This window comes from Gossypium arboreum, chromosome 3, assembly GCF_025698485.1.
Source record: "Gossypium arboreum isolate Shixiya-1 chromosome 3, ASM2569848v2, whole genome shotgun sequence".
Classification (NCBI taxonomy): domain Eukaryota; kingdom Viridiplantae; phylum Streptophyta; class Magnoliopsida; order Malvales; family Malvaceae; genus Gossypium; species Gossypium arboreum.
The window spans coordinates 116,645,390-116,717,478 of record NC_069072.1 but is presented as its reverse complement, the minus strand read 5'-3'; the positions used below and the strand labels follow the sequence as shown (position 1 = coordinate 116,717,478).

The 72,089-nt window shown below is 34.0% G+C and overlaps 3 protein-coding genes across 7 annotated transcripts; 1 reads left to right on the top strand and 2 right to left on the bottom strand.

The window, feature by feature from the left end:
- Positions 1 to 16,262: 16,262 nt before the first annotated feature.
- LOC108474405 (protein NPGR1-like) lies at positions 16,263 to 20,271 on the bottom strand. 4 transcript variants are annotated; one of them, XM_017776319.2, is made up of 7 exons: positions 19,733 to 20,271; positions 19,432 to 19,561; positions 18,894 to 19,106; positions 18,548 to 18,806; positions 17,109 to 18,346; positions 16,893 to 17,040; positions 16,263 to 16,794 (listed from the first exon to the last, which is right to left on the bottom strand). In XM_017776319.2, exons 3-7 carry the CDS (start codon positions 19,083 to 19,085, stop codon positions 16,481 to 16,483), a joined length of 2,151 nt encoding a protein of 716 aa, XP_017631808.1. In that variant the 5' UTR covers positions 19,086 to 19,106; positions 19,432 to 19,561; positions 19,733 to 20,271; the 3' UTR covers positions 16,263 to 16,480. The 4 variants fall into 4 exon arrangements, with proteins under 4 accessions (XP_017631808.1, XP_052881783.1, XP_052881782.1 ...); XM_053025823.1 differs by having other exon boundaries at positions 19,432 to 19,461; XM_053025822.1 differs by lacking the exon at positions 19,432 to 19,561.
- Positions 20,272 to 33,817: 13,546 nt separating this feature from the next.
- Positions 33,818 to 35,524, bottom strand: LOC108475157 (increased DNA methylation 1-like). The gene has a single exon (XM_017777148.1). It carries the CDS (start codon positions 35,522 to 35,524, stop codon positions 33,818 to 33,820), a length of 1,707 nt encoding a protein of 568 aa, XP_017632637.1.
- Positions 35,525 to 35,937: 413 nt separating this feature from the next.
- On the top strand, positions 35,938 to 39,833 carry LOC108474626 (uncharacterized). Of its 2 annotated transcripts, none has more exons than XM_053025821.1 (13): positions 35,938 to 36,468; positions 36,675 to 36,846; positions 37,031 to 37,111; positions 37,401 to 37,483; positions 37,560 to 37,675; positions 37,776 to 37,886; positions 38,053 to 38,162; positions 38,309 to 38,621; positions 38,702 to 38,779; positions 38,865 to 38,915; positions 39,008 to 39,091; positions 39,256 to 39,333; positions 39,428 to 39,833. In XM_053025821.1, exons 2-13 carry the CDS (start codon positions 36,701 to 36,703, stop codon positions 39,476 to 39,478), a joined length of 1,302 nt encoding a protein of 433 aa, XP_052881781.1. In that variant the 5' UTR covers positions 35,938 to 36,468; positions 36,675 to 36,700; the 3' UTR covers positions 39,479 to 39,833. The 2 variants fall into 2 exon arrangements, with proteins under 2 accessions (XP_052881781.1, XP_017632099.1); XM_017776610.2 differs by having other exon boundaries at positions 35,939 to 36,436.
- Positions 39,834 to 72,089: the final 32,256 nt, after the last annotated feature.

Sequence of the window (72,089 nt, the reverse complement as noted above, 5' to 3'; positions counted from 1 at the left end):
ATTATAATATGATATTTGTTTACTTATAAATTTTAATAGTTTCAATTATTAAAAAAAGTAATTAAATATTATCGATTTTAGATCTTTTATTTTTATTTTTTTGCTTTAACGTATTTCAATATTTATCAATTTTAAAATTATTTACTTATATTAGTGTAAAACTGTAATTTTACATGTTTTATCACTTTTTGTAAGGTTAGTATTTTTACAATCCAACTATTAAAATTATTAATATAATTTCATTTATCATGTAAATTTTAAATAAATTTAAATTTTCCATTATATTGATTCAAAATTTTATTTTATTTAAAAATATATTAAATTTGACACGCTTTTTAATGCACGACATTTTTATATTTTTTCTTTTTTGCGGTCTGTGGCAACTCGATTTAAAAATAATTTGTATGTTAGTATTATATATTGTCTCAATTCATATGATACTGTTGTATACTTGGTTGTATACTTAATGAAATTGCATTGCTTGGTTGTCAAATACACAATGACCTTGAATTTTAAATAAAATTTATGAATTTATATTATTTATTAAAAACACAAATTTATAAATTGAAAGAGTATAATTAAAGGGTTAAAATTTAAAGTTAAAATTTAAATATGCTAATCATAACTTACATAACTTACATAGTACATAAATAAATATCATATCATAACTTAAATAACTTACATAATTTACATTACTTACATAACTTACATAACTTACGTAATACATAAATATATCCTTATAAAAATAACTTACCGTATTAGTTTACAGCCATTAGATACTTGATATGCATTATCTATTTTAGTACAATGACATTATTTAAATCAATTGAGAACATTTAAGTAACTGTAATTTAGTGTCAACTTTAGACTTCAAGAACTACGAAATGGATAAGAGTTGGATGAATTTGTCAAGGGTAAGAAACAACTATCGAAATGGAGTACACACTTTTCTAAATTTTGTATTTCAAAATGCAAGCCAAGAGAATATGATTCTTTGCCCGTGTAAGAAGTGTGGCAACATCAATTGGCATTTTCGTGAAGTTGTCTACAAACATCTAATTGTCGATGGCTTTAATCGAGGGTATAAAAAATAGATTTTCCATGGAGAGTGTATAGTTAGTAGAACCTCTTCAACGGTTAATCTGGTTTATCCTTATAGTGCTTACCATCAGTCTGTTAGAGAAGATGACATGGAAGGTATGTTGCGGGATGCATGCGCAGTCATAGTTTGCAATCATTTCCCCTAACTTTGTTGCATCCGATGATTGTAATCTTGGTGGAAATGCTTTTACCGAAACGGGAAGAAGTGTACCTGATGAAGAGTCAAATGAAGAAGTAGCGAAGTTCTACACGTTACTTAATGAAATGAATGAAGAACTTTATGAGGGATCAAAATTTTCAAAAATGTCCTTCTGTATTCGTCTTTTTCACTTAAAATGTTTGGGAGGGTGGACCAGAAACTCTTTGACAATGCTGTTAGAGTTTTTGAAAGATATGTTTCCGTTTGCAAAAATCCCTCATTCATGCAAAGATATAAAGAAACTGATAAAAGATTTAGGCCTTGGATACAACAAAATTCATAGTTGCCCAAATGACTGCATGTTGTATTGGGGTGATCAGAAAAACCAATAGTCTTGTCACGTTTGCGGTAAATCTCATTGGATGAATAGAAATATAGAAGATGTGAATGAGGATGAATATGAGGCACAGTCAAGAAAGAAGCCAATAAAGATTTTGCGATATTTTCCGCTAATACCAAGGCTTCAAAGGCTTTTCATGTCGTCAAAGACAGCCGAGTTTATAACGTGGCATTATGATCAGCTAACCGATGATCGATTATTAAGGCATCTTGCAGATTCTTTAGCTTGGAAATCATTTGACAGTAAATTTCTAAACTTTGCAAGTGATCCTCGGAGTGTGAGGCTTGGGCTAGCATCTGATGGATTTAATCCTTATAAAATCTTGAGCACTTCGTACAGTACTTAGTTTGTAGTGCTTGTTCCTTACAATTTGCCTCCATGGCTTTGTATGAAGAAATCTTCTTTTATCTTATCTATGATTATCCTTAGAGAGAAATGTTCTGGAAATGATATTGATATTTATTTGCAGCCACTTATTGAAGAGTTAAAACAGTTATGGGCGGGTGTTAAAACATATGATGTATTAAGAAAGGAGAACTTTTATTTACGTGCAGCTTTGTTGTAGACTATTAATAATTTCCCAACTTATGCCAATTTATCTGGTTGGAGTACCAAAGGACGTTATGCTTATCTTTGTTGTGCTTCGCAAACATATTCGAAGTGGTTATATAATGGGAAGAAGTTCTCTTATATGGGGCATCATCGGTGGTTAGATGGAAATCATAGATTTGGATTTCAGAGGACTCTATTTAACGATACTGAAGAGTTCAGAGAAGCTCCTGAGCAGACCATTAGATCTAAAATCTTGTTCATGTTGAAAGATATCAATTTCAGTTATGGGAAGATGAATCAACCACCCAACACGCAAACAAAGAGAAAATCGAAGGATGAATCTGATGATGAGGATGATCCTAATGAGGCGGACTTGTGGAAAAAAAAAGTTTTTTTTTGAGTTGTCTTATTGGGAGTATCACATTTTACGACACAATCTTGATGTCATGCATATTGAGAAAAATGTTTGCGAGAACATCATTGGGGCAATTTTGAATGTTGATGGAAAATCGAAAGATAATCTTCAAAGTCAACTTGATTTAATTGACATGGGAATCCGGCGTGATCTTCATCTCCAAGTACTTCCAAATGGGAAATATTGATTGCGGCATTCTATTTTTGCAATGTCGAAGGAAGAGGAAGAAGTGTTCTGCATGGTGTTGAAGGATATAAAGGTCCCAAATGCGTATGCATCAAATATATCTTGATGTGTGAGTCTTAAAGATCGAAGACTATATTCCTTAAAATCACATGATTATCACATCTTGATGCAAGATTTACTACCAGTTGCTTTACGGTGCTATATGTCAAAAAAGGTGACGTCCTGTATAGTTGAACTATCCAATATAATGAAAGCTATTTCTGGCAAAGTTTTGAATGTTGAAAAACTTGAGAAAGTACAAGATCGAGTCGCTTTGACTTTATGCAATTTGGAAAAGATCTTTCCACCTTCCTTCTTCACTATTATGGTGCACTTGCTAATCCATCTCCCTCGTGAAGCAATACTTGGTGGACTGGTTTTCTATCAATGGATGTATCTTATAAAAAGGTGCTAATTTATTTGTAAAGTATTCATTCATTCATCTCTATACCTTTAGTTACAACTTTTGATAATGTTGTATATCGTGTTTAGGTTCCTATGCAAATTGAAGTCTTATTGCCATAATAAGCATTATCTAGAAGGATCAATTGCTGAAGGTTACTTTGCAGAGGAGTGTATGACTTTCTGTTCTAGATATTTAGAAGATGTTGAAATAAGACTGAATAGACCAAGTAAAAATGTTGGGCTCACTGATCATAACTTGGTGAAACTTATTTATTTCAAAGTTATGGAGAACCAATTGGTAAAGTTGAAATTACAGAATTAGATGATAGATCTTGGATACAAGCATATTGATATGTTCTTTTTCACCACGATTCAATTGAACCATTATGCAAGTAAGTTATAGAATTTAATAAATATTCATCTTTTTTATTTGTTTGTCTTCTAACCAATTAAACCTCTTTTTAACATAGTGAGTACAAATAAATCTTGAGATCTCGTTCACGCTCCCGAAGATTACAACATCGAGAGATTAATAAGTTATTCACAGAATCTTTTCATGAATGGTTAAGCCAAACAGTATGGAACTGAAGTTAATAAGTTATACATAATCGCGATATTTTGTATCAAATAATAATGTTTTCTCATAACATTTATAATTACTCAATTTGCTTTCGATTCAATAGGTTTGGAGTGGGAAGGACGTCAATGACGAACTTAAATAGCTTTCCCAAGGTCCGAATAGAGTAGTAAAAAGATATAGTGCCTTCCTCATCAATAGATTCAGATTTCATACAAAATATCACAAGAGATTGAGGAGAACTCAAAATTGCGGAATTGTTGTTAATTCTTCAATTACAAGTTATGCTAGTGCTAGGGACAGTAATCCTGTTGAGGGAAATGTGGAGTATTACGGGCTTCTTACTGACATTATTGAGTTGGATTACTATGGCAAATGGAAAGTTGTATTATTTCGATGTGATTGGACTGAGGTTAATACTGCTCGCGGAATTAAAAAAGATCAATTTGGTTTTACAATGGTGAATTCTCTCGCTTGATTCACCCTGGACAACAATTTATAGACGAGCCGTATGTATTTTCTTCTCAAGTGAAACAAGTTTTTTATTCAAAAGATGCAACTGATGAGGGTTGGTACATTGTACTCCGGAACACCCCTAGAGACTTGTTTGACATGGGCAATGGAAGTAGAGATGACATCATCGAAAGATTAGAAACTTTGTCTTTTCCAGAACAAAACTTAAATGAAAATATCCCTAGTATTAGTACACAATTTCAGTGGGTTCGCCAGGATGTGGATGAAGATATTTACGAATTATGATGTAGTAAGATTTTACGATTTTTTAATTATATATAATATTATAATTTAAATCTTAGTCTTGTTAAATATTTAAACTATTTTATATGTACTATTATTGTTGTAATTAGTTACTAAAATTTCAACTATTTTATGTGTATTGCAGAAAAAATGCCTAGAAGAAGATTACGAGATCTAAGTATTGTTCAGAATACTCCAAATTCAAAAGAAACAAATAGTGAACAACAGACTGCTATTGGATCTTCGACTATTCCGGAAACACCTAATGAGCCTGCAGAAAATCATAGTAATGTTAAATTTAATTTACATGCGTGTTGACTTTTATTACTGATTTCTTTTTCAAATTCTTATATTATAATATACCATTTTTCAGCTGAAAGTTGTGAGATGCGCAGAGGTCGAGGAGGTACGCTACTTAAAGATTTATACTAGTTAAATCCTGTCAAGTGTGTCAAAGTATCTAGAAACAATCTTGGTCAGCCTATTGGATCAGAAGCTCGACTTTTAGCAAGATATTTGGGCATTATAGTACGAAATGCCAATATGTTGCTTATCAACTACGAATCATGGCATCAAATGCCTGATAGTAACAAAAATCAAGCTCTCGATAATATTAAGGTAACAAAACATGAATGTAATTTATAATACTTTGGTTTAAGTTTCATTTATATTTACTTTCTAAGCTTGTGTTTTTTTAGGAGAGATTTGCTTTAGAGGTCTCAGATACTTATATCAAGAAGGTATTGGGAAAAAATGGAGAGACCATAAAAGTACTTTAAAAATATATATATTTTAAGAAAGATATAAGCCTCAAAGAGAAATTGCGAAATGTCTCACTGGGAATGCTGAGGTTCCAATGGAAAGATGCAGTTAGATTCTGGAATTTAAAGCAAAGAGAGGTATTACGTACTTCCAAACTCTTATAATTATTTCGGTTTATAGTATTTACTATCTACGTAATAATAATTTCATAATGTAGAATCGTGAGCAAGTTGGAACAAGCAGCAGGCAAAAACAAAAATTCACGCATACAACAGGGTCGAAAAGTTTTGCTTGTGTAGCTGAGGCCGAGGTATTTTGAATTTATTAATTGTGTTAAATATTAATTACTTTCTATTAAATAATATTTTTACTATTATATTGTAGGAACTCTCGTCTGGTCAAAAAGTTGGATGCCTTTAGCTTTTTGACATTACACATAGGAAGAAAGATGGATCTCCAATGACTTCTGAAGCTGGAGAAATTATGGTATATTTACTTAATAAAATTTGATATATTTTAAATATTTATAATGATTAATTATAATGGTTTAATTCGTCGTTAGTAGTTTTAAATAATGTTAAGTTATGTTGCATTTGTTTTTATTATATATTTCATTTCTAACTCTTTGATTGATTTATTAGGATAAACTAAAGGATAAAAAGGTGGAGTATGAAGCGATTGCTTTGAGTGATAGTTCTGTTAATCTTGAGGACATTGATAACAGAATTATTACTGAAGTTTTGGGTCCTAAAAGGTATGGTTGGGTTTGATTTCAAGGATCTGGTGTTAACCCAACCCAATATTTTGGATCCAGCTCGCAGCAATACATGCCTTCGGGGAGTCAAGATCAAGCTGAAGTTCAGAGGTTAAGAGACCAGATGGCTTAGATGCAAGCGAGCACAGCGGAGGCATCAACGAGAGAAGCAGAGGTTCAAAGAAAATATGAAGAACTCCAGTTACAACTTAAAGAGGAGGCAGCAGCGAGGAAAGCAGAGTAAAATAGAAAATACAACAAACTCCAGCAACAGCTTTAGAATATGATGAAGATGTTTCAGCAATCACAGAATCCACCATCTTAGACGTTTATTTTCTTATTGTAAGAATGTTTTAACAATATAACTTTTAACATTGCTGTAAGAATATTTTGTTATTTCATTTATTAATTTAGATAATATATCTTTCGTTGGATTTTTGAAGTATTATTTAGATTTGCTGTTATTTGTTAGATTTGATGTTATAGAAAGGATTGTATATAAATGAAAATAGGATATTAGAAATCTACTAAAATTAGTGGCGCTTTTAGTGAAAATGCCTCAAAAGAACATGACCTTTAGCAGTTTTTTGAGAAAAGGGCCGCTAAAGGTCATGTTCTTTAGCGGCGTTTTGAGAAAAGTGCCGCTAAAGGTCATTTTCTTTAGCGGCGTTTTGAGAAAAGCGCCGCTAAAGGTCACGTTCTTTAGCGGCGTTTTTTGAGAAAAGCGATGCTAAAGGCCATGTTCTTTAGCGGCGTTTTGAGAAAAGCACCGCTAAATGTCACATTCTTTAGCGGCGTTTGTATGAAAAGTGCCGCTAAAAGTCACGTTCTTTAGCGGCGTTTTTGAGAAAAGTGCCGCTAAAGGTCATGTCTAAAAAAAGCCACTAAAGGTCATGTTCTTTAGCGTTTTTTGTATGAAAAGTGCCGCTAAAGTTCATGTTCTTTAGCAGCGTTTTGAGAAAAGCGCCACTAAAGGTCACGTTCTTTAGCGGCGTTTTGAGAAAAGCGCCGCTAAAGGTCACGTTCTTTAGTGGTGTTTTTGAGAAAAGCGCCTCTAAAGGTCATGTCTCAAGAACACCGCTAAAGGTCATGTTCTTTAGTGGTGTTTCTTACCTAAACGCCGCAAAATGTTAGCGGTGTTGTCTTTAGCGGCATTTTTTGCTCCCAAAAAAAGGCCGCTAAAAACCTGTTTTGCTGTAGTGTCCGTCATATATAAAACACCGCTAAAGGTCATGTTCTTTAGTGGTGTTTCTTACCTAAACGCCGCAAAATGTTAGTGGTGTTGTCTTTAGCGGCATTTTTTGCTCCCAAAAAAAGGCCGCTAAAAACCTGTTTTGCTGTAGTGTCCGTCATATATAAACTTTGGTTTTATGTGATTTTATACATGAAATTTTAATTTGATTCAATTTTCATAAATACTAACAACATCATCGAATTAATACCATTTTATGTTGATATACTACATACACAAATAATATATAAATCAAATATGATAATAAATGTATGTATTCATTTCTTTATATGTGTATAATTAAATCAAAGTTTATATATATCAAATTTTATACATAAATATTATCGAATTAGTACCATTTTACGTTGATATATTACATACACAAATAATATATAAATCCAATATGATAATAAATGCATGTATTTATTTCTTTAAATGTGTACAATTAAATCAAAGTTTATGTATAAATTTAGTAGTTCTCCTTAATTAAAATTTGTTACAAAATTACTATTTTTTTAAAATGAAGAGTATTTAGTGATTGTACTCAATCTCCTTTAAGGTTAGGTTTGAATAAAAATAATTGAATGATCTAAATAGATTTGAACCATAATATTGAAACCTTTTTTAAGTCTTCTTACAAATTAATTACTAAAGTAAATAATCACAAAAATAGCAGTAGCATGTGCGTTGATATCATCATTTTGACTTTTCAACAGTTTTATTTTAGTTTAGTTACTAGGAAAGACATTATTGTAACAATGTTAAGAGTTCTAATACTTAATACACAAGTTACCTTAAAAAAATACTTCTTGTTTGATTTTTTTGAAACTCATATGGTAATTCATTTATTACTTAATTATCACATGAATTTCAAATAACAAGATATTTGGTACCTTTAATAAATAACAAGGTCATTCAATTTTTTTACGTGATAGTTTTCACCTTCAACAAATTTTTTTCCTTTAAAAGTTTATGATGATTTGTGTTTTGAGAATGATGCCTTTCAATGAGAAGCGATTTAGTTTTTTAAATCTCTCTATTTTCTGGATGACCAAAGCTATGTAGTGTTTCCCTTGCGTGGGGCTTTCCCAAGAATTGATATGGAGGGATTGGAGGCTACGAGGCTTTTTTACATATATAATATAAAAAGAATTAAAAAATTTCCAAAATGGTATACCAGAAGTGGTGGAGGGTGGTGCATAAGCGGCACCACATTTATTTTCTGACACTCATCAGTTTCAGTTAAAAAAACAAAAAAATAATTTTTTTAATGGTGCATCCTTATTGATAGGCAACACCAAAGTATTTTTCCCATACAATTTCAATACATGGGTTAAATATAGGTTTGGGACGGGTTTGGGTGGTGGTGTCTATGGGAAAGGCGACACCAAAGGATTGGTGCCAATGTTATAGGCGGCACCTGTGGTTTCAATCTTGCAGCCAGTACCAGTTCTACCACCAGCCATTATTTAAGCAGTGTTTGGGAAAAAAAATTAGAATTCTAATAATAGCGAAAAAAAATTCTGTAGAAGAAGAGTAAACAAACAAAGAAGAATTCAAAAAGTTAATAAATATGAAATTCATTTTTTTACATTATATTAATTATTTTTCTTGAAACTGTATTGAGAATTTTTATTTCTTTTTTAATAGATCTAGTATTGAAGATGGATAATCAAATTTTCGTATGTGTTTATTTTGATGGAGTAATTTTGACAACAACAATTGGATGTATATTTGAATGTCTCCAAAAAATAGCAATGAGATTTAATAGAAATGCCTCGGTTGATGATATGAAGGAAAGGATTAGTGCAAAAATTGTTAGACGTTATAGGAGAAGGATATCGAAACTTTTCTACAAGTTTCCAATTTCGACAGATACCATCAAATTCACCGTTATGAAACTTGTAGACGATGAAGACATGGAGACAATGGTTGCTCTTTGTTGTGGGAATTAGAGCCACTAAAATGCACTGATTTAGTTATTTCTTGAGTTAGTTGATGTGGAGCCAGCTGAAGAGCCTACTCCATTATGACATGGAATTCAAGATCTGTGTATAGTGATTCTAATATCATTCGTTGATAGTTTATCGACTGTACGCAGGTTCGGCATCGATCTTAATATTAAATCTAAGACTAATGCGGATGGTGATGATGGATATGATAGTAGTGATCTTTCTGATCACGAGGTTGATGATAATAGTGATCCCGATATGGACGAGGTCTTAGATGATATCAATGACGAAGGCACAAATGATGATGGAAATGTTAATACATCTTTAGTCAGGAACCTGATTTGACGCATTATGATACGCAATGATCCTAGGGCATACATGTCACTAATAGACTCCGATGTGACACATGTAATCGAGTTCCCGGAGTATTCTAATATACTAAAAGCTCACAGTTTGGCCATAGATTTTGAACCTAAGGAGTTGTTTGTGGGCCAAAAATTCGGAACCAAGGAAGAGTGCAAATTTACCATTAAGCGATATAGCATGAATGTGTTGGTGGACTACAAAGTCGTCGTGTCTAAACCAACATTGTATATTGGGGACTGTTGGAGGTCAATGAAAGGCTGCAATTGACGGATACAAGCTACATTTATCTAGAAGTCGTAGATGTGGGAGATACAAAAATTTGTTGGAACTCACACATGCAATTCAACACCTATGATAGAAAATCACCGGAAATTTGATTCTAAAACTATCTGTATATGCATCATGCCAATGGTGAAGGACATGCCGACCATTAAAGTTTTGATACTAATTTCTAAAATGCAAGCACGATTCCAGTATCGAATATCGTATCAGAAAACATGGATAGCTATACAGATGGCTTTTTAATATAGGTCCACTGAAGACCCCGGGTCCAGATAACTTTCATGCGTTGTTTTACCAAAATCAGTAGGTGACTGTTGGTTAGGATGTGTGCTCTTAGGTTCAGGGAATTTTGGCGCATAGCTCTATTAATTGTTCTATTAATAAAACCTTGTTGGTTTAGATCCCCAAAGTCAAAAGCCCAGAATCTTTATCTGAATTTCGTCCCATCAACCTTTGTAATTTCTTGTACAAGTTAGTCACTAAGATTATTGCTAACCGATTTAAGCATGTGTTTACTAGTCTTATTGCTCAAAACCAAGACAATTTTGTTGTAGGGAGGAAAATTACTGATAATATTATTATTTCTCAAAAGGTAGTTCATTCTATGAGGAATAAGAAAGGAACAAAAGGGTGGATGGAAATCAAGGTGGATCTGGAAAAGGCTTATGACAGACTAAAATGGGATTTCATCGAAGACACTTTAGCTGATGCAGGTATTCCTTCCTCCTTGTCTAGGATCATTATGGAATGCATTTCTACTATTTCTATGCAGATTGTTTAGAACGGAAGCCTTACGGAGGGATTTATGCTAAGGAGAGGAATCCGTCAAAGGTGCCCTCTTTCCCCGTATTTGTTTGTTCTTTGCATGAAGAGATTGAGCCAACTTATCCATAATAAATTAAAGGATAAATTTTGGAGGCATATTTTGATTATAAAAATGGCCCGCCTTTGTTGCATCTATTCTTTGATGATGACCTTTTCTTATTTGCGGAAGCATATGTGAATCAGGCTCGGACGGTGAGAAAAGTTCTTAATGTGTTTGGGGCTTCTTCGGGGCGCAAAATTAAGGCTAGTAAGTTAAACGTTTTCTTCTCTAGTAATATTCAACCTCTTGTAAAAGATGAAATTTGCAGAACTCTTGGTTTTGCTGAGAAGAATGACTTGAGATCTTACTTGGGCATGCCATTATTACATCAAAGGGTTACAACCAGCACTTTTAAGTTTATAGTTGATAAAATCAAGAGAAAGTTAGATAGTTGGAATTCGAAAATGTTGTCCATGACAAGGAAAGTCACTCTGGAAATGTCGGTTGTAACACCCCCTAACCTATATTCGTTGCCGAAACAAGGTTACTGAGCATTACCAGACATTTCGGATCAAATATGAACATTACATAATTATCTAACAAACATATTATTTTTCATATAATATCTCAATCAATTCAATTACTTCATTCAAATCAAATCTAATTTTCATACCAAAACATACTATTTATAATATTAATATAGTACATAAGCTTATATATATATATATATATGTATCTAATAACATTTTATAGCATATTTTGCAACACTTTTCAAAATGACAAACACAAAGTTCCTAGGTACGTGCCATTATCAAAAAGTTATGTACTTTACCACAATGAGTTTGGGATTGGCCTTGGATGCTGATTTGATAATCTGACTTTAATCTAACCTGCGCACGGAAAACAAACCGTACGTTGAGTATAAACTCAGTGGTATTTCTATAATCCAAATATTTATTAAACAACAAGAATTTATAATATTTATTTATATAATCACACATAAATAAAATCATTCAACAAATAATCAATTTCATAAATGCATCATTCATAACACTTTCAATTCTCATATCATATTATTTCAATTTCATAATTGCTATTCAATAGCTTTTCTCAAAAAGATACCCCACTCAATTTCAAACCAATATCCATTTCATGAATCCCTGATTCATGCAATTCCATGCATTTCAATTGCATATTTCATTTCATTTCCATTCCAATCCATATTCAATATTATTCATTGTCAACCAATTTGCCAAATCATTTGTTTACCCCTATTAACAAGACTCGGACTTTGGCGGATACATGGATCCAACCAAAACACACCAATATGGCACTTAGTGCCTCATCGAATAGTTCGAAGCAATAGTTGACACACAGTGTCTCATCGGCAAAGCCGAAGAAAATTGGTATCTAGTACCTCATTGAATCTATTCGAAGAAATATAGTGACACCTAGTGTCTCATCGACTCGTGGTCGAAGTAATCCCTGAACACTTCCAATCCTATGGCATGCCAACTATATCCGACCCAGTCCGATATAGTTAATAAGGCTTCACATCACTTTTCAATTTCCAATCGATACACATTTCAAATAATCATATATATTCGTAATTCAATTCATTTCAATTCATTTTTTTTCAAATATAATAATAAATATCAAATGTTCAAATTCTACAATAATCAATATTCACATCAATTTCATCACATTCCAAATCAATCCATTTCATTAGTATAACACAATACAAATAATTCTCACCTTATTCACTTACCATAATATTTAATCAAAATTCAAGAGTTAATAACTAAATTCACTTTTCAATTTCAAACAATAATCATTCCAATTCAAATATTCACATATGTACATGAAATCAATTCCATTTAATTCAATTCAATATCACAAAATCAATATCAATACTCACTTCAATGCACTTACCATACATATTAAGTAATAACTCAACAATTAATTATTAAATTCGGATTATAGAAATACAAACCGTATTTTCCGAGTTAATCTTCGTTGAATTTTTTCTTTCCTTTCTTTGCCGATGTCTCCAGCTCAATGTTAGCTACGGAATTAAAATAATTAAAATTTATCAATACACTACAATTTCATATTGAACATTTCAATTTATACACAATTTTTGCCTAAATTCCAATTAAATCCCTATTCAAACCTAACATTATTTTATTCATAATTTTACTCTTTATTTTTCATTCAACTATCACTTAAAACTAATTTCAATTCTCTAATTTCACCATGAATCTCTAATTTTAAATTTCTTTCAATTTAGTCCTTACTACATAAAACTTATGATTTAACTTACAATTCGATCATTTTCTCAATTCTAACTTAAAATTCTATCAATTTTAACCCAAATTCTTCAATTAATTCAACATAAACCACATCTAAAAATCAACTAACTTTCAAATTTTCCACTTATATCAAGTAGTCTTTTGTTCTAGGATTTCAAAAACATTAAAAATTACAAAAAAATGGATTAAATTAACTTACCACTTGAACTTGGAACCTTTAAAACCCTAATTTTCCTTTTCTTTCTTTTCTTTCTTTCTTTTCCTCCTTTCTTTCCCCTGTTTTCGTTTTGCTATTCTGTTTCCTTTTTCATTCTTTTGTTTCTTTATTTTAATTATAATAATAATTTAATATTTTCTTAAATAATAAGTAATATATACATGAATTATAAATGTATGTATATAAAATTTAGCACATTTACATTATTATTACCACACAATTGTCATAATTTAATTTAATTTATTTACTTTATTTAATTAATATAATATAATAATAATATAATATATACTTAAATTATAAGTAAATATATAATAATTACTAATATATGTATATTATTTATACACATGGAAATTATTTTTACCACACATGTCAATTTATGGTTTAATTGCTTATTTAGTCCCTTGAATTTTCTCTATTCTATAATTCAACTTTTACCTTATATTCAATCTAGTCTTTATACCTAATTACTTTTAATTCAAGCAAATTCACTTAATTGAAACCTAATTAGCTACACAACTAGCTTCCTAAATATTTTTAATATATATTTACGAATTTGATTTACGAGAACTGAGTCTCAGGAATGCATTTTTTTATCTTTTTTAATTAATTAACTATCAAAATGTTAAAATTTCCACTCCGTAAATATTTATAAAAATATTTACGGCTCTGCTTATGAAATCGAGATCTCGATATCTCAGTTTCAAAACTAATTAATTTGATAAATATTTCTAAAGCACAAATCATTAATTCATAAGCCTTTCTAAATTCACGATTGGCTCATAAATACTAAATAATAATTTATAAGCTCACTTGTCAAATTTTAGTGGTGTCAAACCACTTTTTCTAACATCACTAAAAATTGAGTTGCCGGTCCTCATGACGACTCCCAAATATTTTATGCAAACTGTTAGAATCCCTATTAGTATTTGTGCTGAGATTGAAAGAATTGCAAGGGGTTTTATTTAGGGAAAAGATCCAGGAAGGCATGGGATGTCTTTAGTTAAATGGTTAGATTGTTGTCAACCCCACAATAATGGAGGCCTCAAACTTCGGAATCTTAAGGAGAAAAAAGAATCATTTTTGCTTAAGTTGGGTTTTAATCTGCTCACTAATAAGCAAGCAGTGTGGGTTAAGATCCTTAGAGCCAAATATATGGTTACGGAGGTTTGTCTTGATGATATATCGAGAAGATCATGTTCCTTTGTTTGGAGATCCTTATCCAAAGTCTGGCAAATCCTTCGCCAGAACCTTACTTGGTTAGTGGGAGATGGTAGTCTTATAAAGGCTTGGACCGATAATTGGGTTCCAGATATAGGTCCTTTAATTAATTTCTGTCACAACATTGAAAACATGGATTTGAATACAACGTTAAAAGAGATCTCTTTAATTGATTGTAGCTGGGATTGGAATTTTCTAAGCCTATTTATGGATAATAGCATCTTGTTTTATATTACGGCTATTCCACTACCAAATCTTTTAGTTGGTAATGGCGAGTTGATATCTACGTTGTCTGACCATGGTAAGCTCACTGTTAAATCTGCTTATAGTTTTCTCACTCAGAATTCTCTCAATTCAGAAGATAGCAAATGGAAGCTCACTTGATCTTTTAATTGACCTTAAAGAGTAAGACATTTTCTATGGTTGATTCTTAAGGAGCGGCTGATGACCAATGTCAAACGATACAGGAGAGGGCTTGCAGGTGATCCTTCATGTACAAGTTGTAGTAATGTTGAAAAATCTAGTACTCATGTTTTACAGGATTGTGACATTGCACAAGAAGTGTGGAAGCAGGTAGTCCCTCAAGATTTTAGGGGCAATTTTTTTCTGCTCCTTTGGTGGAATGGATTTCAATGAACTTGAAAAAATGATTTGGGCTCGGTGTTTACGAAAGCTAACTGGCAGTCCTTTTATGGAATTATTTGCTAGAATCTTTGGAAGCAGAGGAATCTATGGGTTTTTCAAGGGGAAAGTTTTAATAACATTCATATTCTTCATGCGACTTGGCATTGGGCAAGCTCTATCAAACATAACTCTGTAACCTTCGTGAGTGGTTCTAAAACACAGAGACGAGATCAAGGTTGGAACCCCCTCCAAGGGACTTCAAAAAGTTAAACACAGATGGAGCAAGGGATCTTGGTTCGAGGGATGGTTCGGCAGCTACCGTGGCTAGAGATAATCAGGGTTCATGGCGTGGAGGTGTTGGGAGGAATATTAGTAAATGTAGTGTTGTGCAGGCTGAACTTTGGGCAACCTATGGTGGATTAGGTATGGCATGGGAGAATAATTGGGTGAATATTAAGGTCAAAACTGGTTGTGCACAAGCTGTGGAAGCCATTTTAGATAGGTCATGTGGGCAATTGTCAGTGGAGGGTGATCATTGAGAAGATTCCAAGAGAAGTCAATATAGCTGCATATATGTTGACAGGGAGGATAAAGGCATACCCTTATAGCCCGATAATTTTTTAAGAACCGTCGGAAGAGATTCTTGATCAATTAAGGATAGATAATCGTTTTATGCATGATGATTCTGAAATAATGCTGTAATAATTTTAAAAGTTCTCATAAAAAAAAACTTTAAAATATCACTTATTTTTACTCAACTTCAATTATTTTTATTCCAATTTTATCTTCACCCAACAACCGCATAGTATAAATAGAATTGTTCATTGATTGGGTGGCCTTATTATAAGATATATATAAATATTAATATAAAAATATATTATTAGTTAAAAAACAATATTTTAAAAATATTAATATAAAAATATATAATTTGTTATTTTTAAACAAATTTTTTATTATTTTATATATTTTAATATTAGATTATAAAATATATAAAATATAAATAGTAAAATAATATTTTATTAACTTATAAAAGAAAACCAAAGATATTAAGGATGGGACAATCACAAGTTATACCAAATACATCGTAAGTTGAATAGTATATATCACTAATCAAAGACCTTGATATAGTTGATTGTTAAATAACACATTGTTGGAAGACAGGAAGGTGATTGTTTTAATTTGAATAAGAATTTGGATATTACCATAAAAACAAATGAAATCTACAAATTAGGAATTGCTGTACATTTTAATAGAACATCAATGTTGAATTATAGGAATGACTGGAAAATTGACTTTTATAGATAGATAAATGGAGGGATTATATAAAATAAAAAAGGTTATTTCTAGATAAATGCCTACAAAGTGCCTAGTTAATCAAATCCCACCATCATTTAAACGCTTCAACAGGAGCTGACATCTTCAACTCATAGGCTGCTTGAAAAAAGTCTGCTGCTTGTTGTAATGACCCTTCCAATTTGGCAATCAACCCAAGGTTCATCCAAGCTTCGTGATTCGTCGGATCTAACCGAAGTGCATTCATTAGAAAGCTTCTTGCAATCGGAAGCGACGATTGACTGCCGAGATGTAGAAGCACTGCTGCGGTTGAAACAATACTTGGCACGTAATCCGGTTCTATTGACAACGCAATCGAGAAGGATACCAGTGCCTCCTTATGAAGTGATTGAGCTTCAAACAACAAGCCTGTAAAAGAACCTAGGAAATTAGAAGGGAAGTGCAAGCATTGTTGGCTTTTATAACTTAATAACAAGCAATGTTGTGATTGATGGGATTTGTAGTACCACTTGTATGCCAACTTTTGGGTGAATAAAGTTCAATTGACTTGGCCTTGTTTACACAAATTTCTGCATCAAGCCATGAACCAAATTTCGTATAAATAGTAGCTAGATCCTGCCAGGCAGCCAATTCAAGAACTCTTTCCGTGACACCCTGCAAAAGACAAAAAGATATGAACTGAAGCAGATTCATGCTACTGTTCAAGGCCAAAGAACTCGTACCTCAGAATCAGAACTCTTTGCACTCTCGAAGTTATTTGACCGAGATTCTCTTTGTGTTTTAATCAGAGATAGCAAGATTCGGTAAGTTTCAATTGCTTGCTTGGGTCTTTCCTCAGCAATCTGAAGCACAGCTCTTAATCTCAGAAGTTCTAACTGATCTAAACTACCAGCTTCATCCAAAGCAACTTCAAGTATGGTTTCGGCGTCTTTGAACCGCCGGTCTGCAGAAAGTATTAGTGCCAATAGCCTCCAGCCCCTACCTGAATCTTCAGTCACCATGTTAGAGTACACCATTGCATTTTCAAAGGCCACATCCAAATTCCTCTGAACTGCATTTTCCAAACTGAGGTTAAAGATCAATTCAGGATCTTCCTTCATGTTGAGAGCAGCGGAGTTAAGTGAGGCCAAAGATTCTTTCTGAAAGACAGATCTTTCAGCATCTGATATGGAAATTCTAGCAGCATTCCCGTAGCAAACACCAAGGAACTTATGAGCTTGACTCTTAAAATGTTCATTCACTTGATCATCTGCTGCTGAATCGATCACGTTACAAGCAAAAGTAATTCCATAATGAGCATGCTTTGGATCTTGAGAAGATAACTTTGCACCAAATATTAAAGCTGGGATATGAGGTTTGTGTTTTGCTTCTGATTGGCCAGAAACCTTCTTCAATAAGTTCAATGCTACCTCATTCTGACCAGCAGCAGCATAACAAAGAGCAAGAAGATACCACCTATTCGCTCTTTCATATATACCGGGAAGGGCCTGCTCCACATAACTTCCCAACAATTCAAACTGCCCAGTGACGGTAAGAGCAAAAGTCAGATGATCCATAATATCTGAATCCCACTTTATTTCTCCATAAGCCACTTTCTGCATAAGTACTAGGAGGAGAAGAATTGCTTCCTCCATATTACCATTAGGGGTGGCTGAACCCCATACCTGTAAGTGAGGGGGGAGGCTTGTTTCGACGCCACCATAAAGTAAATTGGCAGCTAAGTCTTTCTGTAAACTAGCTACCCTCAGGGGATCCAAATTCCATGGCTTGACTAACACCCGACGATACACAGTTATGGCTTCACCAAGAAAGCCCGCCTTTTTCCATAGTCTAGGGAGCAACTCCAATGCCTTGTGAAACATCTCCTGTAACTTGCAGTCTTCAGCAATTCCCTCATGCATTCCATTAGGGAATGCTGCCTCAACTACATCCAAAATTATATTGCACTCCTTCGCTGCGTCTGATAAATGAGAAAGCATCAGAACCATTCAAACCTTACACTCTTTAACAACAGAATTTATAGCAATCTAAGCAAACAACAAGTATGATGACATTCAATGCTTAAAAGTTTCATCATTACAAACGATACTAAAAGGTTCCCTCATCTGGATCAATACATATCATCCCCAAGAAACCATAGATTTATTATAAGACCAGTTACCTCTAAAATGTCCAAGTTCATCCAATGATTTTGCTTTCAACAAAATTGCTTCCAGAAGTAGGCTGACCGAATGCAGTGACATCACACTAGGAGGGATAATGTCACCTTTGGACCGCAGTTTTCGTTGCCGGGTCCTCTCAACAATAGCCCTAGTCATGCTAGGTTTCAAACCTTTGATGTCAATGCCCTGAAAAACCTGAAGCGCCGCATCGAAGTTTCCTCTTTGATACTCTAACCTCCCCAACAATGCCCTTGCTTCCTGCAAACTCATTTAAAAAAAAAAAAAAACTAATTAACTTGTAAATGATCAATAAATGAATATAGATTGGTTTAGCAAACAACCCACTTCATAGTTTAAGGAAAGAGCTTCTTTGAGAGTTGATTCAGCTTCGTCCACTTGAACATCGTCAAGTTTCGATTCCCAGTCTCCGGTACGAGATGAGAGTCCACTGGCCGAGAAATCTCTGGTCGCCAGTGATTCCGGCGACTGCGGTGCGTCTTCGAACTTGAATTGTTCACCTGAGCAAGCACACAACATCTTCTCCAAAGAAATAACAGCCTAGAATTTGAATGTCGAAACATGGAAAATATGAAATTGAAACATCACAATTTTATTGTTTGCAAGTTAATAAAACAGAAACGGAAATCTACAAACAAGTAACGATTACACCAACAATCCCTCATAAATATGAACGACCTCAAAAGGATAAAAAATTATAAAGAGAAAATCTTGTTTTGGGGGGGGGGGGGGGGGGGACAAAGAGTAAGTTACAGAAAACACCAATAACAAGAAGACAAAGCCATATTTAAAGAGAGAGCAAGAACAAAGTTCACATTAAATGAAAATGGCGAGACAAACAAAGAGAACAGAGCTTTGGACTTACCAAAGAAAAAACCAGAAAAAAACAGTGACCCTGGCAGAAATCGTTTACACCATGAAAGCTACTTATCAGAAAATAAAACAAAATCCTCTTTCACCGTTTTTGGGGTTTGCTTCATTTCATCACATTTTCTCTTCAAAAAAAAAATGGTGAGTTGGTGACAACTAAAACGAAATACTTCAAAAGAAAAAATGGCTTTAGAGATCTAATTAAGATATGGGTATTTATGTTTTACTTAATTCAAATAATAATTTTTCTTTCTTTAATGCGTGTGTGAAGTGGGAGTGGGGGGCTGGGTGCTTACCAGATATGTACACAGAGATTCTCTGAGTGGCAGTTTTTGGCCATTTTCGGTTCTTATAAAGCTCTGGTTAGTTAATTCAAGAACCAACCGGTTGTGGGAATTTTATATCAATGCTTTTTTATGAAATTGAATCCCTATATTTGATGCTAACATTTAGGAATAAACAAACATAGATTCTAGGTCAAAAGAATAATTGATTGAATCAATCCAGCTGGGAGTTTTTAGAAATTTAAAAAAAAAAAAAAACGTTGTTTGTTTTTATCTTCAATTTTCCTTCACTATATATCCAATTTATTATAGCAATGAAAAAGTTTGAGAGAAAATTTTTCCTACTAAATTCAAAAGATAAAGTATTGAGTCCCCATTTGGATTAAAATTTTAGTAACAAAAACAAAGAATTGGATTAAAACTATTTCACAAAAAGAAATATTAAAACAATTATGGTCATTTAAGATAGATATTTGCTTAGAGAGATAACAACGTTTGAGAGATAAAAACTACCCAAATTCATATTCATCACTTCCCATCCATACACGTACTAATACAAGGAATTTTGTAGAAGAATTTATTTTAATTTTCTTGGCAAGATATATTCAAATTCTAATATTTTAACATTTCCTCCTCAAATTACACCTATCATAAATTGAGCCAATGTAAAATTTGAGATTTATTTTTAAGACTTAGGTTGGATTAAAAATGAATTTAAAATTTTATTTAAATTTGATTTAAATTAAAAATGTTAGTTTGAGTTCGACTTGACTTGTTTATATTTTTTTTACAAATACATTAAAAATATTAGAATAAATCTTTTCTAACAAGTTAAAAATATATTAAAAAATTTTATACTTAAATAATATTAAGATAATTGTAACTTAACAATCAAATGTTTTTAAAATAATAGCAAAATTAACAATAAAACAAGAGTTATATAATATCTAGATAATAACAACAAAATAGTAGTAATATAATAATGAAATGATAGTGAAACAACAACAAAACAATTTATTCGAACCAGCTTGAGTAAAAAAAATCCTACTCGAGACCGTCCCGTTTAAAAACCGGTCCTTATTTTTTATTCAAGCTTATGTTTTTGTCCAAATTCTCTCACTTTTTGAACGGGCTTTTAGACCTGAACAGATAATTTGACCCATAATTAGGTTTAGTTGTTTTATAATATTTAAGAAATAGTAAAATATAGAAGGTTAAAAATGGAAAAGAAAAATGAAGGGTGTATGGCATGATGAAATGAGGAAAGGTGTTTGAGAAAAGAAAGAAAAGGAAAAGTGCATATTTTAAAAATAGGAAAAGGCAACTTTAAAAATTCAAAATAAATGCAAATCAGAGTTTGCATTTCACATTTTAAAAGGAAATTGCCATCACACTTTTTCACTTTAATTTCATATTTATTGCAACATTAATTGAGTGTTTGGTTATGGATGAAGAAGAAATAGCATTTTCATATATAATTATATCCCTGCCATACATAAATGTCTATTAATTTAATCTTTGTGTTTTGATTATTTCAAATTGGTATAAATGTTGATTTACTGAAATTTAATTTCATAAGGATATAAATCAATTATACTGCAAAATGAAATATTTAAGATTTAATAAAATATTGACCAGTTACAATATATGATATTAATTTGATGATTTTAATGTGAAATATGTATTAAATTTGATTTAATATTATTAATGGTAAAAAAACACTTTAAATATAATTAAAAAATATATTTTGGAACTCAAAAGCTATATTAAAATTCAAAATTTTGATATATACTCTTGTAACTTTTTATTTTTCCAACTTGGTGCTTTAGATCTTTCTAAAGTGGTTTTTGATTACATTGCTTTGGTCAAATCTTCTATTTTCTTTGATATGACTATGAGAATTTCATGTCTTGTAAGTCGAATCAGAGATTTAAGTGTTTGAAGCACTAATTGTTTAGTGTCAAATTTAAAATATCTAATTTATGAAATAAATGTTTATGTATCTTTTGAGTTAGTCATGTATTGAAATTGAGGGAGTAATAATATTATAAATGACCAAATAAATTATGTGAGTTATACTGACCTTATTAATGATAATTTTTTATTCATTTATGCTCCCCAATGGACTTGACAAATTATAATCATAAAATAGAAAAAGGAAACGTGAGATTATGGGCAACATCATTAAAGAGAAGCTTTTGTTGACTTGTTCAAAGACATTTTTGTGAAGGTGAGAACGTGCACAGTGCCCAACAAGAATCCAACCGCACCCGAAACATCCATCCATTATGCTACATAATTATCGGATTTATATGCTCACTTCAGCTTTTTCATTCTTCAGTGCCACCACAATTTCACCCTCCAATGTCTCCACCAACTCAATGATTTCCCCTTCTCTTCTCTATACTTCTAACTAATTAAACTCCATTTAACTTCCCAATCAAACTCTATTATTATTCAACCAATGTGAGGTTTATGCTTCTTTTTTCTTTTGTCTAGCTTACTTTTAAGAGGATTAATTGTCTTCAACGACAAATTATAAGTACCTCCATAGCCTCGTTTGATATTGAATAAAACCATTTATATCTAGTAAAGAATTAAATCTCATCTTTTTAAAAAAATTTAAAACCCTTGTTTATAATTATCGTGAGGTGTATCTTATATTTATCGAGCAGTTTATAGACATTTAACAAAAACAAAGGCAAAATAAGCACGACGTCACGACGAGATACATCAGAACAACGCGACAAGTTTTTCAATTGACAGAGAAGGCGACTTCGTGGCAAGTATGCATGGATCATTACGGCGATGCGACATATTCTTCAAGTAATATAGTCGCTTTTTGATAGCCAAGCATAACTTCTTCTCTCAGTCAAACTCTGATTATTTCAGGGATATTTTAGTCGTTTTAGTCCTTTAAACTTAACCTATTTAACAAGGTCTTGTATCCCTATTTAGATAAGGCAGTTAAAGATGTAGTACTACAGGGGTTTTCTTTTAAGGGCGACAAAATGTAGTCGCAAATGAGTTTTGGTGAGAGTTTTCGTAGTAACTATAGAGATAAATTGGGTTTTTTACTACTATAGTTTAAAAAAAATACTGAAATGGTATAGGGTAAAAAGTAATGATGAAAATGGTATGGACCAGGGTGGTGCCGCCTATGGTAGTGGCGTGACCACCCTGGGTCCTACACATTCTGCTATTTTTTGTTAAAAAGAAAAAAAAAAGCTTAAAAACGAAAAAAAATGAAGTAGAAAAAAAAAGCTGAGCGGCACTACTAGTGGTGCCAGTGCTAGAGGCGGCACCGTGAAAAGGCCTCTCATACACGGGCGTTCTGGTTTTTCTGTGAAAAGACCTCATTTTGGGAAGAAAGAAGGAGAAGAAGAAGAAAAGAAAGAAGAGAAGGAGAAGCAGGGGGCATTGGTGAGGGAAGAAAAAGAAAAAGAGAATGAGAAGAAGAGGGAGGGAAGGAAAAAGAAAGAAAAAGAAGGAAAAAAAGGGTAATTTTTTTTAAGTAAGTGTTATTATTATTATTATTGTTGATTGATTTTGATTTAATTTAGATTTAATTTATAAATTTATTTTTTACAATGTGTTATTTGGTTAAAAGAGATATTAAGGTATGTTTGTATTTATTTTATATATGTTTGTATTTATTTTATATTTTCATTCATTCCTAATTTATTTTTAATTTTATTGAAGTAAAAAGCCTATGTATGTTATGTGTAAAGAACATTTTATTATTATTTTATTTAATTTATTTGTTAAGTGTGTTTTAGGTTGATTATTTTAATTATTTTTATTTTTTATGTGATGAGGTTTTATACTATTTTACGAAAATAGTATAAAAATAAAATATTTAAAAATATCTTACTAAAAAAATATGAAAAGAAATAAAATATGAAAAAAATAAATTTTGGGGGAAAATGGTGCTGGTTGGTTTTTTTAAAAATAATATAAAATAAAGCACGAAAATAGTATATTTTAAAAATAAAATCCAAAAATTTTAAAAATACAAAAAAAGACAAAATTAGGGTTATTTACTAAATTAATATAAAAACACTAAAATAATACATTTGAAACATTATATACTAAAATAATATAAAAAAATAAAATACGAAAATAGTATATTTTAAAAATAAAATCCGAAAATTTTAAAAATACAAACAAAGGGCCAAAATCAAGGTTATTTACTAAATTAATATAAAAACGCTAAAATAATACATTTGAAACATTATGTACTAAAATAATATAAAAAATGAAATACAAAAATAGTATATTTTAAAAATAAAATCTGAAAATTTTAAAAATACAAACAAAGGGCTAAAATCAGGGTTATTTACTAAATTAATATAAAAATACTAAAATAATATATTTGAAACATTATGTACTAAAATAATATAAAAATAAAATACAAAAATAGTATATTTTAAAAATAAAATCTGAAAATTTTAAAAATACAAACAAAGGGACAAAATTAGGGTTATTTACTAAATTAATATAAAAAACCAAAATAATACATTTGAAACATTATGTACTAAAATAATATAAAAAATAAAATACGAAAATAGTATATTTTAAAAATAGAATCCGAAAATTTTAAAATTTTAAAAATACGATTTTTTATTTCCTAATGAATTTAATTAATTACATATTATAATATATTTTAAAATAATATTGAACAACTTATCATGTGTTTTTAATTATTATTGCATCACTGAAATTATTATTAAATAAAAATTAAATTAAATTAAAATATATTGAACTACATGCGGGTTATTAAATATATTATATTTTAACCCAAAATATTTTACTTATTACATATTTTAAATTATAATAAAAATATTTGTATTTGAGTTGGATATATTTATTTTTTAATGTAGTATAGCAAAAATATGTTGTCGAAAAAATTGTTTTTCTATTTTTTGTAATTAAAAGTAATATATAAAATTTAGTTATTCTAATAAATATTTAAAATCTATCAAACATTAAAATTAATAACCGAAATTTATTTTGAAATTGCAGGTATCGCAATGGCTTCATTGATCAATAAGGATCTTGCTCACATATGTGACACAGTTAATAATATGGTAAAATATTGTTATTTATTAATCAAGGGTTCCATTAAAAAAAGATCTACGTAATTTAAGGAAATAAATTATGTTATTATAACTATTTTTTGTAATTTAATACTGTCAGGACTCGTACCACGTATTAAAAGGCTGGGTGAATGGTTTAGGATATTCCCCGGATGCACGACTGATGCCCTACTTGGAGCTCGCTGGATTCGGGTCAGCAGCATTGACCCGGACGTTTGATTTGCGATACGATTTAATATCCGCATTGGTCGAGCATTCGCACCCCGAGACCTACACTTTTCATTTGTCGTGTGGGGAGTGCACTGTCACTCTGGAGGATGTTGCATTGCAGTTTGGGCTCCCAATCGACGGGAATACCATCACGGGTGTAAGTGCGATAGCTGAGCCGGCTGCACTTTGTTATAGCCTACTAGGAGCCTCGCCTGGTGATGATGAGTCCAATTTTTTAGAGTTGAAATTTACATGGCTGAAAGCAAATTTTGAGCATTTATCATTAATGCCACTGAAGAAGAGTTGATGTACGCAGCTCGAGCATACATTATGCACATTATAGAGGGTGTACTGATGCCTAATTTGAACAACAACAAGGTTCATCTTCAGTATTTACCTCTATTAGCTAATTTGCGTAATGTTCATTCGTATAGTTAGGGTTCTACAGTTCTGGCTATGTTGTATCGTGAGCTTTGTCGGACGACAAAGCCTGATGCAGCAGACATAGGCGAATGCCTTGTATTGTTGCAGTCATGAGCTCTTTATCGGATGCCATTCTTAGCATCGATTAGTCACCAATCATACGTATTTCCACTAGTTAACAGGTGATAAAATTTAACTTGTTATTAATTGAAATTTCTTTATAATGATACTATTCTAACGATATTATATTTACTTGAAAATTGTTTTCGTAGATGGAGTATTTATCCGGGTATCGGAAGGTCGTACACTGTCCCGATATATCGTCTGCTGATTGAACAACATACCGGGGAAGGGGTAAGCTATTCAAATATTTGTGACATGTAATTACTTTGTATATCTTACGCAAACCGTGTTAAAATTTTAACCATAGTATTAATTCTGCAATTTATATGGATGTCATATTGTAGACCAGAAATTGCAGCTATTATAACCTCGCTTGCCTACGTTCATTCTCAATTGTGGTGCACTAATGCACCAATTATCAGTTTCAATATAGTCGAGTGGTACCACGGGGATCGAGTACTACGACAGTTTGGCTGCATCCAGTATATCCCGGATCCACCAATGCAGGTGGGGAAGGTTCACGGCATCAACAAGAGAGGGAAACATGGAAGGCATTGGGGGGTTGTGTATCGAAAATTTGTTGCGGTGTGAGATAATCGGATGGGTCGAAGACCTCAGATGGATATATCTTCCGATTCGCAACCATCGTTAGAGTACATACAATGGTACTCTAGTATGGGGAAGCCATATTTACTTAGTGGGTAGTCGACTATAGTCCTCCCGCACGTGTAGCGACATGAGGCACAACAGCCAGTAGCCGATATAGAGCCCGATTCACAGCCAGATCCCGAGTCCGAGTTCGAGCGATCTCATTCATATTCGGTTGATACTTCTTATCATCCGAATTTTCGGCTCATGACTATTTCCCGGGCTCGTCAGGGGGCAGATATTATTACGGGTTTAATATATTTGGGTCGTATCCACCATAGCACAGCATTTCTCCCGGTCTATATCTACTGCAGTATAGTACTACCCCCGGCCCGTATCCACCGCAGTATTCCACTCCCCTTGGGTTGTATCCACCGCAGGATGACACTCCTCCCGGCTCAAGTTCATCGATGTCGTTCGAGCCATATGATTTTTCTTCCATGTATCAGACACCCTCACCCGCGACTAAAGAAGAAGTTGGTGGTCACAATCACCCACAATGTGAACGTCGACCTCTGCAGAAATATACTCCGAGGACCACACCATCGAACCGTCAATTTTAGCGGTTTGTTGGGTTTTGATATTAAAAAGTTTGTATTTTTTAGTATATATTTAATTAGATTAATTGGAACTTTGAAAAGTGGATCAAAATTTGACCATAACGTAAATTAGATTAATTTGGACATTTTGAACATTAAAACACTAAAATTTGTAACAAACTTAGTCTTGTAATATAAATTAAATACATTACAACATTAATCTAATTGGAACAAACTTTGCAATATAATTTCTTTATATAAATTAAATGCATTACAGCATAAGTTCAATTCCTACCCGATCGTGACGATTGGCCAACATGATAGTTTCATTGCGGGCATTTACTCCGATTATGACCAGTTAACCTGCATAATCCATAACGCAACCTCTCGAATTTCTCCCTAATGTTCATTTTATTACGGATTCTAGATGATTGCAGACGACCTTTCCGATTCCTGCGTAGCCCTTTGTCTGGGACAAGCCCGAAAGTCGTTGGAGGCACCTCCCATGTAGACAGGTCAGGTAGGACGGGGAACTCATTTTCCTACACACGTAACGTGCGCTCGAGTGTGTACACATCATCAAATATTTGTTCAACATTAAGGTTCACTTTAGCACACGCTGCCATGACATGCGCACAAGGATAATGAAGTGTTTAGAACCTCCTGCAATCGCACTGTCTATTCCGAAGATTAACTCTATAGGACTTAGGTGGTATGCCGGGTCGACGACCAATGCTCTCTGTAACACAAAACATTTCAAGACATCGTGAATATATTTCTACATTTATCGACCTCGCTATCCGATGATTTACAACCATTGCATCTCTGAAATCTTCGACAAACATGTGTCCCGCCTCCGTCTGGTTGACTTGTTGCTGACCCATTCTTGGCATCAAGGTAGCCAACCTGTAGAATGTATCCGAGAAGACAGATGAAATCGGAAGATGTCTTGTTTTCAACAACACAGCGTTGACCCCCTTCACTAAGTTTGTGGTCATCTGACCATAATGAAAGCCCTCGTCAAAACTTTGAGCCCATTGCCACGGCTCCATACTACCCAACCACTGTCCGAAAGATGTATTTGTTTGACCCTCCATGTCACTATCAAGTCGAGCCATTCTTTAACGAAAAATATGTGGCTCTAGCTCATGCGCTGTATATATATTAGGAAAATATAGGTTACAGTACTGCCCTAAAACATTAAAACTTATATTTAGAAGATAAGGTAATCATTTACCTATTTTCACAACTTGTCTCTTCCAGTCTGCATTCTTATAATCTCAATGGAAGTTAGCTGCGATATATCGGATGCAGTAAACGGATCTCCATGATACACCGGAATGCCTAATGACAGTAATTAATCCTTTCCCTTTATCGAAAATGATGCAAATATTATCGTTACTAACAACACACCTCCGCAGATTAGTAATGAAGAATTCCCACGATTCCATGTTCTCCTTCTCTACGATGGCAAATGCTATCGGGAGCATGTTCTTGTTGCCATCTTGAGCAACAGTAAGAAGTAAGATCTGTGTATATTTTCTATATAGCCAAGTCCCATCCACTTTCACAAACGGCTTGCAATGGGGAAATGCGCGCACACATGGATCAAACGTCCAGAACATTCGATGGAAAATTATTTTTCCCGGTTGTAGTTGGTCATTCGGGCTGTAATAAGGTCTTGTCTGTAACTCAATAATAGTCCCCGGTACGTACTCCCACATAGCGGCTATCCATCGCTGTAGCTCGTTATATGACGCATCGAAATCCCCATAAAATTGCTCCATTGCCATCTGTTTAGCTATCCACTCCTTTCAATATGATACTCGATACTGAAATTGTGTTTGCATTTCAGCTATCAGTACCGAAACTTTAATGGTCGGCATATCCTTCACCATTGGCATTATATACGTACAGATAGTTTTGGAATCAAGTTTTCGATGATCATCTGTCATACTTATTGATGTGTATGTGTGATGCCCAACAAATTTGTGTATCTCCCACATCTGTAAATTTTGAATAAATGCAGCTCATACCCGCCAATTATAGCCTTCCGCTGACTTCCAACATTCCCCAATATATAATGTCAGTTTAGACACTGCAACTTTGTAATCTACTGATATATTCATGCTATATCGCTTAATAGCAAATACGCATTTTTGTTTACTTTCGAATCTCTGGCTTACGAACAACTCTTCAGGATAGGAATTTACGACCAGCCGATAAGCAAGAAGTATTTCAGGGTACTCGGGGAACTCAGCTGCATGCGCCGCACCGGGGTCTATGAGCGACATGTGTGGCCCAAGATTATTGTGTATCACAATCGTCGCATCTGGTTCTCGACCAAAGACACATTAATGTTTCCATCGTCATTCACGTCTTCATCGTTAATATCATCGGGGACATTGTCCATATCGGGATCACTATCACTATCGACCTCTTGATAACAAGGATCACTACTATCGTAACCATCATTACCAACCACATTCATATCGGGTGTAACATTAAGATCGATATCGATCCCACGTATAGTCGATTCACTATCAACGCACGATATTGGAGCCATCATGCACGGTTATTGAGCTTTGTGTTCTTCACCATATGCAGTGAGATCTTCATTTTCCTCTATACCGGCTAACTCAGCAAATAAGTGAATCGGTGCATTTTTGTCACTCCCATTCCCACAGTAAAGAGCGATCATTGTCTCCACGTCTTCGTCGTCTACAAGTTCTATTTCGGTGAATTTGATGGGATCTGTCGAAACTAGAAACTTGTAGAAAAGTTTCGAGATCCTTCTCCTACAACGTCTAACAATTTTTGCGTTAATCATTCCCTTCATATCATCCAACGAGACATTTCTATTAAATATCATTGCTATTTGTTGCCGACATTCAAATATGCATCCAACGGTTGTTGTCAAGATGATTCTATCGAAATAAATGCATACGAAAAATTGATTATCCATCTTCAATGCTCAATCTATTAAAAAATAAACAAAATTTCTCAATATAATTTCAAACAGCAAATAAATTACTTAAATAAAAAAAAATTAATTAATCAATATGAAATTTTTTTCATTCATAAGCTCATACTTTTTCAGTTCTCATTTTTTACATGAACAATATTTATGTTTACATTTAACCATTTAAATTCAATTCTACGTTTTCTTCCATCTCCGACCTTGTATCTTCCTCTGGGAAATACTATACAATCCAATTTAAATATTCTTGATTCTCTTCATATTCATCTTCTACAATCCAATTTGATAATTCCTCGGGATTTTCTTCTTCTTCAATCTTTATAACGGGTATTGAAATTAGAAATTTTCTTGGTAATTTTCTAACATCTAATTTATCCATCCATGGTATGTCAATCACATTTTGCTTCCTAGTCAACTTTCGTGATCCTATACTTTGTCTCGCTATTTTCCTTGCTCATAAGAGATTATAAACTTTACGAAGCATATAACTAGATTCCAATAGGTTCGCGGTACAAATGTCTTCCAAAGTTGGTCTAAAATGATTTGATGGTCCCGTTCTATTAATGTCCCGTTCTATTAATGTCCCTCTAAGGGTTAAGTATTACACTTTATTCTTCCTAATCATTTCATGACCTTTCCACAACACTTCTTGCATCTTTTTATTTATTGTGATAACGTGTTGAACAATATCTTCTTCTAGTTTCATTCTGTAATCTTGCACTTCTCTCATCATCTTATCAACTTTCTCCCTTTGTGCTGAACTTATTACCTTATCAGGCAATACCAAATATGTTGCCATTTCTAACAATATCTATAACATGTCAAATAAATTTTACAAATATTATCTAATCAACCTAAAACGAAGTTTTTACCCTAATAATATAAAAAATAGAATAAAATATCAAAATAGGTTGTTTGAAAGATTAAGTACCAATAAAAACCCATCTAAAACACATATAACAAATAAATTACATAAAAAATAAAACATTTTTACATAACATAAATAAGCTTTTTAGGGTTTTTTATTACAAAATTAATATAAATCAACAATAATAATAACTAACAATAATTAAGGTTTTTACTAACAATAATAACCAACAATCCTAATAATAGTTTTTTATTAACAATAATAATAACTAACAATAATAATAAGGGTTTTTACTAACAATAATAATAACTACAAAAAAAATCAACAACAATAATGACAGCAAAAACGCAATAACAATATAAAAATTCATTATTTAAAAAAAATATACTTTCTCTTTTCTATTTTTTTTCCTTCTCCTTTCTTTCTTTTTCTTTTCTTCTCCTTGCTGCTGCTTCTTGCTTCTCGAGTTGCTTCTTCTCCTTGCTGCTGCTTCTTGCTTCCAGAAGTTGTTTTTATAATGGGGCGGTGCCGCCTCTGCCAGAGGCACAACCGTTGCCACCTCTGGCACCCACACAACCCTTTTTTTCAACTTTTTGTTTTTTTTTCTGCTTCAGTTTTGTTTTTTTTCGTTTTTAAGCTTTTTTTTTTCTTTTTAACAGAAAATGGCAGAATGTGTGGGACCCAGGGTGGTCACGCCACTACCATAGGTGGTACCACTCTGGTCCATATCATTTTTGTCATTACTTTTTGCCCTATACCATTTTAGTATTTTTTTAAAAAAACTATATTAGTAAAAAACCCAAATAAATTTGTATCCCTTTTGAGAGAACTCTATAAGAGTTAGGGCTTTGTTTTTGGGGTTTCAGTTTGTATGTTTAGTACATTAAGTTTATTTTCTTCATATTGTACTCTCGTTTGTTTACTCATTTAGTGAAAAGTCGAAACTTCCTTTTCTCGTGGTTTTTATTCTCTTCGGAAAAATTTTCCAAGTAAAATTTGTGTTCGATCTTCTCTACCTTTTCTAGTTCGTTGTTTATACGAATCGATCCCTAACAATTTCATTTTTACGGTAAAGTATGATAGCTGCCCTTATATTAAGAGACAAATTACATTTTATTCTCTCTACTCAAAAAATAGGTAAATTAGTCTATGTATGTTAGTTCAAAGAGCATATTGGTCATTTTTATTAAAAATTTTGTCTATTTGTATTGTTGAAAATTGGCGTAGCTAACAGAATAATCAGACAAGTGATATGTTGCATTCCATGTGTACATCATGCCGGTGTATAAAGACTAACTTTTAACAGTAGAAATATATAAAATTTTTAATAAAAGGATTAATTTATCTTTTAATTTGACATACATGAACTAATTTACTTATTTTTTAGTAAAATGACAAAATACAATCCGACTTTCGGTATAAGAACCTGCATAATTTTTTTAGTCACTTTTTCTCAACTTCTATCCTTCTCTTGCTTGTCCTTTCCATCATTGTTAATTTTTGTCCCATTTTATAAGGGAAAATTATGTACTTTATCTCGAATTAATCCAAAAGAACATAAATTGAAAATAATATGAGCAGTTATATCTCCTATTAGACTCTTACCTACACAAATAATTGAGAATTTAATGCTCTTTTATAAACTTGTCCCTAAGAACCTGGTTCTCGTCAATTTCGTAAGACTAGGTGATCCTAATTATTGCTGTCATCTTTGAAATTTGATGTAAAGTAGTTGCATGTGATTATCAATTAAATAGATAAGAGTTTAGCAGTTGAAAAACAAGTTTCAAAACCATGAAAAGGGACTTACACCACATTTTAAACCTACTTAAAATTTCATCTATCTCGAAATATTACATTATATTAATTTTTACAAAATTAAATAAAAATAAAAATCTTTAATTTAAATATATAAAAATTGTCACAAGTGTTATAAATTCTTTTAAGAGTTTAAGAAAATTAATTACGGTTAAATTTTAACTTGTCAACACAGGAGAATGCAAATTCGAACATATTTATCCTCTTATTAAGGTTCAAGAAAAGTTATAAATAATTAGATCTAATCAAAACTAATTCGAGTAATTTGAGTTATTTTACATACTTTGTGAAAAAGGCAAAGTGATAAAAAGGAATAATTTGAATTTTAAACAAAACCCATGAACTGGAAGTGCATCTTTTACTGCGCATGTGAAAGTTAAGGCTAATAAGGCAAATGGTCTAAAGGCCATCTATAGCCATACCATCTCTTCACTCATTCATATATTCTCCCATTTATAATGGTTGCTGCTACAAAGTTAATTTCCACTGAAATATTATATCAACTTAAGGTGCGCTTAGCTGCATTTCCAATATTGAATCATTACCAATCAATATAATTAAAAGCATGACCTATTTTTATTTTCCTCCATATCTTTCATAATTTATGTAAAGGATCTGATTAAATGTAGTAGCAGTAGTAGTCGTCATTTGATGAATAATGCTCTAAATTTCAGTTTCATTGATACACCATATACCTTGGCATGGAAGGTATTATCGATGGTGAATAATGTTATTTTTCCGTATCCTTCTCGTTGATATTCTGTCAAAACTTTTGCTTGACTCGAGCAGTTGCCGGTCGCCATATCGACGACTTTAAGGCTTTGGGAAGATGAAACATAAGGAAGCTATAATAGTTACAAATTAGGGGAATGGACATGGGATGCAGAAAGAAAGGGCCAAAGGGAGCATTACTATTTTAATGTAGAAAAGAGAAAAAGACATCACTTGGTAAGCAGGACCCTTTTTTTGTTTCTCAGTGTCATTGGATTCTGTAATAAAAATGTTGAGAATCAGAGGAAAGGGAAAGCATGCAGTGGCTGGTGTGTGATTGTGTCTTGCTTTGCTTCCTTTATTGTCGTTTATATATAGGCATGTGCTTGTTTATGTGTTATGTTGATTCTTTTTGATGAAAGGCGAAAGCCAAAATTTAAAACTATGGGTCCATAGACCCACCCAATAAGCCCATCAAACAATGAATGTTGGCTACTTCTTTCAACTCATTCAAACGAGACAAATATGCTCCAAGTCTAATGTATAGTTGCTGACGAATAAACTTATAAATGCACATGTAAGCTAAACCAGTTAACATCTGATAATACAATAACAAGAACAAACATTAATATTTCATGTACCTGGAACGATACTTGCACCTTATGATATATCAGTCTATCACAACTCAGTTTTCAAGGGTTTTTGGCACATTATGCTTCCCTGAAAGTCTAGTAAAGTATATTGCAGAAGCTTCGATCTCTCGTCGCCTGTCATGTGAGAAAACCCGAAACCGTTAACCCATGTGTCAACTGCAGCAGGCACGGCGGGTAAAATTAGCTTCTGCACCCCCAGTTTGGCTAGATTCTTTTCAAGTTCATCCACCAAAGCTCGACACATGCCGCGGCGGCGGTGGCTGAACCTGGTAGCAACAAGGGACATTTCGGCCACAATGTCACCATGTACCCTTACGGTAGCCACGGAAACCAGATCATTGTTTTCCTCCAGAACCGCAATATAGAATCCTTTGAAATTCAATCGTTTCAGCTTCGACCCTTGGCTGAAAATCACAGCTTCAACCAGATCTCTCCCTGTGTAAGAATCTTTACTAGGCTCAAAGCATTCATGCATCACATCGAGTGCAATATTCAACTTACTGTGATTCTCTGCACAAGAATCCAGGCCATCGGGGCAATCAGTATAGCCGTCGCCATTAGAGCTTGCCTTCGACTTCAGCAATGTCCAGGTCAGATTGTTCCCCACTGGAATTGGTTTTCCAGTAAGATTTTGCAGGCTGGAAAAGATGTTTTCACAGCTATGGCTGCAAAACCAGTTGTTTTTCCCAGCCAGTTCATTTGATTCCTTCAACTTGAGGCATCCAATGTGAAATTTACACTCACATTGTTGACAAGAAAGAAAATTATCATCATCACTTACAGTTCCAATACAACAAATGCCACAACAGCAGGAGGGGCAAAACCAGTCACCATCTGGAACTTCCTTGAGGCCCACGCAATTGACATGGAAAGCAGAAGGGCAACGATCACAGCAAATTAACTCCCCCCCATCGCAACAAGCAGAGCAAACATCATCACTCCCACGTGGATTCGAATCGCCCTTCTTCGCAGATGTGGGGATCGTCATCATTGAATCATGAACTTGCCTTTGACAATCAGAAAGAGACCTGCCACTGCCATCGTCCAAGATTATATTAGCAGCCGGCCTATGGTTGGTACTACCCGCATGAGCCTCAAAGGCGGTGAGAGCAAATACCCTGAAACAACAGTCACATTGAATCCCAGTACGAGTTATCCTTCCTCTCATCAATGGATTCCCTGCCTTATTCCGGTAATACACTTTCCCCAAAATCGAAACCACATTGTTGTCTATCAACCAAGAGAGAACAGTTCTTGGGTTACGATGAGATGAATTCGGAACAAGATGCTCTCGTATTCTAATACTCTCTCGTTTGATCACCCGAGGCTCGGCTTGATTTTCTTGTTTTCTCACCTTCTTCCCTCTTTTGGGTGGCGGCAGGGATTTAAATGGAAGAGATTTAGGGAAAGCTGGATTTTCTTGAGTTAAACTCTTTCTTTTCAAGGGTTTCTTGGGCTCCAAGTCAGCAGCCACGGCCACGGCCATTCCTCCTCCTCCCTCGGCCCCGGATGTTTCATCGATGTAACCTTTGCAGGCAGCTTTGAGTGTATAGTAAACCTTGCCTTGCGGTGACTGATATCGTAACTCTTGTCTTCCGTTCTTCTGAGCATACCAAAAAACCCAACCCATGGAAGAAAGATGTTTTTTGGCTTGCAGGGTAGTTTCACTTCTCTTAGTACCAGGTTCTGCTGTACCCCCATTCTTGTACCAATTGAACACCGCATCTGCCATGCTTGACTTTTTAGGATAAACAGATTAGATATGATATAACATTAGTTTAAATAAGTCGACTTCTACTTCGATTAGAAGTCTTGAAGGATAAACAAAGCAAAACTGAGAATTTTATACTCTTGGGTTTATTATTTATAGTAAAATTTTGGTGATGTCGAAATTAGTTTTTTTATGGCGAAGTGGGCAACGATTGAGCTTAAGATAATTATGAAAATTTGCTGTTATTGGGTTGGGTCGCAGCTCAGGAAGTCCAGTTGAAGTTAGATTCATATAAAAACTCGTATTTAACCAAATTAATACTTTAAATCAAAATCAAAAGTTCTGTTTTTACTTTTTCCATGAGAAATTATTTTCAAACTTTTAAAAACAGATAATCAACAGTTCAATCTTTAGCCACCCTTTTCACTTTTTTATTTTTAAAATTTAAGAATCTACAAATTTAATATTTCTTTTTTCTTTAAAAACAATTCTACAAACTTCTCCCAGAGTCCGGGAACTCTAAACCCCCAAACTCGCCTCCTAAAAAGTAAAATTACTTTAATCACGTGTCTAACCCTAATTCCACGTGCTCCATCCCTACACTCGCCTCGTGTCCCAACCTGCCAATTCCCGAATCCCCGTTCGCTTTTCTTTTTACATATAAATTAGGGTTTGTGTAATTTTCTAAATCCATTCCCTTCCCTTGGCTTTATATTCTAATAGGGATTTTCTGTATCACTTTAATGGCTGCATCCTCCTCCCATTCGCTTCTGATATCGTCTTCCTTGTTCTGTTTGGATTCTTTTTGGGTTTTTCGTTCTGTCTATCGTTGTTTAATTTCAAACCTATCTCATTCTCAGATTCTTAGTCAACCTTGTAGTTTCTAACATATAAAAACCGACGGCCGAGAAGTAGTCACCAACATGGGAAAACGTGAGAATTTTTTTCCTCTATTCTTTTTTTGGGTAATTTTTTCTAATTAATTTGATTAAATTTCTGCCTTTTTGACTTTCCAAATTGCTATGGATGTTAGATGATTGATTGTTTGGTGAAGTCGCGTTTGAACAATTTTCTATTATTTGTTTTGGGGTGTGTTTGGCGTCGGTTTTATATTTGTTTTGTTTTAGGTTTTATTTAAGGCTGAATAAAAATAATTATATGAATTTGGCAGGTAAAACTCAGCGCAAAAATGCGACGATGTTAGATAGTGACGATGATAATAGTAGTGTAAGTTCATCGTCGACCATGCGTTCCGATCGAATGTCGGTTTCCGGAACTGAAGAAGTAGAGCTTAATAAGGATAGTTTACTTGATGAAGCTGTGGATAATTTATACGAAAAGAGGTTAGATATAGTTGGATGAAAATTTGATGCATGGTTTTCTTGTTACTGTGGTTAAGGAAGAATAGTTTGGTTAGTTGAAATTAGTTACTTTGTCAAGTTCTCGAGATTTCTCAAAAGTTTTTAGAATAATTATGCTTTTGACTTGGATGTGGCTCAATTGGGCGTTTTTCTCCATTTGTTGAAGGGGTTCAACGCGAGAGAAGGCTTTGGCCTCGATTATCGAAGCTTTCAACAGCAACTTGCAGCATGAGTTCGTGGAGAAGAAGTAAGTTGCTCTCAAGTGTTCTTTAATCTTGGGTTTGATTTATTTTATTGCAAGAATAGCCCAAGGATTTAGGATCATGGTTCTTGAAACGCTAAGAATTAGGAATAGCACACATTCGGTGGGATTCATTAGTTAGTCAGACTTGAGATTACATATTATTAGATTGTCATTTTCTATTTGCCAAGTATATTTGCAGGTGTGGGTGGAAGTGTTTCTTATGATTCAAATTCATGGTACTTGGATCCATATGCTTCTAACAGTCATATTTTTGTCATTGGCTGTTGTTCAGGTTTGCTACATTACTGCACCGGTGCCTGAATTCCCTCAAAAAGGGGTCCAGCAAAGAGATATCTTTAGCTTCCCATACCGTTGGTTAGTTTTGAAAACTTTTGTAAATTGTAATGCATGCATGGATGGAAGAATTCAAGCTGATAATTTGTTTTGGTAGGTTTGCTGGCTTTAACTATTGGTCCTGGAGACAAAGCACGGGAAATATTGGAGGAATCAATCACTCCTGTTTCACAGGCTTTTAAGTCTGGTTACGAATCTTCTAAGATAGCTTCGGTATGCTAGAAGTTAAATTGGATTTTGTCCCCCTAATATTTTGTTGGTATTTAGATTCTCAGCCATTTGTTGTTTCACATTACCTGGTTTCTTATTGTAGTTACTGGAGTGTTTGGCTATCATCACTTTTGTTGGGGGAATCGAACCAGAGGAAACAGAAAAATCAATGCAAATTATGTGGCAGTTGGTTCACCCTAAACTAGGCTCTAATGTAAGTATGTATGCCTGATTTTCAGTAATTAAAAATCATCTGATAGTGTATTGAGGTTCATTGAATCAGTTATTGCTTGTATCTTGCTAATGGAAAAGCTCGATGATATGTTTTTGCATAGTTATTTGCTTTATTTGAGAATTAATTTATTCTGTTTAACTTGTAGGTTATTACCGTCAAAGCTTCTGCTGTTGTAATAACAGCGGTTGTGTCTGCCTGGTCATTTATTTTGACAACTATGGATAGATGGAGTCTCAGTCCCAAACTTTGGCTAGAGTGAGTGAACTCTATGTATTATACATTTTTTCTTAGTAGTTTAGTATTGAAATCCCTCCATATGTATCTCAGCAAACCTTGTGAGATTTTGATGCTCCCACGATATAATGAGCTAAGAGACCCGTCAATCTTGAGAAATTATGCAGATCCATCACATATTTGTCTAGTTTGCTAGATAAGGATGACCGATCTGTTCGCATTGCTGCTGGGGAAGCACTGGAAGTAATTTTTGAGATGGGAAGCTTAGAGAAGTTTGCCACTGAAGCTGAAGGTTCAAATAATGGCTCAGTTTCTGAAGGGAATAAATCTAAAGAAGGATTATTACATATACAAGGATTGAGGGCAAAAATTCTAAATCAAGTCAGAGACCTCTCTGTGGAAGCTGGTGGTAAAGGTTCTGCAAAGAAAGATCTTAATTACCAAAGGAGTTTGTTTAAGGATGTTTTGGAGTTCCTTCAGGTACTCGTATCATTGTTATTCATTTTCATGACTTACAATTGTAGGACAGCTCATGTTAATGTTTATCTTGGTGATGCTAGGATGGTTATTGTCCCGAGACATCAATGAAGATCGGCGGGGAGTCACTTCAGACATCAACATGGTCTCAGTTGATTCAGGTTTCTCTTCCCTCTAGTTTAGTTTCCTACACTAGTTTCGTGCCTTGAATTCTTACACATAGTGTTTAAAATTGCAATGCGACAGTTGAACTTTTTGAGGCGCTTTCTTGGTGGAGGTTTCACTAAACACATGCAGGTTCGTTGACACCTGTGGATGCAAATTGTTGATATTTATTTGCTGGTTGACTAAGATCAGCATATGTAATGTTTCACTTTTCACTTGTGCAGGAAAACGAGTTCCTTCAAGATGTTTTTGGTTTCACGCCAAAAAGGAATCTTGTAGGCGGTGAACATGTATCCAACAATTTAAAGGTTGGTTTCTAATTTGATTAAAGCGCTTATCTTTCAGTTTCTAATCGATTTAGATCTAATTTTTAACCTGTTAAATGTAATTTTTTATTCGAAGTTGATATATAGATTCATGTGTGTCTGGACTTGCCCAAAATATGAAATTAATATTGATTCTTTTGGTGCAGAGAATGTACAAATCACCAAATTCAGTCATCAACAAAGCAAGGACCCAGCACTTGAACAAGCAGCGGATGTTATCCGAGGTAAGTGTCATCTGTCGATACGCTGTTTCACAACCTAAGCTAACCAACCATTAGGGGTTGCCTGGTTACTCTTTGTTTTTCTGACTCTGTTCAGGGTAAAAAAATTGGGCACTTTGCTGTCAATGTTGGTGATGAAGATTCATAAGCTTCTACGGGACAGAAACCGGGCATTGTGGTGCTGGATTAGCTTGTCATTTGTTATTAAGTTTTGGTTAATATCGGCGATGGCTCTACATACAGATAAAATTGTAATTGTGGCGTCGAGTGCACTCATCTAAGGCACCAATAATGAGTTTGCTCTGTCCATGGGATTGAGATGCTGCATTTAATGAATAACAAGAAGCGGCCATTTCAGATTAGTGGCCATCTTTCCTGTAATGAACCAATGATGTTTCTCTCAAGCTATATTATGATATTACTTATATTCAGTATGTATGATTACTTATATTCAAATATGAGCATTCATCTTTGTATGAAAGAATATGTTCGTGTAGGATAAATATATGGTGTCCAAACATTTTATTGTTGAGAACGAGAGGTTATATCGAAATCGAGTAGGATGCTCCTACATATTTGTAGCTGACATTAGAGATGTTTATGGTTTTGCTGGGTGTATGTACTGCATCTATGTTCAGTATCAAAGTAACTTAGAACGTCCAATTTTATTTTATTACAAATGAAGCAGGGGATGTCTATAATATAGTTTCCAATTTTGATTTTCAGACGCGTTAGTCAATTTTTATTTAAATTCATCTACAACTAGTTTAAATTAGTATATATCTGTTTATATTGTTTTCATATTTTAAGTATATTATTTTATTTAAAATTTAGTAATTATATATTTATTAAAATTTTAAATAGAAATAATCGACGTTTTGGAATAATATTTATATTATATTATTTATCATATAAATAAAAATAAAAATATATCATAAAATAAATAATAGAGTTGGATTTTTTTGGTGAACAAGAAAACATAACGAAATTAAATTACAAGAAAAATCGAGAGGTGTAAAGAGCCTCTCTTTATCTGACTTCTAGAGGAGACTCATAAAGGTGTAGGTCCTCTTCGTTTACAAAAGCCAATTTAGCAATGTAGTCGGCACAGTAATTATTCTCTCTCGAAATGTGTCTTAAAAACCACTGGTTTTCTTGGGATAGAATCTACAACAACAATATTGAGTTACGTAAATTAAGGAAATTTAAGATTCCTAATTATAATTAAAATAAATTACATAATTTTTAGGATATTTTATTTTTAAACTTTTAAAACTCAATAAAAGTAAATTTATGTATATGATAAGTTTTGAATTTATATCAATTATTGGATTGATAAAAAATTTTCTTTATTTTAATATGTATAATTTATTATTTTCATCAGCTGTAAATTTACCCTCTTATAGTAATACTCTTGAATGAGTGTGTCACGAGTCAATCGACATCAACTCGATAAGAAAAGTTACAAAATGACTTAAAATAAGTTATATTATTCAAGGGTTTAGCTTTTTATTTTAAAAAATTAATAAAAATATGTAAAATTTGAACCAATGTCAATTTCATTGCTAACATTTTTAATTTAGCAGTCAATCAAAGCTTCACTTTTTTTTTAATTTTTTATACTTTTTTAATTACATGTGTAGAATTTATACCTTTATCAGTTGCATATTTATACTATTATTTAAGTTTCAAATTGAGTTAGTGTCATGAGTCAACCAGATATCAACTCGATTTAAAAAATTAAAAATATTGTTTTGTAATTAAAATAAGTTACACCCATTCGAGGCTATTTTAGTCTGTATTCTAAATATACAGTTTCCACACACGTGTGTAATAGTTTCTTGTATTAATAATGTTGTTGATTGAGATTGTGTCACAAGATGGCAACATCACGGTAGATAATTGTGTTCATTTAATAATCTTAATTTGATGTATTCAAGTGTTTGAATTTTGTTTTGCTTACATTTTAATCTATTGTTTACTTTAATATCGTACATATTTCATGACTTATTTTTAATTAGTTTCATGTTACACCCGGTTTCTTTTAAACCCCAAAATTAGGAACATTTAGGGGTTAAATTGAACCGTAAGTCGACAGTCTCTAATGAAATATCAGGAAAAATAAACTAGAAACGGAATTGGACATGGTTGAAATCCAATTTTGGGTTAGCTGGATTAAAATTAGCTGGTTCCTTAGTGGGAGACAAAATGGTTATTGATAGATGGTCTCTATAAGGTTTATAACTGAGTAGGAAAGACTATAAATAATTGGGAAATTACTTCCAGAGAAGAGAATTCTTCTCATGTTTCATTTTCTTTTCTTCATTCAACTTCTTGGCTGCTCTGAAGGCGAGATAATTACAGGAAGCTCTTCCTGAAGCAGAAATCGAGATGTTTGAGTTGGAAAAGTAGAGAATCCATAAGGCTGGTAAGGTTCTAAGTCTTTTGGTGTACGTAAGATTTAGAAAACAAATTAAGGGTTTTTAGAACCATTTTAAGGTTCTGCATGTTTCTGGAAAACTGAGTTCTAAGTTGAGAATATTGAGTTTAATTCATGAATTTGGTTGTCATGCTTAGCTGCTACAAAAATAAAAGCTCTGGCGTTTGGAAATATTAAGTTAATAAAGCAAAGAAATATCATGTGAGTTTTTGCACTCTATTCCTTGAATGCTAAGTATGTTTTAGATTGTATAGGCATATAGGTATCTGCTACTTTAGTCTAGTATGCATGAACTAACTATGACTTCATGGAATATCATCTATGAAATGTATGCAACGCATGTTTAGAAGGTAGAATGTGAAAGGGAATTATTGATAGGTTAGACAAAGTTAAGAATGAAAAAGAGGGTGATTTCGTTAGATACCGTCATGCAGTGATGTTGAGTGCACTTGTGATGTGCGAAGCCCCGGACCTTGCAGAGGGGACACTGCGGTGTTCGAGTATCAATGTTAGGAATGGAAAAATGGAGGGGATTGCTGGGAGCAAACCGTGATGTACGAAGTTTTGAACCTTGTAGAGGGGACACTTCGGTGTTGGAGCATTAAGGTAAAATGTGGAAAGAAATGATGCGGATTGGTCCTTTAAGGCAACATTGTGAAGACAGTATTTAGGTTCTATAGAGCATCACCGCGACGGCTATCAGCAGGCTCTATGGGGCGACATTGCGACTGCGGTAAAGTCCTTCGGGGTGACACCTCTAAGATGTTTAAGGTGTAAGACAATAGTTCAGTAATGGTGACTAATGTAGTCCGTCGGGACAATAAACACGAGGTAGTCTACTGAGATAGTAAACGCGATGATTACCGGGTGTAAGACTATAACTTGACTAAGGCAACAAATGAAGTCTGCTTGGACATTAAACATGAAATCGGAAGAGTGAAACCATAGCTCAACCATGGTAGCTTGTGGAGTTCGCTAGGACACTAAACACTAGGTAACCCACTAGGACTATAAACACGGGTGGTCAATTGGGATAAAAATCGTAAAAAGTCATGCAATTGAGGAAAAAAAGGTTAGAAAGATAATGAAAGTATGAGACACAATAGTTAGCCAGCGGGTTGAAGGAATCCACAAATGGATGGAAAAAACTGCTAGAATAATAATTGTGAAAGCCAATAGAGCATATGGGTGGTAACCTAGCAAGAAGTAGTCATAGGAAATGACGCACCAGTAGTGTCTAGTGTACAATCAAATGAAAGGTGGTTTAACTGAGGATTGTAGATAAGAATCACCATTAAGAACCGCTAGAGGATGCCCGAAAAACCCTATAAGCTAAAGATTAAATATAAAATACGCCGGTTAATCTTCAAGGAAAATAAGGTTAGTTAGAACCCATTGACAAAGAAGGATATATCGGGTGACAGATATGTCCGTCAAAGAATATTCCTCTTCAAGGGGAGAACCCTTGAAAAAGTATCAGCCAAATGGCTAGTTCCCTAGAGAACCAACATAAGGGAGAAATCATGAACAAAAATGATTACACCAACAATAGCATGCTGGGTATTGAAGGCCAAAATAGTCCACAGCAGATGGAAGTGTCATACTTACAAGCATGGCATCTCAAATAAGGTGGATTACAAGGAAATAATCCTGCTGCTATTTGTCCCAAGTGGGACTTAATCTGCCAAAGTGGCAGGGGGACCTCAATAGCTATCTCAACAGATGGGATGCCAGCAAGTCCTTCGAGACTATGATGAGATAAGGAGTTTTTCATAGACTAAACAAATTTGGAATGATTGCCAAGGGGGAACATACCCGAGAACCTTTAAGAGGGTTAGCGTAAGGGATTACCTAATAAGTACATGGTAGAAAGAAGAACCTACATTGGGGGTGAAGAATTTAAGTAAAGGAAAAGACAGAATGCATAGAGATGCCGAGACATTTGAAGAACCATCAAGACTGATCGAAGGTTGATAAGATTTCTAGAAGAAAAATTTTTCAATGATCTATTCGCCAACGGATAGGATTGAGAACAAGTTAGAGTCTGCTACGTCGGGTTAAGAAGAATTTTCCCGCATAAGCAGTGAATTATTTACATTCAGTTTCTTTTCTTTTAATATCCTTGGGAGGCGGGGCTTAAGTATAAGTAATCTAGTTAGAAGACTCACTAAGTTCTTTTGGGACTTACAGAGGTTTGACCTATGGTTGCAGGATTTGTGGAAAAAGGAACTCGAGGAGGGACCAAGCCAGACTGTGTTGGATCCAGGAGCTCTATTAGTAAAGTATCATGCACATAGGAAGGGTCTGCCTTTAGAAACTTTGCCATGGGAACGACTATATTGTATCTATATAGTTCCTTTAGAGTCTGGAGTTCGGACAGTGAACTTTTATTTAAAATTTTGTCTCTATTGTAAGTTTTTATAAATAGGTAATGTAACACCCCTTACCCGTTACCGTCGCCGGAACAGGATACAAGGTATTACCAGAACATAACATATACCAAGATAGAAATATGTCATCCCATTTGATAATGCATCGTATAACATATATCTTGAACAATATTAGCCAACTTTTATGGCTTGTACAAAGTAACTGGTCGAAATCAGTAACTAATATTTTAAGCCTAGACAAATATGACACATAACAAAATAATTTTTGCCTACTATACATGCCATAATTCAAAACATTTAGTTCAAATACCCCAAAGTATGATAGTGCGGGTAGATCTTCACGATCCTTGACTCTGAGCAAGTGGAGAACACTATAAGACAAAGAGAGAAAACGAAGTAAGCTTATAGCTTAGTAAGTAGTATGTAAATACTAATTTAAGAATCTAACATGTTTACACAACAATTCAAGTATGTCTACTTTAACTTCACTACTTATTCCACTTCGATTAAGCTGTCTCTGCTGTGTCATATTCACTAAATAAATCATAACTCGAGTTACAAAACTCGAAATTCATATCCGTAAAATTTCCCTGAATCTAGACTCATAAAGCTTCTTGCTAAATTTTTTATAATTTTTGGTTCAGCAGATTAGTACAGTTTATTAGTTAAAGTTTCCCTGTTACACAGCTCGACTGGCCTGACCTCTGTCCACTACGAATTGAATTTCTCTCAGTACATAACTCAAACAACCCTGAAGTCTGTTGTATTTAAAACTAGTCTCAATAAGGAATTTAGGCATGTAAACTATATTTCTTAGTTTGCTTTGTACAATTTTTAATGATTTTTCAAAGTGGAAACAGGGGATCACGTATTCATCCTGAGCAAGTCAGTTACAATTGTAAATATCTCAAAATATAGAATTCCTTTGCTTGCCCTGCTTCTTTTATATGAAAGTAGACTCATTAAGCTTTAATTTCACATCTTATTCAACCTCTAATTATATTCCTCCTATTTTGGTGATTTTTCAAAATCACGTCACTGCTGCCATCTAAAAACAGTTTTAATACTAATTTCACTCTTTCACACATTCTTTATGCTAACCTCATTTTATCGTATATATGTATATGCCACAATTCATTTTCACCACATTTCATTCACTATAAGTGTAGGTCCAAACCACAATGTCACCACAAAACCATCCCGTTGAACAATTCGGATCAATCCTCGATATTTAACGGTTTGAGACACACCCCACCATCATACTTCATTTAGTTCGGCTCTCTTGTACACATGGGGAACACTTAGTACCACTCATGCGACCTAGCCGATTTGTCTCGTAGCTCTCTTGTCTACATGGTGTCCTTCACTTGGAATCACGCATGCGACCTAGCTACATTTATCTTTCACGTAGCTCTCTTGTCTACATGGGATACATCTCGTATCACGCATGTGACCTAGCTACTACAGGTGTCTCGTAGCTTTCTTGTACACATGATGTGCACTCAGCATCATACATGTGACCTAGCTACGCCCTCTATTTCATTCGATCTCTCAGAATGTTCAACCGGATCTCTCTCTCTGTATTTATTTCCATTCTTCCCATAGTCAATTTATATTTTAACATCAGCTAGTATATTTATATAATAGGCTGAAATATAAGAATGTACATGAAATTATTGTAATATTTACATACAACTTACCTTGGTGCAAAATATGGAAATTTTGCAATTTAGTCCAAAACTTTTTCTTTCCCCGTTCGAGGTCGGTTCAGCGCCTTTCTTGATCTATAATAACACATTTAGCTCATTTAATACTCATACTATTTATTTCAATCCAAAATCACATTGTAGAAAAATTACATTTTGCCCCTAACTTTTACAAAATTACAATTTTGCCCCTAGGCTCGGAATTTAATTTCAGCCCTTATTCTTATGTTTTATGATATGCTGAACATTTTCTCTTCTACAACAACATCAAATTCCCACTCTATCATATAGTTATGAACATTAGGTATTTTTACCGATTATCTTGCTTTTACTCGTTTTCACTTAAAACCGAGTAGCACAAATTATTTAACACAATTTAAAACCTCATATTCTATCATAAAACATCAAAATACACAAATTTCACCTATGGGTATTTTTCCAAATATGAACCCTAGGTTAAATTATTACTAGCATAAGCTTAATCGAGCTTCCGGATTCCAAAACGTAAAGAACATTAAAAGCGGGCTTAGAATCACTTACTATGGAGCTTGAAAGTTGAAGAATCCTAGCTATGGAGAGAGTGAAGTTTCGGCAGCAACTAAATGGGAAGATGACTATTTTGTGTTATTTTTCCCATTTTATTTCATTTAATATCAAAATGACTAAAATACCCTTACTACTAAACTTTCCAAAATTCCTTCCATGTCCTAAATTTGTCCATGAACTTAAAATTGGTAGAATTGCTATTTAAGACCTCCTAATAAATATTTCAAAACAATTTAATACTAAAAATTTCTAGTATGCAAATTTTGCAACTTATTCGATTTAGTCCCTACTTTCAATTTAAACACTTTAGGCATAGAATTTCATCACGAAATTTTCACACAATCATGCAATCATATCATAAACCCCAAAATATTTATAAAACAATTATTTCTATCTCGGATTTGTGGTCACGAAACCACTATTTCGATTAGACCCTAATTCGGGTTGTCACAATTCTCCCCCCCTTTAGAGATTTTCGTCCCCGAAAATCTTACCGGTAAAGAGGTTTGGGTACTGTTTCCTCATAGCTTCCTCGGGTTCCCACGTAGCCTCTTCTATCCCATGTCGTGCCACAATACTTTCACTAAGGTTATACTTTTGTTTCTTAAGCTGTTTAACTTCTCGAGCCAAAATCTTTATTGGTTCCTCCTCATAGGTCATATCCGATCGAATCTCAATTTCGTTGGGAAATCACATGTGAAGGATCGAACGATAACGTCGCAACATTGATACATGAAACACGTTATGAATCTTTTCTAACTCTGCGGTAAGGCCAACCGATATGCCACTGGTCCAATTCTCTCAAGAATCTCGACGGCCCAATAAAACGCGGACTCAACTTGCCTTTTCGACTAAATCTCGAATCTTTTTCCGTGGTGACACCTTCAAGAACACTTTATCACCCACTTGAAATTCAATCTCTTTTCTTTTTAAATCGCATATGACTTTTGTCGATCTGAGCGACTTTCAAGCAATCCGAATTACTTTTATTTTCTCTTGGTTTCTTTAACTAGATCAACTCCGTGAATCTGTTTCTCACTAAGCTCGGTCCAATATAAAGGAGTCCGACACTTACGACCATATAAGGCTTCAGACGGTGCCATTTGTATACTTGATTGATAAGCTGTTATTGTAGGCAAACTCAATCAAAGATAGATATTTCTCCCAACTACCTCCAAATTCTAAAACACAACATCTAAGCATATCTTGAGTACCGGATTACTCTTTCCGTTTGACCATCTGTTTGTGGATGAAATGCGGTACTAAAGTTCAATTTTGTACCCAAAGCTTCTTGTAACTTTTTCCAAAATCTCGAGGTAAATCTTGGATCTCTATCGATATTATAGACATAGGTACTCCATGCAACTTCACAATTTCAGCAATATAGAATTCGACTAATTTATCAAGTGAGTAATCAGTGCGTCTTGGTATAAAGTGGGTGACTTTGTTAATCTATCAACCACTACCCAAACAAACATCCTTCTTTTTAGGAGTTAAAGGCAAACCGGTTACAAAATCCATGGTAATCTTGTCCCATTTCCACTCGTGCACCATTACCGGTTGAAGTAATCCTCAAGGTACTTGATGTTCACTTTTACTTGTTGATGATCAAACACTTAGTTACAAATTCGAAATGTCCCTTTTCATACCGCCACCAATACTGACTTCTTTAAATCATTATACATTTTGTGCTACCGGGGTGAACGATAAATGACCATTGTGCGCCTCATGTAATATTTTCGAATCAATTTATCATTTTTCGGCACACATATTACGTCTCGAAACATCAAGCAGTCATCCGGTCCAACTCGAAAATCTGAGTCATAACTCGATTCGCATTGAGTTCTCTTGATCCGCAACTCACTATCATTCTTTTGAGCATCACAAATCAACTGGAGAAATAACGGTTTAGCTCTCATCTCTACTAAAATTGACCCGTCATCGACAATGCTAACCCGTGTTCATGGCTCTCAAAGTGAAAAGAAATTTTCGCTCAAGGCGCCAAGAACTACATTTGCTTTTCCGGATGATAATCAATCACTAGATCATAATCCTTTAATAATTCAAGCCATCTTATTGTCGCAAATTTAGGTCCTTTTGATTCATCAAGTACTTCAAACTTTTGTGATCGGTAAAAATTCGGCATTTTCACCGTATAAATAATGTCGCCAAATCTTCAAGGCAAAAACAACAATGCGGCCCAAATCATGTGTAGGATAGTTCTTCTCATGCGGTTTTAAGCGCCTCAAGCATAAGCTACTACTTTGCCCTCTTGCATCAACACACATCCAAGGCACATCAATGATGCATCACTATAAATTACGAACTCCTTTCGACTCGGTTTGTACTAAAATTGGTGCTTGATCAATCGTGCTTTCAACTTTTCAAAACTCATTGACATTTATCAGTCCATTCAAACTTAACATTCTTCGCAACAATTTAGTCATAGGAGAGGCAATTATCAAAATCCTTCAACAAAACGCCTATAATACCCGGCCAAGCCTAAAAGCTTCTAACCTCAGATACATTCTTGGCGGTTTCCAATCAACGATCGCGAAATCTTGCTTGGATCCACCGAATACCATCACCGAGACTATATGCCCCAAAAATCCGACTTCACGAAGCGAACTCACTTTTACTAAACTTGGCAAACAGTTTCTTTTCTCTCAAGATCTGCAATATAGTTCTCAAGTGTTCGGCATGTTCAAACTCATCTCGAGAATAAATTAAAATGTCATCTATAAACACTACTACAAACTTATCCAAATATGGCGGAAAATCCGATTCATTAAGTCCATAAATATGGTGGAGCATTTGTTAAGCCAAAAGGCATCACCGAAACTCATAATGTCCATACCTTGTCCTAAAGGCGGTTTTCGGCACATCGACTCCTTAACTCTCGGTGATAGTAACGGACCTCAAATCAATCTTTGAAAACACTGTGTGGCCCCTTTAACCGATCGAATAAATCATCAATCCTCGGCAATGGGTACTTGTTCTTTATAGTCACCTTATTAAGTCGACGGTAATCAATGCAAAGTCTCATTGAACCATCCTTCTTCTTCTGAATAATACAGAGCACCCAGGGAGAGAAACTCGGTCTCACAAATCCCTTTGTCGTTAACTCCTGCAATCGAGCCTTCAATTCTTTTAATTCAATGAGCCATTCTATATGGAGCAATCGAGATCGGTGCGATGCAGCAACAAATCAATGGCAAAATCTATCTCTCGTTTGGAGGCAACCTGGCAATTCCTCCGGAAATACATCCGAAACTCACAGACTATAGGTACTGATTCAAATTTCAGTTGAGACATCTCAACATTCATTACATAAGCCAGATAAGCTTCACACCCTTTTCTCATGTATTTCTGTGCAGACATGTACGAAATCACCATAGGCAATTTATTTGATTCGTCTGTTTCAACCCACAGAATTTCTCCATTTTCACATTTTAACTCTAGTGTCTTTTGTTTACAATCTACCTTAGCATCATACAATGTTAACCAGTCCATTCCCAAGATAACGTCAAACTCACCAAATGGTAACAACATCAAGTTGGTGGAAAACAGTGACCTTGAATCATTAATGGGCAATTCTTGCAAACCTTGTCAACTAGCACATATTGGCCTAAGGGTTCGACACTTTAATCGTAAACTCAATAAATTCAACAGCAACTTTTATTGGATACTAAATTCATGCAAATATAGGAATGGGTGGACCCGGATCAATCAATGCAATAACAATAGTATCATAAAGAGAAAATGTACCAAGAATGACATCGGAGATGATGCATCTTCTCGAGCACGTATAGCATAAGCTCTAGCAGTGCTCTAGCTTTCGATCTTGCTGTTAAATCTTTCATCACAGTTCTACTACTAGTCCCACCTCCAGTATTTCTCGGTGGTCTACCTCTACTAGCGGTGGTATTCATCTAACACTGAAATCTTTCTTCTTTAACCTTCTCCGGACGGTCTCTAATAAAATGCTCATGAGAACCGCACCTAAAACAAGCTCGCTCGGTCCCCAACACTCACCATAATGTTGCTCGCCACATTGTCGACACTCGGGCTTTCTAGGTCGCACATTACCCACACTTGCCACCAAGTAGCTTGAGCTTTAGACCCGAATATGCTCTACCACGATCTCGTGTAAATCCCCAATTGAAACTGTCATTCGAGGGTTTGTCTCTTTGGACCTCTTTGGTTGAGATTGAAATGGCTTACTTATCTGTCTTTTTCGACATCTCGAGCCTCAATAGCGACTTTTCTTCTTTCTTTGTTCAATTCTTGACTTTAAGAGCTCGATCAACCAAGACTACAAATTCTTTCAACTCCAAAATCCTACAAACACTTTAATGTCCTCATTCAGCCCATCTTCAAATCTTCTACACATAATGGCCTCGGTGGACACACATTCTGGGCATACTTGCTGAGTCTTACAAATTCGCGTTCATACTCTGTGTGATGACACATTTTCCTTGCTTCAATTCAAGGAACTCCTTCCGTTTTGATCAATAAATCGCTGACTTATGTATTTCTTTCTAAATTCTTCCTGGAAGAAATCCCAAGTAACTTTTTCTTTTGGCACCACTGCAACCAAAGTCTTCCACCAGTGGTAGGCCGAATCTCTCAAAAGTGATACAGCACACTTTAAGCATTCCTCAGGTGTACATGAGAGCTCATCAAATACACGGGTAGAATTTTCAAGCCAGAATTCCGCTTTCTCAGGATCATCATCAACCTTTGCTCTAAACTCTTCGGCCCCTTGTTTTCGAATCTTGTCAACCGGAGGCTTGTTCATTCTTACCAAATTTATACCTTGAGCAGCTACAGGAATCGTCTGAGGTATAGGAGGGGGTGGAGGAGGTTGAGCATTTGGATTTGCTCGAATAAATTCAGTATACCAATTGTTCATCATTTGGAGAAAGGCGTCCCGAGCCTCATCTCCTTGTCCCAATGTCTCAGGTCTACTTTCCACAGTAGCGGTCCCTTGTGCGGGAGCGGCGATTACTAGCAAAGATCATCACCGCAGTTCCTTGGGATCCATTACTATATTAAAACAAAACACGTTTAGAATAATCAGAGTCACCACACTATCACAATATTTTTATGGCATGTATAGCTAGACTTTTACACACACTTTATTAGTCCGAGAACCGACTAAACCATAGCTCGATACCACTAAATGTAACACCCTTACCCGTTACTCGTCGTAGGAACAGATACAAGGTATTACCGAACATAACATATACCAAGATAGAAATATGTCATCCCATTTGATAATGCATCGTATAACATATATCTTGAACAATATTAGCCAACTTTTATGGCTTGTACAAAGTAACGGTCGAAATCTTGTAACTAATATTTTAAGCCTAGACAAATATGACACATAACAAAATAATTTTTGCCTACTATACATGCCATAATTCAAAACATTTAGTTCAAATACCCCAAAGTATGATAGTGCGGGTAGATCTTCACGATCCTTGACTCCTGAGCAAGCTGGAGAACACTATAAGACAAAAGAGAGAAAACGAAGTAAGCTTATAGCTTAGTAAGTAGTATGTAAATACTAATTTAAGAATCTAACATGTTTACACAACAATTCAAGTATGTCTACTTTAACTTCACTACTTATTCCACTTCGATTAAGCTGTCTCTGCTGTGTCATATTCACTAAATAAATCATAACTCGAGTTACAAAACTCGAAATTCATATCCGTAAAATTTCCCTGAATCTAGACTCATAAAGCTTCTTGCTAAATTTTTTTTTATAATTTTTGGTTCAGCAGATTAGTACAGTTTATTAGTTAAAGTTTCCCCTGTTACACAGCTCGACTGGCCTGACCTCTGTCCACTACGAATTGAATTTCTCTCAGTACATAACTCAAACAACCCTGAAGTCTGTTGTATTTAAAACTAGTCTCAATAAGGAATTTAGGCATGTAAACTATATTTCTTAGTTTGCTTTGTACAATTTTAATGATTTTTCAAAGTGGAAACAGGGGATCACGTATTCATCCTGAGCAAGTCAGTTACAATTGTAAATATCTCAAAATATAGAATTCCTTTGCTTGTCCTGCTTCTTTTATATGAAAGTAGACTCATTAAGCTTTAATTTCACATCTCATTCAACCTCTAATTATATTCCTCCTATTTTTGGTGATTTTCAAAATCACGTCACTGCTGCCATCTAAAACAGTTTTAATTACTAATTTCACTCTTTCACACATTCTTTATGCTAACCTCATTTTATCGTATATATGTATATGCCACAATTCATTTTCACCACATTTTATTCACTATAAGTGTAGGTCCAAACCACAATGTCACCACAAAACCATCCCGTTGAACAATTCGGATCAATCCTCGATATTTAACGGTTCAAAGACACGACCCCACCATCATACTTCATTTAGTTCGGCTCTCTTGTACACATGGGGAACACTTAGTACCACTCATGCGACCTAGCCGATTTGTCTCGTAGCTCTCTTGTCTACATGGTGTCCTTCACTTGGAATCACGCATGCGACCTAGCTACATTTATCTTTCACGTAGCTCTCTTGTCTACATGGTGTCCTTCACTTGGAATCACGCATGCGACCTAGCTACATTTATCTTTCACGTAGCTCTCTTGTCTACATGGGATACATCTCGTATCACGCATGTGACCTAGCTACTACAGGGTGTCTCGTAGCTTTCTTGTACACATGATGTGCACTCAGCATCATACATGTGACCTAGCTACGCCCTCTATTTCATTCGATCTCTCCAATGTTCAACCGGATCTCTCTCTCAGTATTTATTTCCATTCTTCCCATAGTCAATTTATATTTTAACATCAGCTAGTATATTTATATAATAGGCTGAAATATAAGAATGTACATGAAATTATTGTAATATTTACATACAACTTACCTTGGTGCAAAATATGGAAATTTTGCAATTTAGTCCAAAACTTTTTCTTTCCCCGCTCGAGGTCGGTTCAGCGCCTTTCTTGATCTATAATAACACATTTAGCTCATTTAATACTCATACTATTTATTTCAATCCAAAAATCACATTGTAGAAAAATTACATTTTGCCCCTAACTTTTACAAAATTACAATTTTGCCCCTAGGCTCGGAATTTAATTTCAGCCCTTATTCTTATGTTTTATGATATGCTGAACATTTTCTCTTCTACAACAACATCAAATTCCCACTCTATCATATAGTTATGAACATTAGGTATTTTTACCGATTATCTTGCTTTTACTCGTTTTCACTTAAAACCGAGTAGCACAAATTATTTAACACAATTTAAAACCTCATATTCTATCATAAAACATCAAAATACACAAATTTCACCTATGGGTATTTTTCCAAATATGAACCCTAGGTTAAATTATTACTAGCATAAGCTTAATCGAGCTTCCGGATTCCAAAACGTAAAGAACATTAAAAGCGGGCTTAGAATCACTTACTATGGAGCTTGAAAGTTGAAGAATCCTAGCTATGGAGAGAGTGAAGTTTCGCAGCAACTAAATGGGAAGATGACTATTTTGTGTTATTTTTCCCATTTTATTTCATTTAATATCAAAATGACTAAAATACCCTTACTACTAAACTTTCCAAAAATTCCTTCCATGTCCTAAATTTGTCCATGAACTTAAAATTGGTAGAATTGCTATTTAAGACCTCCTAATAAATATTTCAAAACAATTTCATACTAAAATTTCTAGTATGCAAATTTTGCAACTTATTCGATTTAGTCCCTACTTTCAATTTAAACACTTTAGGCATAGAATTTCATCACGAAATTTTCACACAATCATGCAATCATATCATAAACCCCAAAATATTTATAAAACAATTATTTCTATCTCGGATTTGTGGTCACGAAACCACTATTCCGATTAGGCCCTAATTCGGGTTGTCACAGGTAATACAGTCTGATTTTAAAATAATGAATTCTAATCTTGTACACAAACCCAATTCAGTTGTGACGCTCCATACTCGGATTCGGCGAATGAGTTGGGTAAGGGTGTTACACTTCAAATAATACACTTCATTATTTATGTAGGCTTAATTCACGATTTAGCCCCTAAAGTATGCCCGTTCTCACTTTGGTATCTATTTTTTTTGTCCAAATTGGCACCTAAAGTACACTCACTTCCCTATTTAAAGTATGCCTCAATTATATTTTTTATTCCATTTTTTACAGGCATTAAAAGTGTTTTTAAGCCAATCACAAAGCGCCACATGGTGTCTTTATATAAAAGAACACATTTTATTTTATTAAGTATATATACACATTAAAATGGAAATAAATAAATAAAAATTTAGAAAAATATATATAATCTAAAAACATATAAATTATAAAAAATAATAAAATAAATTTTACAAAAAATACGGTAATTGTAAAAAATAAATTTAAATTAATAATATTATTACAAAATATGTAAAAATTATAAAAAATATAAAACTTTCTTTTAAAATATATTTTATAAAATTTAAAATATATAATTATAAAATTCTAAAAGGTATACATTTCAAGTTTTTTTATAAAGTTAAATACCTTTTTAATTTTTATAAAATTTTCAATCTTTATATATTATTTTGACTTTTAAAATTTATAATTATATATTTGTTAATTTTATAAAAGATTTTATTTTAATTTTAAAAATATTATATATGATTTTTTTACATTTTAATTAATATATATAACTAGTTTTTTCACTGCCGATGCATAAGGGTTTAATTGTATATATTAATTAAAATATATTAAAATTATTTTATAATTTTGTGTAAATTTATTTTATGATTAAAATTATAAAATAAATAAATCATTTTATAATTTTTATACATTTCGTAAATTAATATTTTATATGATAAAAATATTATCATCATCATATGTTTTATACAATTTCCTAGATTAAACATAAATGAAAATGTGTGTATGGAATCTATTAAAATTTTATTTATGAAATCTATTTACACTAAATTTTTAAATTTGTTTTATTTTGTTTAACTCAATCTCGTAAATATTAATATAAAATTCATATAATAAAATCTATTATAATGAAATCCATATAATAAATGAATAAAAATTCATTTAGCATGAATTATAATTAAAGCAACTTTTATTTATTATTCAAAACACTTTTTTAATAAATTAAATTTAAAAAGAAATTCAAAATTAAGATTAATACTAAAATCTATTACTTTATTTAACACAATCATATACAATTAAGAAAGTTATCTTCATTAAAAAGAAAATGTAGAATATATATTTTATTCCTTTTAAATTTGCACAATAACCATGCATGCGTGATTGTATTAGTATTTAAAAATTTAAAATATTTTTAACTCTAATCACAATAAAGCTTCAAAAATTCATGCATCACTCTAATTGATTGTGCGTATTTATTAAAATATGTTATATTTATTTGTTAAATTTTTGTACAAAATTTTCAACATTTCATAAATAAAATGATTTTGAAAAGTGAAAAAGAACTCTAATAAGAAGTTTATTATTATTTTAAAAAAAACAATTTATTTTGTAAACATTTGATAAATAGACTGTCCATGAACGAGGTGAAACCTAGCCTGAATTTTAAAAAAACCCCAAGCCCAGGCTTGGGCTCGACCTGACCTAACCTATCCAAATAATACGTCATTATTTAAAATGGGATAAATCTTAATATTATACATAAAATTTGGTCTAATGTGTTTATACTTGAACTTTGATTTAGTACAATTTTATACATGAAAACTTGATTTGATCTATTTTTCACAAATTACTAACATAATTATTAATATAACATCATTTTATGTTTTTATATTACATACAAAAATAATTGCACTTATCCAATAAAAAAATAAATAGATGTATTTATTTGTTTAAATGTGTATGATTGAACCAAAAAGTTCGTATACATTTGAACCACAATCAAAGTTTTATGTATATAATTGCACAAAATTAAAGTTAATGTATTAAAATGTACATTAAATCAAAGTTTGACCGCGTTCTCACGTGCACATAAAACAAACGGTTTTATAAAACAAATTTATAAGCTTGACTGTACTACAAGGGTATAGGTCAGTTGTAATATTTATAGTGTTACAATGGAACACTGAAGTATTCTAAGGATCGAACCCAAAGGAGATGGCGATTGAGTGATAAATAGTATGCACGATAGACTCTAAGTAGCTACTGATATAATTTTATAGTATGGCAAATCATGAAAAGAAAAATATTACAAGAAAGTTGAAGATGCTAATCTAAGGACTAAATTACAAAGAATATACAACTAAGAATTTAACCAAATGAATGATGAACGGTGGTTGGTTGATTTCAATGTGGTTCACCAATTTTCGGACAAGAGACTTAAATCGCTCAAATTACTAAGTGGCTTAATTATATCTTCCAATCTCAATTTTACCAACTTAGATAAATTAGTTCCGATTTATCTTCCAATCTCATCGGTTAATCCGGGACTAATGAACGAGTGCACAACAAGATTACCTTCTAGTCTCACTTGCCTAGATATTCCCTTAAGGGCGTCACTTCCTAAGTTTTTCGATTTATTCAATTTAGTCTAATTTATTACGATTTGGACTTTTGTCCAAAAATTTCAGCTTACCCACATCTCCATCAACCGACCCCTTTTTAGTTTAGCTACTAATGCTGAAAGTTAAGAGAATGAACTTGTACATACATTAATGTAAAGCTTAAGAACAATATAAAAGTTGAGATTTTTATGCAATAAAACTTAAAAGAATATGGAATAAAAACATTTAACAAATAAAATCTAAAGCAATAAACATGAAAGGCACTAACTTTAATAGATATAAAGTACAAGAAACTAAAATACATTAAACTAAAGCTAAAAGTGTTTTACAACCAAGGTACAGGGATTGAAAGTGTAAATAAAACTAAGCTCCAATGATAAATAACTTAACTAACACTAATAAAATCAAGAAAAATAAGTAAATGAAGAAAAATAAACTCTAAACTAAGGAAGAATAAGAGAAAATGAAAAATCCTAGAAAAAGTGTAACAACCAGATTTTGGGCCTAGTCGAAACAGTGATTTTGGAACCACTATTTTGAGGTTGAAAAAAATATTTTTAATGTTATTTTATGTGTCATAGCATGATTATGTGAGTGCATGAAAATTTTGGTGAAATAATTTTAGCGATTGCTTGCTTAATTTTGAAAAAGGGCCAAATCGCATAAAGTACAAAAGTTTTGTTCTACTGGCTAAAGGTGTCAAATAGCTATAGAACATTAAATTAGGGTCTTTATTGAGTAAATAGACCATAAATATGTTAGTGGCTGATCAAGGAGACAAAAATATTGTAGGGTTAAAGTTAGGTGAAATGTTGGTGACTAATTTGACTAGTAATATAATAAAATAAAGAAAAAAAGATATCATCTTTCATCTTCCTTCTTTCACACTGGAAATACCAGCAAAGAGGGGGTTTTGAAAGCTAAAAATACCAGCAACTTATATTCCTTACAAGTAAGTGATTTTGATGGTCTTTCTTGATAATTTTTATACTTTTGGGAACCTTGTAGCATAATCTAGCTAGTGAGGCGACTATTTTGCAAAATGCTCGAAAGTCTAGGGTTTTGCCATGAGATTATTAATGTTGTTTGCTGAATTTTTATGGAAGAAAATGAATCTTGGTTGTTAAATAAACAACTTTTGTGAAAGAATTTTAATGAAAACACCTAATATGGATCATTTTGTAAAGTTTGTTAAATGGATGGGAATTGTGTGAAATAATTGGAATTTTGAGTTTCTACAAGAGTAATAAAGGTTGGGCTAACCTTGACTAATGAGGAAATTTGATAAAAATTGTTTTACGAGCCTAGAGGCAAGATCATAATTTTTGTGAAAGTCTAAGGGCAAAATGGTCATTTTGTTAAAGTATGAATTGTGGCATGCTTAATTTAATGTGATGATTAAATGAGTAAATTTTATTATTTTAGATCAAGAAAATTGAGACCTCTATGTTAAAAATTGAGTCGTAAATATTTTTATAAATATTTACGGAGTGTCAATAAGGTAGTATTAAAATTTCGTCAGAAAATTTTGACGTTTGGGTGGTTAATTAAATAAAAAAGACTAAATTGAAAAAGGTGTAAAAGTTGCTAAAAGGATTAAATAGCTCAATTGTCAAATGAGAAAGGACCTAAAGTGCAAATAAGCCCAAAGGAGATATTTTGGGCAGCAATAGTTGAGAAAAATCAGGAAATGGGTGAAAAAAGGGCAAAATTGAAAAATTGCCAAAATTAGTTAAATAAAAATGGACCGAATTGGACTATCTAGAATTTTCTTCATTTCTATTCATTTTCATCAGCTGAAAAATAGCCATGGAAGAGGGTTCAAGCTGGTTTTCATACTCTAGCTTCATGTAAGTTTAATTTTTGCTTTCTCCTTGAAATTTCTAAGATTTTAGACTTTTACTATTGGGTCCAACTTACTAATTCATTAGTTTTTGATTCCATGGCTAATTTTTAAAGTTTCTATGGATGAGTGCTGGAAGCATATGATGAATAAACATAGAATTGAAGCTTTAATTTTGATATATGATGATTTTATCAAGTAAAATTGATGGAAATTGATTTTAGGACCTAATTGTGAAAGAGTTTGGAATTAAGGTCTAGTGCTAAAGTTCTAATTTTCAAGGGTTATGAAGTAGTTTAAAATGATAGAATAAAGTATTAAATGAGAAAAATTAGCTCAATTGAGAGGTTAATTGAGCAGGGATGAAATTGTCACTTATTAAAAGCTTAGAGGTAAAATGGTAGTTAACATCTTGCATAAAACAATTTTGGATAACAATAGTAGTCTGACTTTGAAAATCCACCAAAAATGGTGGAAATTGAATTAGAGGCTGAATAAAATATGAAATTAAATATTATCGAGTCTAGTTTTATATAGAAGAAACGATGTAAGCAAAAGAAGTTCATATTATGAGATATTTGAATTGCTGTAAGACAAAGTCAGAATGATTTTGAAATTTCCTATTCCGATTTGGGAAAATCATTAAAAATTGTAAAAAAAATAATTATTGGTTATAATTTATATTCTTAGGATCCTTAATGAGTATATTTTCAAAAGAAACAAAAAGTAACATGATCTGAATCCCGTACGAGGAGATAATTAATTTTTAGTGAGGAGGGGTTGGAACTATTAGAGAGCGAAATATGGGTGATTTTAAAGAATAAACTGTACTTATTGGCTAGACCAAAAGTTCTGAAAATTTATTGGTAAGAATATATGTAAGTCTAATTTTATAGAAAATTAGCAGATCTTAATTTGGAGTTCCGTAGCTCCAGATATAAATAATTTAGTGACTATAGCTCGAGAAAACAACTTGACTTGAACATAAGGAAAAGTGCAAATATTGTGGTATTACCTTGAGAAGCAAGTTGATAATTTGCTTATTAATTTCATACGGTCTTACTAAGCTATAAAGCTTACTCCCTTCCTTTCATTTTCTTTAACGTTGACAGGTTAGCTCGGGGTTGGAGGTCGTCGGAGGCATCACTACACTATCAAACCATCACCTTTGGAATATTGATATATATATGCTAAGCGCCTTCAGGTGAGTGGCATGTATAGGGACTTTTTTTTTATGATATGTGTTAACATGATTAGCAAAATGTATTGGCCTATATTGAGTTATTTGTATATGGCCATGAAAGGTGGCTCATATTGATTATGGTTTGTGAACCTATCTATCTATGCTATGTTCTAATGCTTGTGATGTGATTATGCTTGTTGGCCATATATGGTTGGTGTTATGAAATATGTGCACGATGAATGTTTTATGACCAATATAAATGGTCATGGCCATGAATTAAATGTGTAATATGGAAATAAAGATGTGCAGGATTAAGGGTAACTTAAAGGCTTGGAAAATAGCCTAAGTGTTGGCCACACGGGCTGAGACAAGGCCGTGTGGGGGACACGGCCTTAGCAGACGGACATGTGGCTTGGCTTTGTGGTCCAAATTATTCGCTGACATCATAGTCAGAGAGTTACATGGCTTAAGGAAATGGGTGTGTCGAAGGCACACGGGCGTGTCCCTCTGTCCACACGAGCGTGTGACCTTGTGTCATGGAAAATTTTCTAAGTTTTCTCAAAACTTTCTATGGTTATCGGTTTAGTCCCTAACTACTTTCAATGCATGTTTAGGGCCTCGTAGGCCCGTGTATGGGACATTATGCATGTGTATGAAAAGTCTTGATATGAATGAAATTTTGTAGCTTAATTTTTGCATGTTTGTGAACGATTAAGTCCGGTAATGCCTCGTACCCTGTTTCGGCGTCGGACATGGATAAGGGGTGTTACAAAAAGTACAGAAAACTAAGAGAAAACCTAGAGAAAGCTAAATCTAAAACTAATCTAATGTGTGTGTCTCTCCTCTTCAACCAAATTTAGCTATTTTAAGCTGTCTTCTTATGAGTTTTCGTTGCCAAAAATGTCCCTACACGGGCCTTGGGTGATTGGTGGACCGAGTGAACAAAGATTACCCTTTTTGTCCAAGGTTTCCCTCTAACGATGTCGGTGTTGCAATACTCAGAAGAGGATATTGCGATATATCAAGAAGTGTCGAGCCTTAGGTCTTCTTTGAAGGGTGGATATCGCGATACCCAAAAAGGATATCATGATACCACTGAAGGGTGTCTCCATTCTTCAATACTGTTGGAGGTATCACGATATCCACATATTCCAAGGTTTAGATATCACGATACCCTTTTCCTTGGTGTCATTCTCACTCATTTTCAACCTCTAACACGTCCCTACACCACTCAATTACATGTTAGGCCCCCTAATGACACTAGTGGCCAAATTGGATTACAAAATGAGCAAAAACAAGACATTTTCACTGATTAACTTAAAATCTAAAAATAATGAAAAATTATGCTAAATACGTTATTTTGCACCAGTAAGCTCCTTAAGTACACCGGGAAAGCCTAATTTGCCACATTAATGCGTGGCAGATCAAAGTTCATGTATAATTTTGAGATTTATCCCTTTTAAAAATAATAAATTAATATAAATATATTAATTAATAGTAATATTTATATAAATTATAATTAAATTTCAAATAAAAACATTTAAAATTTTGTTTAATTCTAGCCTGATGGTAAAAAATGAATCTTTGCTCAAGCCCAACTCAAGAGCAAAAATTTTATTTATTTTTGTCATCCATTATTTTGGATGAAAATAGGTAATGTCTATTATTAGTTTAAACATTTAAATTTGTTAAAATTAACTTTAAAATTTATTTCCCTGTAAATTTTAGCATACTTTAATTTTAAAATTATATTAGTGTAAAGAAGGTCTGTATACCGGAGCTAGAGAGAGATTTAGATGTGGCTGTAACACCCCATACCCGTATCCTACGCCGGGATAGAGTATAAGGCGTTACCTAACTTAAACGCGTGCTTACGACCAATTCTGAGTCTCCGAGACTTGGATAAATTTAAAACTTTCTCAAGCTTATCAACACGTCCTTAATATGGGCCTACGAGGCTCAAAACACACATAAGAAATCATTTGAAAACAACTCGGGTTCTTTAGTCAACTTTAGAAAATGACTCTTGAAACGGGGGCACACGCCCGTGTGACCAATTTGACATGGTCGTGCTGTTGGCCCGTGTGGCTCACACGGCCTAGGAAATACAAGGACACGCCTGTGTCTGACACCTGTGTGGAATTAATTCCAATTTCATACCTACAGGGGCTTTCACACGGCCTAGTACACGCTGCTGTCCCTGGCCTGTGTCCTTCACACAGCCATGACACGCCCGTGTCCTAGCCTCTGTACAAAAACCTTGACATTCTATGTCTAACGTCAGCATTTCCTAAGGGTCACACGACTAAGGCACATGCCAGTGTGCTAGGCCGTGCCCTTCACACAGCTGAGACACATGGCCGTGTCTCTGCCTGTATGTTTATTATCATTGCTACTGACCTAGAAAATTACGTGCAGGGGACACACGGCTGAACAACATGCCCATGGGGCTGGTCATGTGTCGCACATGACCTAGACACACACCCGTGTGTCTACCCGTGTGGACAATATAAGGCTATTTACCAAGCCTATTTGCCACCCTTACTTACACAACCTACATAATAGCAACCACAATCAAGATAAGACTATCTCATGCAACCAAATATGCCACAATAAACAACATCTTTACATGTAAATCAAAATGAATATTAGCCATCATTCAACTCTTAATACAAAATAAAGGGTTCCCAACCCAAGCCAACACATTTGTCTAGTTTTCAATGACACAAAAATAGCAAAGTTTAAGCCCTATACAAGCCATATTCAAAAATATACATCAAACTATACCGAAAGCTTCGATTGATAGTGTGATCGATATCTCTGAATTTCGTTGATCGTTGAGCTAGATAGGCAGCACTATAAGAAAAAGTAAAGGAGAGGGAGTAAGCATAAAGCTTAGTAAGTTGCATATAAATAAATATACAAAAACAATTTTACCATTCATTAACATCCTCATAACACAAAATTAGGCGCAAGCATAACTTACTCATCACTATCCATATAAATCTCATTGCATATATCGAGCTTATATCTCATACATTTCAAATAGGTACCTATACCACTCACAACACGATTATACCATGCTCACTAACTTAAATTCATAATATTCACCGTTGAATCATTCAAAACACTACCAGATATTCATTAAGCCTCAAACGTGGGTAAGGTGCCGATGCCATGTCCTAGACACGGTCTTACAATAACTCATATCTCATGTTGATGCCATGTCCTAGACATGGTCTTACACTGACTATCATTTCGTAGTCGATGCTTGTCCCAAACATGTCTTACACAGGCTTACGTCTCGAGGCCGATGCATGTCCCAGACATGTCTTACATTAGCACTTGTCTCGATGCTGATGCCATGTCCCAGACATGTTCTTATACTGGCTCTCATAATGTGGCTGATGCACGTCCCAGACATGTCTTACACTAGCCCACCATAACCTATGTGTCATGGCATGAATATCCGATATATTTCCTAGGTTAGAACAGGAACTCTACTATCTCTATTATCATCATACTTTCTCAATTTCAAAATCAAGTAATTCATACTCTATTAATTCAAATGCAATTCAACACATATATAATCAATGTAGTTGTATTATTTACATACAACTTACCTCGGATTACAAAATATGGCGACTAGTCGATTTAGTCTATTTGCTTGGCTTTCCCCTTGTTTAGGTTCAGATTCGGTATTTCTTGATCTACAATAGCAAAATACACTTATTTAATCACTACATAAAATTAGGCAACCGAAAATTCACTTCTTTAGTAAAATGGCCATTTTGCCCATTTTACCCATAGGCTCGAAAATTGATTCTTATCAAATTTCTTTGCATATTAAGCCCAGAAGAACCCTTTTTACTCTTATAGCAACTCCAAAACCCTACTATTTCACACATTTTCATCTATTTTACAACTTATGCAAAGTGGTCCCTTTAGGTGTTTTCATGCTAACACCTTTCACAAAAGTTGTTTATATCACACCCAAGACTCATATTCTTCCAAAAAATTTTAGAATATACCCTAGATTCTCTCATGGTAAAACCCTATACTTTCAATCATTTTGCAAAATGGTACCCTCATTTGAAAGCTCATGCTTCAAGGGGTCCAAAAATGTAAAAATCTTCAAGAAACTCATTAAAATCACTTACTTGTGAGTGCTTTAAGTTGCTAAAAAATTTAAAGCTTTCAAAACCCTAATTTTTTCTAAAAATTTGGTGGAGAAGAAGATGGAAAAAAAGATGATATCTTTTCCCTTTATTTTATTTTTAATCTAGTCAAAATTGGTCACCAACTCACCTAATTTTGACAAATTTGTCTCCTCTTTGACTCTATGGTCAGCTATTCCTTCTTCCAGGGGCTAATTTGCCTTTTAAAGACCCTTAATTTTGGTTCTCTAACTATTTTACACCTTTAGCTATCAATATAAGACTTTTGCACTTTATGCGATTTAGTACTTTTTCACAAATAATTGGGCTCATAAACGCTAAAATTAACCCATCAAATTTTTCATGCACTCTTATGAACATGCTATAACATCAATTTAATAATAAAATAATTTTCCTGACATCGAATTTGTGGTCCCCAGACCACTATTTTGACTAGGCCCAAATTCAGGCTATTAAAGTGGCCATGGACACAATCTTGATTATAGATAAAAATTTGTCATGGAAAAATTGTCTGCTAGGGAATAGACCTCGGGTGGGTGAACGAACAGAAATAATAAACAATGTAGAGAGTGAGGAGGTCTTTGAGTTACTGGAATTTGACATTGTTCAGTCATCAATTAACGGGATCCCATCAATCCACTTTTCAGAGCGGGTGAATTAACTCTTTATCAAGGACATGGCTCGCACAGTGTAACATCTCGAATTAGGGTCTAGTCAGAATAATAATTTTGAGACCACAAATCTGAAATAGAAATAATTATTTTATGATCCATGATATGATTGCATGTTTGTGTGAAAATTTCATGAAGAAATTCTATGCCTAAAGTGTCCAATTTGACTTTAGGGACTAAATTGAATAAGTTGTAAAACTTTTGTTCTAGAAGCTTCAAGTATGAAATTGCATTAGATTATTAATTATAGGTCCTTAAATATAAATTTGAAAAAATTCTAAAATTTTAGACAAAAATGGGCATGAATAGGAAAAAATTGAAAGAAAGGCCTTAAAGGCATTTTGGTTATTTGGTTAATAAAAGAATAAAAAGGGAAAAATCAAGCAAAAATCATGTCCACCTTCTCCCACCTTAGCCAAAATCTGCAAGGGCTCCATAGCTAGGGTTTTCAACATTCTCAAGCTTGATTGTAAGTGCTCCCAAGTCCCGTTTTTAATGTTCTTTACATTTTTGAAGTTGTCATCAACCGATCTAGCTATTTCTACCATTATTTTGAGCTAGGGTTCATGTATAAAATTTGACCCATGTGTGACATACTTGTATTTTGAGGTTTAATGGAGGAATATGAATGTTTGATGTGTGATAAACATCTTTTGCTAAGTGATTTTTAGTGAAAACACCTAAAAAGGACTTATTTGTAAAATGTGTAAAGATAAGTAGTAGAAATGTGAAATAAAGGAAAATATGGGCTGATATGAGTTAGAATATGAATCGGTTAGGCTTGGGTAACAAACAAATTGCATGCATTTCATTTTACGAGCATATAGACTAAAGTGTAAATAAGTGAAAAGTTAGGGGTAAAAAGGTAATTTTACCAAAGTATGTGTTATGGGTTGGTATGAGAAATGTAAGTATTGAACAAGTTGAATTTGGCATTTTAGATCAAGAAAAACATGATTCGGGTCTTGACTGGGGGAAAAACAAGGTTTACAAGGATTAAGCTCGTTTCTATCATTTTGTACTGAGGTAAGTTCATTTGCAAATTTTGCAACATGTACCATACTTTAAATGCTTTAATATTGCATGTATGGTAAGTATATATATAATAAATGTGATGTTGTACCATGTGTTAATGCTTAAATTTTATTATGTATTATACTTTGATTATTCCATGAGTATTTGACTGGTACTATGAGCATTGAAATTGATGTTACAAGCAAGTTTGACAAAAATGTGGTATCGAAGAATCCCGTTTGAACCTTAGAAATAGTTTAGGATACAAGTGACATGTCACTAGGAACTATGTGATCTGAACTAATTGAGTTATGGTCTGAGTACGTGATATATGTGGCATCTAAACTCATTGAGTTATGGTCTGAGTTCATGATGTATGTGACACGTGTTTTGGCATCCGAGTACTGGTCTCGCATATTCAACCGGTGGTTGGGTAGTCCGGCATGTGTTGCGGATACCTGAAAGCCTATGTGAGTAGACCCGTGTGTAGCTCGAAAGCGAGCAACATGTGATATGTGATCTGAGGTAGCGTTGGCTACATATGAGGCACTTAGGTGAGAGATTTTGATGTATCCGACAGTATTCTGAGTGTTCAACGGGTAGTTTTAAAGGAAGTTTAATGAGTAATCTTGACGAATTCATCGAAGACGAGAAAATAAGTTATTGTGTGCAAGTGGCACAGGTATGTATATCGAACTCATGAGAATGACATGAGATATGATGAACTTGTGGTCAGAATATATATATATATATATACATATGAAGAATGAGTTAAGAGATGTGATAAATATGCAAGATCATGTTCATTATGTTAAATGTATGATTAATACCTATTTAAGTTGTATTTTATTTACATGTGAACTTACTAAGCTTTAATGCTTACCCCTTCCTTTCCTTTTCTTATAGCGTCGCCAAGCTAGCTGGGGGATCAGAAGACATCAAAGACTCGATCACACTATCAATTGAATATTTGGGTATAGCTAGTCTTATCATTTTGAGTATGGCATGTAAAGGGACTTGGTCTTTTTGTTATGTGTCATATTGATTAGCCAAATGAGTTGGCACATGAATGTATTATGATTGTTTTGTATATAGCCATGAGAAGTGGCTCATATTGATTATTTGGGTTGTAACCCTAATTATCGGTGCATTCATGCAAATGTGCTTATGCTTTAATGTGGTTATAGTTACTTATGGTTAATGGGTATGAAGGACGGCATGTATGTTTGGTGTATGAAATATGATTAATATGTAAAACAATAAATGTGATGCAAGTGGGTAACTTGAAAGTAGATTAGTATAAATGATAGACAAATATGAAATTGGTGTGGAATGCTATATGAAAGCATGATAGTTTGAATAAGTGATATGTTGGTATTACCAAGTCATAATTTAACCATGAATGTGAATGCTTGAGTAGCCAAATGTGCCATGTTGCATGCCATGAAGTGAGTGTAAATATGTGAGTGTTTAAGGGTGGCAATTGGCTTGGAAAATAGCTTCGAAATTGTCCACATGGTTAGACACATGGGTATGTGTCTTGGCCGTGTGTGACACACGGTCTGTCCCATGGGCGTAGGATTCGGCCTTGTGTCCCCTACACCCTAATAATGCAAAACAGATTGCCCAGTAGCAAACACATGGGCAGAGACACAACCGTGTGTCTCAGCCGTGTGAAGGACACGACCTTAGGACATAGGCGTGTGCCCAAGCCGTGTGAAGTTTGCACTTAATTTTTAGAATGTAATTCGCCACACGGCCCAAGAACACGGGTGTGTGACTTGGCCGTGCGACCTTATTTGATTGATGACGTCATAGTCAGAGAGTTACACGGGCTGATGACATAGGCGTGTCCCAAGCCACACGGATGTGTGAGACCACACGGCCTACCCATACGGGTGTGTGACTCTCTAAAGTATGAAAATTTTCTAAGTTATCCTAAAGTTTTCTAAAATTCTCGGTTTAGTCCTGAACCAACTTCGATATATGTTTGGGTCCTCGTAGGCCCATATAAGGGACAATTTGCATATGTATGAATGAAATTGATTTGAACGAAAATTTTATGGCCAGATTTTATATGTGTGCTTGTGTTAAAAGTTCGGTAACGCCTCAAACACTATCCTGGCATTGGTTACGAGTAAGGGGTGCTACATTTAGTGGTATCAGAGCTACGATTTAGTCGGGTCTTGGACTATGTAGCATGTGTTTGAGTCTAGCTATAAATGCCATACATAAATTGTGATAGTGTAACGACTCTTGATAATTTTAAACTGTGTTTTTCATATAGTAATGGATCTCGACAGAGCAGTGGCGGATGATGTTGAAAGTAACACGCCTGCTCCCGCTGAAGGAGTAGTGCTGTAATAGTAGACCCACAACTGTTAGTAGAGGAGAAGGAGGCAGAGAAGCCTTTTTTCACATGATGGATGCTTGGTACATGGAGTTCGTTCGAACAAACTCGAACACTCAACCTCCTCCATCCCCTTTAAATCCCCAACCTGTACCCTAAGTACCTCAAGGTATGGATTTTATGAGATTTCATAGAACCCAGTTGGTAAAATTCGAAAGCGATGAACCGAGAAATTTAGGGCCAATGCTGATGATGACCCTGGGAAAGCGGGATTTTGGCTCGAGAATTCTATTCGAGTATTCGATGAGCTATTGTACACACCTGAAGAATGTTTGAAATTTTCTATTCCTTGTTGAGAGACACGACATATCACTGGTGGAAGACGCTAGTTTCAGTGGTTCCAAAGGAAAAGGTCACATGAGAATTCTTTCAAGAGGAGTTCCGAACGAAATACATAAGTGAGCGATTCATTGACCAAAAACGTAAGGAATTTCTTGATTTGAAGCAAGGCCGCATGTCAGTTGCTAAGTACGAAAGAGAGTTTGTTTGGCTCAGTAAATATGCTCGAGAGTGTATATCCTCTGAGGCTAAAATGTGTAGAAGGTTTGAAGATGGACTTAATGTGGAAACTAGTGTGTTGGTGGGTATTCTTGAGCTGAAGGAATTTGTTGTGCTCGTTGATCGGGCTTGTAAAGTTGAGGAATTGACTAAGGAAAAGAGAAAAGCCGAGGTTGAGGCTAGAGATATGAGGAAGAGGCCGATGAGCAAGTCACTTCCATCCCAGTCCAAGTAATCCAGAGATATGTATTCCCGTTCTTATGTTTCGGCTGGGCATTCTTACAGAAACTGTAAGAAGAAAAATTCAGATTTTAAATCTCAGGCTACATCTGTGGCTAGTGTGGGTAATGATATAGCTTCCTGACCGGAGTGCCAGCAATGTGGTAGAGGTCATTTTGGTAAGTGTAGGGTAAGCGATGGATCTTTTTTCCAATATGGTTCTCAAAACCACTATATCAAGGATTGTCCTGAGATGGTTGAGGAAAAAAAATTCAGAATACAAGGCCGGGTAGTACAGCTACAAAGGGGAGACCCTCGAGAAATACCAGTAATAGGGCTAGTAGTAGAAATGTAACGAGGGATACAACAGTGAGATCTAAAGCTAGAGCTCTAGCTAGGGCTTATGCCTTATGTGCGCGTAAGGACGCATATGCTCTCGATGTAATTACGGGTACTTTTTCTCTCTATGAAACTTCTGTTATTTCCTTGAACGACCCTGGTTCTACTCATTCATATGTGTGCATGAAATCGGTATCTAGTATGAATATGCCTGTTGAGTCTACAAAATTTATGATTAAAGTGTCAAACCTGTTAGGCAAGCATGTTTTAGTTGATAAGGTATGTAAGAAATGTCCTTTGATGATTAGAAATCATTGTTTTTTGGCTGACTTGATGTTTTTACCATTCGATGAATTTGATATTATATTAGGCATGGATTGGTTGACATTTCATGATGCTATAGTAAATTATAGACAAAAAGTTATTGAATTGAAATGTGAAAATTGTGAAATTCTCCGGGTTGAATCAGATAAGTCAGATAGGTTTCCAATTGTGATTTCTTCAATGTCTGCTAAAAAATGTATTAGAAAATGATGTAAAGCTTGTTTGGCTGATGTGTTGAATACAAAAGAGTCTGAGTTGAAAATCAGTGCCTATTGTTTGTGAGTGTCCAGATGTGTTCCCGGAAGAGTTGCCTGAAATACCTCTTATTAGAGAAGTAGAGTTTGGTATTGAGTTAGTTCCTGGTACAACACCTATTTCAATTGCTCCATATAGAATGACCCCGACTGAATTGAAAGAACTGAAGTCACAGTTGCAAGAATTGACTGACAAGGGTTTTGTGAGACTGAATTTTTCACCGTGGGGTGCTCCGGTATTATTCGTGAAAAAGAAAGACGGATCTATGAGGTTATATATAGATTACCGACAGCTCAATAAGGTAACAATTAAGTATAAGTATCCTTTTCCAAAGATTGATGACCTGTTTAACTAGTTGAAATGAGCGGCATGGTTTCCTAAAATAGACTTGAGGTCCGGTTACTACCAGTTGAGATTGAAGGTCTCGGATGTGCTGAAAACTGCTTTTTGGACGAGGTATGGTCACTATGAATTTTTTGTCATGCCTTTTTGTTTAAAAAATGCTCCTGCCGCATTTATAGACTTAATGAATCGTTTTTTCCAACCGTACTTGGATAAATTTGTTGTTGTTTTTATTGATGACATATTGATTTATTCTTGTGAGGAATTCGAGCATGTTGAACACTTCAGAACTATTTTGCAAACCTTGAGAGACAAGTAGTTGTATGCTAAGTTTAGTAAAAGCCAGTTTTGGCTTCGAGAAGTTGGATTCTTCGGTCACATTGTTTCGGGTGATGGTATTAGAGTTGACTCGAGTAAGATCTCGATTATTGTTGAATGGAAACTGCCGAAGAATGTAACTAAGGTTAGAAGCTTTGTAGGCTTGGCCGGTTATTACAAACGGTTTGTTAAAGGATTCTCCATGATTGCTACTTCAATGATGAAGTTGTTACAATAAGATGTCAAGTTTGAATGGACAGAAAAGTGCCAACAGAGTTTTGAGAAATTAAAGGAGTTATTAACTGAGACTCCAGTTTTGGTACAACCCGAGTCGGATTTGTGTTTTTTAGTGATGCTTCCTTAAATGGTTTGGGATGTGTGCTTATACAAGAGGGAAAAGTTGTAGCTTACGCTTCGAGATAGTTGAAGCCTCACGAAAAGAACTACCCGACATATGACTTGGAGTTGGCCGCCTAGTGTTTGCTTTGAAGATTTGGCAACATTATTTATTTGGTGAAAAATGCCATGTCTTTACGGATAAAAAAATCCTTAAGTACTTGATGACTCAAAATGATTTGAACTTACAACAACGAAGATGGTTGGAACTATTAAAAGATTACGAGCTTGTGATTGATTACCATCCGGGTAAGGCGAATGTGGTCGTCGACGCTTTGAGTAGGAAGTCGTTATTTGCCTTGAGGGTTATGAATATATGGCTGACTTGGTCCGATGATGGCTTGATTCTAGCTGAGTTGAGAGCTAGACCGACTTTTTTTCAACAGATTTGTGATGCTTAGAAAGTTGATAAAGAGTTGCAAGTTAAGAGGATTCAGTGTGAGTCTAGCAGCGAACCGGATTTTTGGAGTGACTCCGATGGTTGTTTGAAATTCCATGGTAGGATTTGCGTTCCGAAAGATTTTGAGTTGATTCAGAATATTTTACATGAGGTACACAACAGGTTTTTGTCAGTTCGCCCGGGTAGTACGAAAATGTATAATGACTTGAAGAAAATGTATTGGTGGAATGGTATGAGAAGGAATATCTCAGAATTTGTATCGAAATGCTTAGTTTGTCAGCAAGTAAAAGCTGAATAACAAGTACCTTCAGGTTTACTTCAGCCCATCATGGTTCCCGAGTGGAAATGGAACCGGATTATTATGGATTTTGTGACAGGTTTGCCTTTAACTCTGAGAAAGAAAGATGCCATATGGGTTACTATCAATAGATTGACTAACTCAGCTCATTTTATTCCACTGCATACCGATTACTCACTTGATAAGTTAGATGAATTGTATATTGGTGAAATTTTTAGACTTCATGAAGTACCTATATCGATTGTATCGGATAGAGATTCGAGGTTCACTTTACGGTTTTGGAAAAAGTTACAAGAAGCTTTGGGTGCAAAGCTGAAATTTAGCACTGCTTTTCATGCTCAGGCTGATAGTCAGTCTGAGCGAGTAATTCAGATCTTGGAAGACATGCTCTGATGTTGTGTTTTGGAATTCCAAGGTAGTTGGGAAAAGT

What these genes read in the sequence shown, in the direction of transcription:
- LOC108474405 (XM_017776319.2), bottom strand. Translation starts at nt 19,085, where the DNA reads ATGTTGTGTGCTTGCTCAGGTGAACAATTCAAGTTCGAAGACGCACCG. An exon ending in TGAACTTGGACATTTTAGAG is followed by an intron (nt 18,347 to 18,547) that starts GTAACTGGTCTT and finishes CTCATTTATCAG; the next exon opens with ACGCAGCGAAGGAGTGCAAT. An exon ending in CAAAAGTTGGCATACAAGTG is followed by an intron (nt 16,795 to 16,892) that starts GTACTACAAATC and finishes GTTCTTTTACAG; the next exon opens with GCTTGTTGTTTGAAGCTCAA.
- LOC108475157 (XM_017777148.1), bottom strand. Translation starts at nt 35,524, where the DNA reads ATGGCAGATGCGGTGTTCAATTGGTACAAGAATGGGGGTACAGCAGAA.
- LOC108474626 (XM_017776610.2), top strand. An exon ending in CATGGTCTCAGTTGATTCAG is followed by an intron (nt 38,780 to 38,864) that starts GTTTCTCTTCCC and finishes GCAATGCGACAG; the next exon opens with TTGAACTTTTTGAGGCGCTT. An exon ending in AGCAGCGGATGTTATCCGAG is followed by an intron (nt 39,334 to 39,427) that starts GTAAGTGTCATC and finishes GACTCTGTTCAG; the next exon opens with GGTAAAAAAATTGGGCACTT.